Source organism: Podarcis pityusensis, assembly GCF_964106645.2.
Source record: "Podarcis pityusensis genome assembly, chromosome: 1".
Taxonomy (NCBI): Eukaryota; Metazoa; Chordata; class Lepidosauria; order Squamata; family Lacertidae; genus Podarcis; species Podarcis pityusensis.
In genome coordinates, this window is record NC_138028.1 from 126,905,281 (window position 1) to 126,977,185 (window position 71,905).

At 43.9% G+C, this 71,905-nt stretch overlaps 2 protein-coding genes across 5 annotated transcripts in view; both read left to right on the forward strand.

Moving 5' to 3' along the window:
* PLCL1 (phospholipase C like 1 (inactive)) overlaps positions 1-5,725 on the forward strand; it is a 188,441-nt gene extending 182,716 nt beyond the window's left edge. For both annotated transcript variants that reach the window (XM_081015810.1, XM_081015809.1), the window contains exon 6: positions 5,411-5,725. In XM_081015810.1, the coding sequence (XP_080871936.1) occupies positions 5,411-5,587 (177 nt within the window). In that variant the 3' untranslated portion in view covers positions 5,588-5,725. The remainder of the gene's footprint in view (positions 1-5,410) is intronic.
* Positions 5,726-23,080: 17,355 nt separating this feature from the next.
* LOC308483843 (SUN domain-containing protein 2-like) lies at positions 23,081-46,291 on the forward strand. 3 transcript variants are annotated; one of them, XM_081018093.1, is made up of 14 exons: positions 23,081-23,243; positions 23,716-23,841; positions 24,307-24,420; positions 25,306-25,448; positions 29,649-29,765; positions 32,322-32,423; positions 36,268-36,339; positions 37,231-37,294; positions 38,428-38,554; positions 40,524-40,602; positions 42,127-42,230; positions 43,434-43,601; positions 43,776-43,871; positions 46,136-46,291. In XM_081018093.1, the coding sequence occupies exons 3-14, from the start codon at positions 24,311-24,313 to the stop codon at positions 46,247-46,249; spliced, it is 1,296 nt and encodes a 431-aa protein (XP_080874219.1). In that variant the 5' UTR covers positions 23,081-23,243; positions 23,716-23,841; positions 24,307-24,310; the 3' UTR covers positions 46,250-46,291. The 3 variants fall into 3 exon arrangements, with proteins under 3 accessions (XP_080874219.1, XP_080874218.1, XP_080874220.1); XM_081018092.1 differs by having other exon boundaries at positions 24,310-24,420; XM_081018094.1 differs by having other exon boundaries at positions 23,716-23,803; positions 24,310-24,420.
* Positions 46,292-71,905: the final 25,614 nt, after the last annotated feature.

Below are 71,905 nucleotides of genomic sequence, written 5' to 3' on the forward strand. Positions count from 1 at the left end.
TGTTTGCCCTCCGTTTTGTCGTCATGTAACCCAATAGGATTGGCTGTGCAATGATGTCGCTGTGACTTAGGAGGGTTAGTTTTCAAACCAAAATGGTGCTGAAATAAAATGGTGTATAAATGTTTGCTGAGCCTTCTGGACTGGAACCATGGAGAAGCTGCTAGTGAAGTCCAGTTACTTTGAGCTACCTGATCAGGTATCGCCCACCTAAATGTGTGTTGGAGGATGTTCCCTCTGGAGATGGCTGTTCGGAAGATGGCCTTCTTGAAAAATTGATGAAAGGGGGAGTGTGTTTTGTTCAAGGGAATGGTGTTTGCCAAATGTTTCCACCTTTTATATAAGCCCTTTACTATTTTATTAAAATAATAATAATAATTTATTATATATACCCCACCCATCTGGCTGGGTTTCCCCAGCCACTCTGGGCGGCTCCCAATCGAATATTAAAAACACAATAGAGCATTAAACATCCTACTGTATCATCCTATCAGACACTGTCTTTAACCTTTTCTTACGGTTTGATACTTATTTCTAGACTCTATGGTAACATCAATAGCTAAAGAAGCAGGAGCCTTTGAAGGCTAGGATAGAGGAATGTGATTTTTCTTTGTCTGACAGAAATAATGAGTTCTTTTTTTAAAAAAAAGATATTTATTAGAATTTCAGAATTACAGAAAAGAAAGAAATGTGTGTGCGTGTGCCAAGAAAATGGTTCTGTGCTCTCAGGTTATTGCAGTGACTTATTTCCAGGGGTTATTTTGGTTTAACCAGATTTTTGGAACTAACCCCACATTCTTTCTAGTATTTGGTTTTGTTAAGGTGTTGACATAATTTTGCTGGCACCCCCCCCCCCCTTTTAAGTAGATTATATTCGCAACCAATTTTCTCAAAGCAAACAGATGGCTTCTCAACAAGAGCATGTCCGCGGAAATTATCCCTTGCAGAAGTATAACAGCATTGCCACAAGAGACCTATGTTTGTCATTCATTTTCTTGTGAGATGTTACTCAGAACCATTATTTGCTTTCTCACCTTGCTCACATGAAGCAGGTGTGTGTGTGTGTGTGTGTGTGTGTGTGTGTTTTCCTCAAAGGCCAACAAAACTTTAATGAAAATTGGGGAGTGGGGATGTACATATCAAATTGCAATATACATTGTCATTGCAGTTTGAATTGGGGAATGTTTTTCTTTCTCTCTCCTAAAATTAAAACGCATAAAACTAAAAGCAGGAGGATTTAGGACAGACAAAAAAAGTGCTTCTTCACATAGTGCATAGCAGAACTATGGCATTCGCTCTCACAAGAGGCAGAGATGCCCACCAACTTGGACGGCTTATTTACGGAGGATAGGGACACGGGTGGCGCTGTGGGTTAAACCACAGAGCCTAGGACTTGCCGATCAGAAGGTCGGTGGTTCGAATCCCAGCGATGGGGTGAGCGCCCGTTGTTCGGTCCCAGCTCCTGCCCACCTAGCAGTTCAAAAGCACGTCAAAGTGCAAGTAGATAAATAGGTACCTCTCCGGCAGGAAGGTAAACGGCGTTTCTATGCGCTGCTCTGGATCGCCAGAAGCAGCTTAGTCATGCTGGCCACATGACCCGGAAGCTGTACACCGGCTCCCTCGGCCAATAAAGCGAGATGAGCGCCGCAACCCCAGAGTCGGCCACGACTGGACCTAATGGTCAGGGGTCCCTTTACCTTTACCTTTATGGCTACTATTCTTGAGGGTTATGTTCTGCCTCCACTGAATGAGTCAGTATACCTCTGAATTCCAGTTGTTGGAAATAGCAGGAGAGGAGAATGCATGCAGGATTCATGCAGCCATCTGTCTGATTTAGCATGGTTCTTCTTATGTTCTTGACGTTTTATTTTTTAATTGCTGAAGCGGTAGGTAATAATAATAATAATAATAATAATAATAATAATGTGTATGCTAAGGTAAAGTGTACGCACTACTTGGCTGGAGAACTGCATTGCAAAATTTGGAGAAGGGCAACTTTTGAAGAATGGCTGTCCTTCAGTTCACAAACTGTTTTATAAAGTGCAAATTAGGTAGATTTATGAATGTGAGCTGAATCCAATTTTTCTCCCACCCCCAGGCCAAATCTGTAGAAAACAGACTACAAAGCAATATTAACTTGAGCAGGAAAACGCTTGCCAAATTTCCTTCAAAAATTCTGTACATGCCACTCTAAGAACAAGGGACTTAAATAGAAGAAAATCTATGTAACGGCAATGTGAAGGATTATAAGTTTTAGATTTGTGGTGACCAGTATAGCCCTGATATTTTTTTAGTGCTCAAACTGAATTGCTTTACATCCCTCTGTCGTGACTGAACTCTGAGAACAGTCTTGTTAGAGCCATCAGTTGACAAGAAATCACTGCATTTCATCAATGATGCAATGCCAATCCATCTGTCTACCCATGGTATTTAGCTTTGATCAACATGGGAGTATATGAATGATTCACAAACATTTATGATTGCCAGTTAGTTTATTGCATGATCCCCAGGTAATCCAGTGATACAATCTGTTGCTGGCAGCTTCAAAACAGGAAATCGTAGGGTGATTTTCTGGGATGATCATTCAATACAACAATAACAAATGCAAGATGAGTGGCCCTTACAACTTTAATCCCTGCTCCTGGGTCTCAATGAAAGATTTGGATTCTATCCATCCTAGAGACTATCTTACCTGTATCTCTATCTATCTATCTATCTATCTATCTATCTATCTATCTATTTATCTATCTATCCATCCATCCATACACATACACATATTCACAGATGCTTATCTGCGCTTTCTCCATAACTGAAGCAGATCTGCAGATCATAATGTCCGATTGTCTCTTACAGGAGTATTTTCACTTCAAGTCCATGTATTTAGTGTGCATGGATGGAACGGAAACACTGTGTGCAGTTACACTGTGTTATAAGCTACCTATAGGTTTTGTGCTCATACCTACATACTCTCTTTGTAGGAGTCGTGAAGCAGTTGACCAGTTAAAGCTGTAATGATATTTAAAAGAAGTCTGGCATAAAGGGCTGGATGGGCACAGAAATCACACTAGAGCCATCCTGTTGAACAGGGGCTCCTTTGTATCACTAAGTTGTTTAGCAGAATGACTGAATGACCCCGGACGTTATCAGTTTGTGATGCAATCTTAGCTCATGCTGGTATATCTAGTTGCTATTGTTCCCAAGCATTGTTTACTGGTTCTGAACCTTGCCAGCTACCATTGTCTCTCTCAACTTGTTTGCCAGGACTGGAGTAATGGGGCGAATGCAGAATCACATGGCATGTGTCAGTGCATCATCGAGTCACAACAGGTTTTCACCAAGTGCCAAATTTTGCTAAAAGGGGGGGATTGTGTATGAGCTGAGTGATGGCAGATGTCTGCAGGTTTGCACTGAATGTGGCAAAAATGTATTTCTCACGCTTCTTGAGATTGTTCCCTTTGGTCATTTGCAGGTTCGTATTCCACACCACGCTGGGATCATTCTCTGTGGGGAGAAAAAGGTGAATTGTAATGATTGTAAGAAATATGGTGGTCACAGTGCACAGATGCACAGTAGCAACAGGATATTTCCTCTCTTGTGTTCCGGTTCTATCCTTTGCGGAGAATGTGGTGATGGGCTGAAATTTCTAGGCTATGCGAATACTGGCATCATTGCATTGTGCTGCTTCCTTGCCTGCTCCACATCACTGGCAATGCAGGTGTGGGCATGGAGTTTTCTGTGGGCATAGAGCTTCTGTTTTTGGAAGCAATCCTGTGTTTCCTGGAAAGGTGTAAGCCCGAACCTTCATTTATTTGAATTGTTCTCTTCTGCCCTTCAGCTAGAACGCAAAGCTTACAGTTACGTCTGTGGGAGTTGTGCTTGACAGATTTCTCCATTCTATTTTTATGGCTAGTGTTTTTCAGGACCTGCATGCCTTTGATCCTCGGTGGCTGCAGTGCTCTTCTAAAATGTCCCCAAAGAGGAGCTTTTCTGTAGGGATGCTTACAGATTCCTCCCCATGTGAATTTCTCACGCAATTTTTTGGTTCCTGGTGACCTGGTCTTGTCTCCAAAGCAGCATCATTACTCTCATGATCTGTCCAGCTAATGCCAAAAATCGAATCTAAAAGCTGGCGGAACTCTGTCAAAGTGCTGGGATCTGGTTTTGAGTTCCAGACTTAAGTTCAGATGGCTGTGCATGCGCAGTTTGCCATAGTTTGGTTTGCATTTCCCTGCCTTATAAGATTGCTGACATGCACATATTCATTGATTAAATAATCACAGCACTGAAATTCATTCTTTCTGGTTCACAAGACCTTCTCCTTCATGTGCTGAACGTAGCAGAGTTACGCCCACTGGAGATACATCAAGCAGTTGTGTGAAGGGACCCCATCTGAGGCCCTTTACATCACCACCAAAGCACTTACATGTGCTTTCTCTGTGTGGAGGTTTGGGGTGGTGATGGTGAACCTTTCTGATGTGATTGCATCATTGCATGGATTGTTTTTTTTTTTAGTTTTGCACTGTGATTTAGTTTATTAATGTGTTTATTCCTTGGTGCGCGCCAGTAACCTGTACTACAGTAAACCGTATGTGCCAATTCCAAAATTAATTTTGGAAACTTTGCAAGCTGACCTAGAAGGCAAGGGGAATTAGGAATGCGGGACAAAGTGAGCCTACAGGCTAAAAACAGAATGGAACGGGGAAAATATGTTCGTTACAGCTTTTCTGGAGTTTGCTAACCCCCCACCTCAGTAAGCCCTTTAGTTGAAATGTTGGAAAAAAAATCTGATTATTTTGGGATCCACTCTTGATTTTATATAAAACTATTGAATAATTATACCATAGATACTATTACAACTGAAAAAATTAACAAGAATAGAGGGTGTAAATGTTCGTTCTGATGCTGGCTCAGTGTTTCAGCTGATTAACAAATGTCTACTCTGGTTTGATTCTTAGGTTCTCCAAAGGTGCTTCCCCCCCCTTAAGCATTTGCTCTCAGCAGCATTGTCCAGACAGGAGTCAGCTTCATCAGTCCAAAGCATGGGTGTACATGATTAAGAACTGTTCTTTTCAATAGGATTTAAGGCACCGTTTTGCTAGTTGGATTTTGTCCATTTTCTCTAGTGTCAGGAGATGGGTTAAAGAGGCGTTAATAACTCACTTGAATTGCTAACAGCTCATAACGTATTAAATCTGAGAGACCAGCTGCATCCACTACCATTCACTCTTGGGTGAGACGAGTTGACGGTGCATGTTATGCTGTGACAAAGTGTATGTGTTTGTGTGTGTGTGAGAGAGAGAGAGAGAAAGAAAGAAAGAGAGAGAGAAAGGAAAGACAGCCCTTCTTTATCTTTTTAAGGACTTGCATGATTCACGACTCATCTTCTTTCTGTGTGCTTGTTGTGTATTCGTAGGGACAAGGTGATCTACTGAAGAACGCCAAGAACGAAGCCATAGAGAACATGAAGCAGGTCCAACTGGCTTGTTTGTCATGTGGACTCAGCAGAACCGGGATTTTGGATGCCAAGTCCAAACGGTGCCTGGAGGCAATAGAAGAAAAGGAGACTGGCGATGAGAATGGGAGGCTGTGAAAGAAGACCATCGCTGTCTGGCAATGGCATATATTTCAATAGCCCGAAATTATTTTTTTAACACATTTAGAAAGAGAAAAGACCGCACTAGATTGCCCTCTACCGGATATCAGAAGTATTAAAATCCTCACAATGCCAGTGTTTTATTTGAGTTCATTTATCCAAGTTTAAACTCTTGAAGTAGTGATATTTCTAATAAATCCAAGCTCTGTGTGTGTGTGTGTGTTTGTGTGGGGAGATCTAGTAAATGCTCTGTCATGAAGTTACATTGTTAGCCCTTTTCCTTATTTATTTTGTTATCTTTGATCAGAGTTTTATCCAGTGCTTTTTTTTCTTTAAAAAATGTTTAGGGGTACTCTCATTTTCCTACTCATATTGAAATACTGCCCCTCAACGAGGACAAACTTAGATTCACAAAATGTTTAGAGGTATGCGTACCCCTGTGTCCCCCCAGAAAAAAGCACTGGTTTTATCGTTCTGAAGATCTTGGTGGATAGAGAGACTGCATAACACATTAGTTTTAATGCTTCTTTATACCATACTGTTGCTTTAGTGGCAGCTTCTAATAAACTGTGCTGTTCCAACTATGTAATACAGATTTTACCAGCAGAAGAAAGCACACACATGAACCTAATCTTTTATTGGCATGGATGAATAATGGATTCCTCAGCATAGTGGGAATGCTAAATAATTAATTTACCTATTAAATTAAGTTCATGAAATATTAAACAATCAGAATTCTTTTGGATAGATCTCAATGGGACTTCTGATGAACATTCCACTAACTTCTTTTTTTTTTTTTGGCTAATCATGATTTGAAATGCACTCATATTAATAGAATAAATTGGCCATTTTGTTTCATGCAAGGAAGCCAGGGTTGTATTTCAGCTCTGCAAAATTAGGGATGGAGTGATTTCCAAGCTTTGGTTCTGAAATGCGAGATATCAAATATTCCTTTAGACATAATAGAATACGAAGGTGCTCCTTAGTAACTCTGGAATGTTTCCGAGCGTCATTACCTGAAGGAAGTTTATACAAACTGTGAGCTTGAGATAAAGCTCAAAGAACTTCATTCTGCTTACTTTGTTCCTATGAACAATCCCGCATAAAACTAGCAAGGGCTATTTCTCAGGATACATGTCAAACATGGGCCTGGCTAGGAATACAAGTACAGTGGTACCTCTGGTTACGTACTTAATTCGTTCTGGAGGTCCGTTCTTAACCTGAAACTGTTCTTAACCTGAAACACCACTTTAGCTAATGGGGCCTCCTGCTGCTGCCGCTCCGCCAGAGCACGATTTCTGTTCTCATCCTGAAGTAAAGTTCTTAACCCGAGGTAATATTTCTGGGTTAGCGGAGTCTGTAACCTGAAGCGTATGTAACCTGAAGCGTATGTAACCTGAGGTACCACTGTATTTAAAATGCATCTCTGGGTTATTTGTGGGGCCTAGGAATTCGTTATTATTTTTTTCAAAATACAGTGGTACCTCGGGTTAAGTACTTAAGTCGTTCCGGAGGTCTGTTCTTAACCTGAAACTGTTCTTAACCTGAAGCACCACTTTAGCTAATGGGGCCTCCTGCTGCTGCCGCTGCGACGCCACTGCACGATTTCTCTTCTCATCCTGAAGCAAAGTTCTTAAGCTGAAGCACTATTTCTGGGTTAGCGGAGTCTGTAACCTGAAGCGTATGTAACCTGAGGTACCACTGTAGAGATAACATCATGGAATGATGCTACGCAGAAGAAAGACTTGCTGAACTGCCGTTGCTCTGCAGTTCTCAAGTCTTTTCTCTCTAGCGCTAGTTGTGTGTGGTGTTATTCTCTCAGTGTGTCTTTTCAGGGAGAGTTGTGAGAATAAACTCACACTTTTAACATGAGAAGCAGGCCTAAGGCAAACACACAATAGCCTTATTTTGCTATGTCCAAGGGCAGGCACACAATGAAATATAGCTGGTGGAAGAGAGGGATGATCTGGTGAGAGCTGAGTGGTTGAATGAAACTCTAATCTGACCAGCTATTGGAAATCACACGATCAAACTTACCATGTTACTAAGTGGAGTGTTATGCATATTGATGTCATTATATAAATACACTAATTTGCTGGGCTGTGACAAAGCTGGCAGTGCGTCAACAATGGTGCATGAGTCACATGACGATTCCAGCGCAAACATAGCTCCTCCCCAGTCTACTCAAGTCACATTTCCACCACGCCAGTGTGATTTGGTGAACGTGATGTGCTAGAAATTAGAAGGAATTTGACAGAAGGCATAGTAGCAGAAATAAATAGCTTGGGAAATTTAATGATTGCCAGTGATTCTCAACTTCATGCTGAAAGTGTTGGCTGCTAGGGTTCTGTCTCTTGGTGAAGCTGGAGGCCATAAGCAAACCAAAAACAAAAAGTCTTCATTTTACCATCCTTCGTAATATCTGGCTCAAACATTCTTAATGGTGTTCCTATATTTCAATCTTCTCAGCGCTTGAGTATGTATCTGCATTACCTCTATTAGAAAGTAGTGTTCTATTGATATAAGAGACTATATTTATTTAAGCATTGCTTTTATTTTGAAAAGCTTTTTAAATTAATTTGATTAACAAATGTGCTGATTTTACTCAACAAAAAGGCCAATTGTTGAAATTTTGAGTCTGAAAATCTTGTATGCATTAAGTTATTTTGTTTTATTTTTCTGATTCCTTAACACTATTATGTTCATGTTGCACATTTCTGAGAGAGTAAAGCTATGGAAAAAAAAATGAGCCATGTTTTAAGTCAATTACTGCACACTGATGAAATACATGTTCAGAATTTTGCCTTCAATAGCATGTGAACAGTAGGAAAAATATATTAATTTCACTTTAGATCAATCACTTACTAAACAGAGATACATGGAATATTATGAGGCAACAGACCTACTCATTAAACCACACCACAAATTGAGAACAAAGTAATTTACTGAGAATGGATCAGCCCTGGCTTAGTCCTAGCAAACATGCTGCCAGTTAACTGCTGGCTGATGGTTAAATCATAGCTGTCAACCTTCCCTTTTTTTGTGGGAAATTTCCTTATTCCAGCGCTGCTTCCCACTGCTATTCCGGATTTTTAGATATCCTGTAGACTGTCCCCGGGACAGGTGAGGCTGCTGATCCCTTATTTTCGAGGCTGCTGATCCCTTATTTTCAAATCTGAAAGTTGACAGCTATGGGTTAAATCCAACTAAAGAATCACTTGATCTTTCTAAATGATGAAATTAGAGCTCATATTCTTATTGGGAGCAAAGTCTTCAGAGCTTTTCTGCCCACACATGGAGATCTTTAAAGGTGGCAAAAGGTCTCTCCATCTTCCAGACGTGCTAGGATTTAGTCAGGCCTGGACCAGAATATTCTGATTGACAGTATCAGAACGTGGCTGGGATAAAGCTATATAGGGTAATGCAATGCGTTCCTCCTTTGCTAAGGAGGCCACATGCCTGAGTTGGATGTAAGCAGGACCACATATGCTGGCCTGATTTGCCTCCCAAGGGCTGCAGAGCTCTGCACAGGGAGGTAGAAGAACCAAGAGAAGTGAGAACTGCAGTTGCTACTGAACAAGCCCAAGAGATGAACTTGGTGGCTGTAACAATTCCAGGGTGGCCATATCTCCCACTTGACAGAGAACAGCCTTCTAGTTGAAGGTATCCTTTGAAGGTCTCCACCTTTTCAGCAATATCCAGTCCAAGTCTAGTTTAAAGATAAGCAGCCTATATAAGAGAAGGGGGAGAGTGCACGGCCCAAAACTTTTGCGCTATTTATTTAGCTGAATAGCACCCAATATGTAAAATGGCCCTCCTCCCAAATCAATCAAAGTCGTCATACTCAAGCTAATATTGCTTTCTGTTGCATTCAAGGGATGTGCAGAATGTATTGAAAACTCAGCAGGATCGTTATGATCCTGCCAACTGATCTCCAGGATGACCCCTATGACTTTGACCTGAGCTCCATTGGTATCTGTGAAGCTTCTGGGACTGCTGCAGATCCATCAGCATCTCACTGGGAATTATCAACAAAGTTCAAGAACCCACAAACTCCAGTAGAGCATTCGACTGTAAGGAAAGCTGTGCTGTTGGAGGCAATTGATTGAATCATCCACCATGAAAGCATAGCTGTCAACCGTCCCTTATTTGGCAGGAAAGTCCCTTATCCCAGCGCCGTGTCCCGCTGCTGTCCCTTATTGATGATATCCCTTAAATTTCCCGGGTTTCAAAGGAAACAGCTCCTCTCCTGCCCTCCCTGCCAGCCAGGGAGGAGGGAGGCTCCAACTGTGTTGCTTGGCTGCGTTGCTCACCCAATAAGGAGTCTAAGAACGACTGGGGGGTGGAGCTTGCATGCCTTGTGCCAATCAAATCGGCCGTGTTGCCTGGGGACTCGCCTTTGCTCAGCTCTTCCCAGCGGAGAGGTGACAGTGGTTTTCTTTGCTGCATCCCCTTTGCCGGGTTGCTGCGCTGTGGGAACCACTGCTTGAGGCTTCGTTTGGCTGCTGGCTGGGCTTTCTGCCTTTGGCTCGGAGGGGTTCAGAAGTTGAACATACCTGTGCCTGGAAAATCCCTTATCTTGGCTGCTGATTCCTTATTTTCGAGGCTGCTGGTCCCTTATTTTCAAATCTGTAAGTTGACAAGCTATGCATGAAAGTGAGCCAAGCCTGCTTGTTTGTGCCTTCAATCACTTAGTCCCATTCATACAGCACTGCAAAACGAATCTTTGTTAGCACTGGGAAGCAAATGCATACTTGGTAGCTGTGAGTTTTCACACGAAGCCATGGAAATGCACCTAGAAACAGTTACCAGTGCGTTGAAGACACACAGAGATGTGTTTGGCAAAGAGTGGTGAATCTCCTCTGTGGCAGGTGCGATGAAAGCAACGTTCAGCAAGCCATAGCTAAAATGCTGAATTAATCGAAACTACTGGTTATTCCTTTAGAGAAGAAACTGGATTGACGCTGCAATTTCAGCTGAGAAATCGGCAGTGCAGGACACCTCCTATGGGGATATTATCTTGAATCTGATGCATGTTGCTAGAGACTATGTCAGTGAGGAAGACACAGCCATTTAGGTTGTAACAGAGGTTTCTATAACATTATTTTTGATGAAAACAGCAACAGCTTTTTCTCTCTCTTTTTCAGCCAATGATATAAAATCATTCCCAAAGTCGCCCCCCACCCAATATTTATGACCTATATTTCAGAATTCTCTTCGTTAAAAAAGTTTTTGTGTATTTTCTTCTTTTAATTACAGAATCCAGCCATTTTACATCCAGAGTAAAACCTTCAGAAAACCCTATAGCTAACTTCTGTTTCCTTTTACTTATTCATACAGTCGTGAATTGTAGCGTTGGAAGGGACCCATGGAAAAATAGCTCATAAATATTTTTAGGGGATGAAATGACTTTGGGAATGGTTTTGTATCATCAGGAACTCTTGCCACCACTCTCTCCTTCACTCCTGAAATATGGGCAGCTGGCTGGTAGATATGCCATGCCATTGGGTTTAAACATGGGCTTTTTAAGGAGCAGGTGTACCACTGCCTCTTTAAGGGTGGCTGCCAGCTCCCCATCACAACACTCTGGATTCGCCCAGCCACCCCACTCTGGCTGACTTTAATCAGCCATGAAGAGCAGGCCTCCAGAGGGTATATGGTTGGATAAATCACAGACTGCAAGCTGGTGGCCCACATCAACTGGCTCCATCAACCGAAAATGATCCCATAATCCTAGGCAAGCTGTAGCCTCAACTGGATTAATAGCAAAGTCACTATGAAGTCAAACGACGTTGCTTTTTTTAATTGTTGCATTAATGTTAATCTCTCCGAGACAATTTTTTGATGGATTTTTGATGAGAGTAGGAATACGGGAAGGTAAAGGTAGAGGGACCCCTGACCATTAGGTCCAGTCATGGCCGACTCTGGGGTTGCGGCGCTCATCTCGCTTCATTGGCCGAGGGAGCCGGCGTACAGCTTCCGGGTCATGTGGCCAGCATGACTAAGCCGCTTCTGGCGAACCAGAGCAGCGCACGGAAACGCCGTTTACCTTCCCGCCGGAGCGGTACCTATTTATCTACTTGCACTTTGACGTGCTTTCGAACTGCTAGGTTGGCAGGAACAGGGACCCAACAACGGGAGCTCACCCGTCACGGGGATTCGAGCCGGCGACCTTCCGATTGGCTAGCCCTAGACTCTGTGGTTTAACCCACAGCGCCACCTGCGTCCCTAGAAATACGGTAGCTAAGGCAATATTGAACAGAAATTTTGTAACTAAAACAAACAAATAGTGAGGACGGGGCAAATTTAAATTTTGGTTTGGGTGCTCTGCTTATTGGAATGAAGTCTCACATTCCTTAGATCCTTCCCAGATCACTGGTTCTATCATAAAATTGGCCCAGGACTGTAAATACGGCTGTCGGTGTTTATATTGGCTTCGCTCGTATCTCTTTAGCAGCAGCATAACAGGAATAGAATTGGGCAAGCTATGTCTTGCACAAAGGGAAAGGGGGCAGATTTCACCTGCTAAATTTCCATGAATCTTCCCCCCCCCCCGTAAAACCAAAAAATTAAAACAATCAAGCCTGCAGGGTTAGTACAAAATGTGAGAACGTTAGGTGCGTGGCACAAATTCTTGATGTCTGAATGTGCCCTTTGTAAATAGACTTGACAATAAACGCTTGTGTGTTTTAAGGGAAGTACGGTGTGTGCACCCTCTAGTGGCAAAGACACACACACACACACTCCACACCTCTCACAAGCATCTGCCACTGGCATTATGCACCAACGTCTAATCCCCAATAAGGCTTCAGGCTGGAAAAGGCATTGTGCTGCAGGCAACAGTGGAGAAATCTGTTTTACCTCTTCCTGTGTCATATTTATATGCCTGTTGTCTTTGTCCATGGAGTTTTCTTGGCAGGGATACTGGAGTGGCTTGCCGGTTCCTGCTCCAGGTGGATCATATTTGGTCAAAACTCTCCACTGTGACCTGTCCATCTTGGGTGGCCCTGCATGGCATAGCTCATTGCTTCTCTGAGTTATTCAAGCCCCTTCGCCACGGCAAGGCAGTGATCCATGAAGGGGAGTCATATTTATGTGGAGACCCACAGCCTTTGCACTCTCTTAACCACGGCGATGGTAATTTGCAAACAAGGATCTTTTCACATTTTCTAACAGACAGAAATCAAAATGTGTAGCCTTTCCCACCTCACTGCTCAGAGTAGGGAATCGCCTGCTTAATTTCTCCATGGTCCGAAATGTGACAACCCCAATCTGTAGCTTTGCATACGTTGGTGAATATGATGTGGACAATAAGAAATTAAGCAGAGCCCTGCTGCATCAGATAATCAAGAATAGCATCCCAGTTCCCACAGTAGGAAGATGGATTGATTGACAGTCCTCTCCTCCTATTACCACCCCCCTGTCCTCTGCAATTGGTATTCAAGGTTATAGTCCCTATGAACATGGAGGTTCCCATTCACAGAGCAACCCTGACTGTCGTCTATTCAGAAGCAAGCCCTGTGGAATTGAATGCCCAACCAGCACCTCTCTCCAAGTGTCCTAGAGAGTGAAGTTCTTTGACAGTCACTTGAATGGCAAATTATTGATCTTTGCTAAAAATTAAGTTGATTTAAAAAACAAAACCCTGAATGGACTGACCTTTAAATTGCACGTTATTTCTTTCTGCAGCACAAAGTTATCTCCCCACCTCCCCTCTGAATGAGAACAAAAAGGTATATAAACTTAAGGGATACCAAAAAATGGAAGAAAATGAGAATTTGAGGGGCATATTTCTATTAGCCTCATTTGTACTAGACATTTAATGCAAGTACCATGCAGCTTTCAACTGTCGCTGCTTCCCCCAAAGGATTCTGGGAAGTGTGGTTTGTTAAAAGTGCTGAGAAATGTTAGGAGATCCATATTCCGCTCACAGAACTACAGTTCCCAGACTGGTTTAATGGGTAATCCCTCTTCCCAGGGAACTCTGTGGAGTATAGCTCTCTGAGAGGAATAGAGGTCATTCTTGGGAGTTGTAGTTCAGTGAGACCTTGAGGGCCAAAGTTCCCCACACATGTGCTAGACGACACCAACTTGAGTGTGTTGGACAACCATCATGGAAGGGTTGGGTGGTTCTGGTTTCCAGAGTAATATCTGGAGTGGTTCCTGACCGTAGAAAAGTTGCTTTAGTTCTGGTTTAGTGTCTCCGCATTTAAATTCATACTTCAGATATTTCAGTGAGCTGAGAATTGGGTTGATTATTGCAGCAAAGCAAGTTCATGCTATAGCTGTATCTGGATGGTCACACACACACTATCTATCATAAGGTTACCAGATGTCCGCGTTTCCCGGGGACAGTCCCTGGATTTACAAATCAGTCCCCATACAAAATCCATTGAAGTTGAAAAGTGTCCCTGGATTCATTGAAAACATCTGGTAACCTTAATCTATCAGCTATATCTATCTATCTATCTATCTATCTATCTATCTATCTATCTATCTATCTATCATCTATCTATCTATCAGCTATCTATCTATCTATCTATCTATCTATCTATCTATCTATCTGTCTATCTATCTATCATTTATCTGCCTGTCTGTCTATCTATTTATCTATCTATCTTGGTATAAAAGCAGAAAAAACCACCACCACCAATTCAATTGTGTTTGCCTTGGCTATTGGGCTCATACATTTCCTTTAGAAGCTGTATATTTAATGGAGATTGATTTCAAAATGAGGAGATCGAAGTTGATGTAAGAGGTGCTGACTTGAGCCAGTCGCTTCTCACTGTATTGAATTACTCACAGCTTACTGACACATTACTATCTATTTTCTGTGAAAAGCGGTGAGTGTTCCTTCTTATCTTGAATGCCTGGGCTAGTGGTTGGAATCTCAGTCAAGTGAGATTCCCTTTTCATTTTAGTTATGTTCATTACATCCTTCCACCAAGCAGCTCTGAGCAACATTTTTAGCTTCACAGACTTTATGAAGCAGAGGCACTGAGCATGGGTGTAGCCAAGGGGTGGGGGAGAACCTCAGTTAATTGAGTACTTTCAATGCTTTTCAAAAAAAATTGTATATCTAGGGCTTTTTTCCCCAGGCAGAACTCACTGGAACTCAGTTCTGGCGCCTCTCAGGTGGGCACCATTGCCATTCTAAGAGAGCGAGGGAGGTGTTCACAGAGAGTTGGGGCACCAATTTTTCTAGAAAAATAGCAGAGATTAAAAGCACTAGAATTTCCAGTGTGTATTAAATGTTAAATTTTAGGAAGCTGCTTTATACTGGGGGTAAAAGCTCTTCCATCCTGGATGGTGAGAGGCTAATCCTGTCCAGCACTGAGGGGAATTTTTACAACACAAGGTGCAGAGGTGTGGTAAATAGTGTCCCAAACTAACTTTTATAATTCACAGAATGTGTGTGGGTTTGTGGAAGAGTGGAGGCCCTTTTCGGTTCATCTGAGAAAATATTATAGTCAAGTGAAATCGTAGACAGGCCTGGAAATATAAGCAAAGGAATGAGAATGATAAAATAATGTAAAGTAGGATATATGTTATATTATATTTAAGGCAGGGGATAAAATTATTTGAACAGAAACATCATGGAAGTAAGGGTGGGAAGTCAAAATGCTCAGGGAATATTGTGTGGAAACTGAATTTAATTTGTTAAATTTTATGAAAATCAATAAAAAAGTATGATTAAGAACAAAACAACCCACAAATGTGGCTAAAGGTATTTTATTGCTGATATACATAACAGTGAGCTTTGGAGGTAAGGTAAGGAACTATCCTAAGCTGAACATGTACGTGAATATAAAAAGGTAAAGGTAAAGGACCCCTGGACCATAGTCCAGTCAAAGGCGACTATGAGGTTGTGGCGCTCATCTCGCTTTCAGGCCGAGGGAACTAGCGTTTGTCCACAGACAGCTTTCTGGGTCATGTGGCCAGCATGACTAAACCACTTCTGGCGCAACGGAAACCAGAGCGCACAGAAACGCCGTTTACCTTCCCTCTCCAGTGGTACCTATTTATCTACTTGCGTTGGCGTGCTTTCAAACTGCTAGGTTGGCAGTGAATGTATGAAATGAATGCTAGGATCTGAGTTTTAAGATATGTATGTTGCATTAAGAGGTAAGTAAATAACAACATGTAGCTCAAATGGGACAACGTGTTCAAGCACTTTGCATCTGCTAAGTGTATGAATAAATGCTGGAAAAAACCCTGAAGTGATGAAAAGCATCCATTAGAATGTACTTTACAAATGTAATGACTTTGCCATCCGTGATTTGGCTCTTTTGCAACCTAGCTGGAGGATGGCAACAGATTCTTGAACAAATGATAGGCTGTGGTGATGCCAGACATTCATGCTTCAGCTATTGATAAATCAGCGGCGCGTGGATGAGGGAGAGACTGCTTCACATGACAGATTGCTTTATTTCAGAATAATTCCAGAGGGGTCAACATGATACGAAGGCTGCGTTGCTCACCTTAGTCTTGCTCAAAGAAAAAAGGAATCTAGGAGAAATGAGGGGATCTGAAGATTGTGAAACTTATAAACACTTTAAAGTTTGATCTGTTCCATTCCCTCTTCTGCGGTTCAAACAGAAACTTTGGGTGTACACAAAATAGATTCTTCCTCTGCTACTGTGATATAGTACAAATTACAGTGTGGGGTACAGCTGGTTGAATTAAGTCTTCGAACAGTATTCCATCAGCATCAAACAATTGTATAAGAGAAATGCAATGAAATAAGAGAAAACCAATTTATTTCTCCAAAAAAATGGAAATAATTTGGAGTTGATTTTTCTTTTGCCTTGTCATCAGTTATATTATTTAAAAATGAGTAATTTATATTTGTTAATTTTCATCTGTAATATTTCATTTCTGGATGTTGATAAGATATTGTGTCTAGCTGTTTACTGTTTTACAATACGGGGTTTTCTTTCTTTCTTTTGTAGCTGATTTCTATATGCAATGCTTATTTTGACACAGAATGCTTTATTTAGTGTTTCATTTTTTTTATATTTGAGATGGTTTCACCTATGTTGCAAACCTCTTAAAGATTTCTTTAAATACGGCATATAAATGAAGTAAGTCAGCTGTCTGAGGGAAGAACCATATGACACATGGGAGCCAACTCCCAGGGGCCGAGGTTCACCAATAAAATATTTGAGGGCGCTGGGCCCCCTCAGAGTTAATGGACGTTGCTGTTCAAATGGTGTGTGCACACTGCATCTTGTGATCAATTAGGTGAGCTGGGCATAGCTGTCAACCGTCCCTTATCTTGCAGGAAAGTCCCTTATCCCAGCGCCGTGTCCTGCTGCTGTCCCTTATTGATGGTGTCCCTTAAATGCTTGGCTGCGTTGCTCACCCAATAAGGAGTCTAAGAATGACTGGGGGGTGGAGCTTGCATGCCTTGTGCCAATCAAATCGGCTGCGTTGCCTGGGGACTCGCCTTTGCTCAGCGCTTCCCAGCGGAGAGGTGACGGTGGTTTTCCTTCCTGCATCCCCTTTGCCGGGTTGCTGCGCTGTGGGAACCACCGCTTGAGGATTCGTTTGGCTGCTGGCTGGGCTTTCTGCCTTTGGCTCGGAGGGCCTCAGAAGTTGAACATACCTGTGCTCTGAAAATCCCTTATTTTGGCTGCTGATCCCTTATTTTTGAGGCTGCTGGTCCCTTATTTTCAAATCTGTAAGTTGACAGCTATGGAGCTGGGGCCTTTTTGGCTAAAGTGTGACATATAAATGCTCCTTCTTCTTTGGTGATCACTCGTGGCCAAGTAAGATTGTCTTCCATGAATATGGTCTTTAACGGTGGGTCTGTAAGTGACTGTGGAGGCCAATTCTGGATCCACACATCCTTCCATAGTGGGGACATTGGTTTCTGAGTGGGAGTTGATTACGTGCCTTCCTCTTAGCCAAAAGAGGAATTATAAATTTTTATATAAGAGGAATTATAAATTATGAATGCTATAAGTAAGTAAATAATACGGCTGCAAGAGATTCAATCTATATGAGCTTATTTTGGGTGGTGGAAGTAATTTGGAGACCCAATCTAGGGAAATCAGGTCTTTTGAGAAACCTCATAACTTAATTATTTCTCAAAAAAGAAAGAAAGAGAGAGAGAAATGGTGTGCAAAATGGTAATTTGTCCTATACATCTATGGAAACAGTTCTTGGAATATGAAGCTGACATGGTTCTTTTGAAATGCAGCTTCAAAGAGAAGACAGCACCCCAGTTCTTGGTTATTTTAGACAAAATGGGAATCTGCTGCTAGTCACCCAGTGTGCAAATACAGCCTGTGAAGAACAGAAACTCCTGGCACATTGTGTCTCTGCAATGCTTTGAGGATTTCTATCCTAAAAGCACATTTTATACATTCAGAATATTTTGTGTAGGCAAGGAATGAGAAGTCGGGGACCTTTCTTTAGGAAAACCAGAAAGTCTAGAAAACGAGGTGTTCTTATTTTAGTTCTGTGTGGCATTTTTGCTGAAAAGAATCTCACAGGTTGAAACACACACGCACAGTTTAAGGAATACAATGAAAATACTTTAGACATCCAAAGAGATACAACATCAGACTCAAGCACTGAAAAATGCTTGCCAAAAAAAAAAAAAAAAATGGGGGGGGGGGGAATGACCTTCTTAACCTGTCATCAGAAAGGAAAATGAGAGGAGGCATTCAGAAGGAGAGTTCTAAAGACAGGGGACTCTGCCAATAAAACATTGTAAAGTGCATTATACAAATGTGACACTAGATGGCAATGGTGAGCTATGGCAGATTCAATATGTTTTTCAAAACTTTTTTTTTTTTTTAAAGTATTTTTATATATTTTAAAACATTTTTATATGTGTCTAGATTCCACCCGGGTGTCACTGCACAGAGACACTCGGCCTTACAATCCCCACCAGCCTAGTTTTGAACAATAATGGGACACAAGGCAGAGACTCGCTCAAGTTCTCAAATGATGGGCAGTCTTCTATGAAGATAAGCCATCCTTCAGATAACCTCACTGCTTAGTGCTTTCAAAGACCACAACCAGCACTTTGGACTGGGCTTGGAAACAAACCCGGAGCAAATGTGGTTCTAAAACTATAGGAATAAGATGCTGCAGATGAATACGCTAAAATTCATTAATAAAATTGTGTATTAACCTATAACAATAAAAATATTTATTAATGCAATAAAAATACTTTCATTGCAGAAAGCACAGATAAAAACATAAGCTGCATGTAAAACAGCATATATTTAGCAGGGAAAAGCCTGCTGGAATAAATATGTATTTATCCACCAGTGAAAGACCACCGGGTGGGGTGGGGAGGGGAGCGACTGTTCTTAATAGGGCAAGGTGTTCCATAATATTGCTGCAGCCATTGAAAAGATATTGGCTCTTTCTGTCATCAACTGTGCCTACCCTCTGGCTGGGACACAGGGAAGTTATTTTCATTGTATGGACAGGCGGAGTCCCCCAAACCCAGGGCGCCCCCCATGTGGAATAACGACTGAAGACAACCTGCCATGGGCTTAAAATTGGCCACAACTTTATTATGTTTCAGATGTGGGTAGACCTTGACTCAGGCATTGGGTGTTTATCCCTCCTAGTCCCCCGCCGGGGATCTGGGGAACATTAGGGTTATCCAGAATGTGTGGGGATTGGGCTGGCTCTGGAGAACATATGTTCAAGCAGAGGGAGCCCGCCCCCGTTACGCCGCCGTCGCAGGGGAGAGCAATGACAACCTCTCGGCGTATGGCCAAAGCCTCCCCTCAAACAACCCCTTTAACGGGGAACTCTGGTATCGCCGCCGCAAGGAGGAGGGGGCGTGGGTCAACGCTACATGCCCACCCCCATTTAGGGAAGATAAAGGATTTCACCCAAGGCCTGATACCGCCAAAGTTGTGACGTTTTGCTATGGGAAAGGCAAACCTGCCAATGCAGGTGAATTCCTTTCCGGCCCTTCAACAGCGACCCTGATGTAGCAGCGCCCACATACCTGTGGAGAAAAGGTTAACCTGCAAAAGAAGTCTTAATTGAGGGTGGGTAGGGTGGGAGAAGCTCTGGAGCTGACTGACGATTCCCAGGTAAGATCCTCCCTCTATTGTGTGGGCAGGTGGTCCCTCCCCCTACCTGGCCTGATCACCTTGGCAACGCCTCCCCAGGCAGGATTGGGCAACTGGCTGAGGTAGGCGGAGACCTCCAGGTATCCCACCTAGGGAAGGCAACGCCAAGCCTGTGCTAATGGTGCCGCATAGGGTCCAGGGGTTGCGCGCGACCACGCAAAAGGCGGCCCCCCATTTAATGTGGGGAGTGGTCATTCTGACCTTAGAGATGAGGCAGGGGGAGGTAAAGGAAGAGGTAAAGGTAAAGGGACCCCTGAGCAGCGCACAGAAACACCGTTTACCTTCCCGCCAGAGCGGTACCTATTTATCTACTTGCACTTGGACATCCCTTCGAACAGCTAGGTTGGCAGGAGCAGGGACCGAGCAACGGGAGCTCAGCCCATCACGGGGATTCGAACCGCCGACCTTCTGATCAGCAAGTTCTAGGCTCTGTGGTTTAACCCACAGCGCCACCCACGTCCCTACAGGAGGAGGTGTTCCTGGACAAAAACTATTTAATCGCCGATATTATGAATTGGGCTGAGAAGGAAATTGACAGGATAGAAATTGACATGTCCCCATAGCCAGGCCTGACGTACTCATAAACAAGAGCAGATGGCACACTCATTATTTTTAATTAGTTTTTTTATTAAAGGTTTTCTCGTGGAACAAACAAAACAAAGTACGTAGGGTGTCTCCACTTTCAATTCATAGAGTCTTTTTCACAATTCATTTACATCTAGTGTGAGATACTGTGGTGCACCAGTTGAACTTGTAGAAAGGTGCCCAATTCCACTGGGTCATTCAGATGTAAACAGGCCTTTTTTTCCAGCTGGAAGTTGTCAGAACTCTGTTCTGGCACCTCTCAGGTGGGCGCCATTGCCATTCTCAGAGAACGAGGGAGGTGTTCATGGTGAGTTCCAGAACCTCTTTTTTTTTGTGAAAAACAGCACTGGATGTAAAGCTAAACCCAGAAGTACTTCCACACTTCTGCATGGAGACCTAATTTCCTCCACAAAATCAAGCCTGTTGTGGTTCCTTTGTGCTTCTGGTTATCTTGCTTTTTGGGTTCTATTTTCCCTCTAGAATTGGAATGGCTGGCTGTTTGAGACAATTAAACATTAAATAAGTGTGCTGTTAATTAAAGCATAAAACTAGCTTTGAGGCATATTCCTACAGCTGTTCGTCTGGGTGTTTCAGATAGATTTTCTCTATACTTGGTTACTCTCATTATAAGGCAATATATTGGAATTTTGGCATGACTCACAACAGATCTGTTGCTGGTGAGTTAAAAGAAAAGACTCCTAAAACACCATTAAGAGATCATTTGAGTTTTTACATTGTTGGTCCGTTCAGCCTGGGAATGCACAGCTTAAAAAACAATCTTATTGCACACAAAGTTATTCAATGATGTACAGTAAGAACTCCTACAGAGATAATGCCTCTCCCTCCCTTTTTAAACACTGGAGTAGAATCAAAAGAATGTATTTTATATGGTTGTCTGAAAGGATGGCCAAATCAAAAACAAACAGCAGATTTCTCTTTTAGACTAATTTGCTGTGCAGCTACAACGCTGCACTCTCTGCTTTGAAAAAGGTTGTGGTGTCTATGTCAGATTCTCCTTTCTAAACCATGAAAAACCCCCGCTGCTCTTTTAATGTTCTCATCTTCACACCCTCCAAGTATCCCTACTTTTCCAGGGACAGTCTAAGAATTATGAAAGCCATCCCAGCTTCTGGTTTGATCCCGGAATATCTCCACTCCCCCTGCCAATGCCGCCTCTGCTGAGCTCGGGGAGGAAGAAGAGCTGGAACCCCTATTTGGGGACTTCCCTGGCTTTTCTGGCCCATGTAGGACCAGTCTGGATAGTTGGCCTTAGTGAAGATTTGACGTTTTCTCCCCCCAAACAGTTTTTGATCTGGGCTTCCACTGAAACGAGGCTGCATTTTAAGTAGTATTTTACATTTGTTTTTAAGTTGTATTTTAATAAATTGTTTTTATACCTGATGTTAGCTGCCCTGAGCCCAGTCTTGGCCGGGGAGGGCGAGATGTAAATAAAATAATATGGGCTTATCCTAGCCTTTGTTTATCAGAACATCAGAGTCCTGTTGGATCAGACAAAAGGTCTATCAAGTCTAGTGCCAGATTCCTTGACTGGAGAACCAGATGCCTAAGAGAAGTCCACAAACTGACCTGAGGGCAACAGTCGTCTCCTACTGCTGTCCCTCAGCTACTAGTATTTTGAGGAAGGCTGCATCTGATCCTGTATGTATCCACAAGATCCCCGGTTTCCCTGTTTTTCACTCTGCACACATCCTTCCTCAAATCTCGGCTTTTGCTGTCTTCCATCCCTTCACCTAAACCTTCCAGCTAATTTAGATAGTTGTGTAAGTTGCCAAACTTCCCTCGTCCAATCCCTATTTGTCTCAGAGCTACCTCCCATTTGTAGCTGTCAATTGGCTCCTATTGATAGGGGAGAAATTATTTCTCAGCATTTTATGTTTCTGAAAAACACACCTCCACTGCCATTGGAATTCTCCCCAATGTGATCTCTGTGGTTTATGGGCCACATTCATACATGCAATACTTGAAAAGGGAAATCTAAGGCCACTGCCCGCCTCCCACCCGCATTCCCGGTAGCCATCGAACATCTCACTTGCATGTAAAGCATGTTAGTCGTAATCGGTTATTTCAATAGGAGCAAGCTTTACATAAGTAGAGGACAACCTATTTAATTACGTAATCTCTTTCCAGCTTCCATCAATTCCAATAGCTTGGGTCCTCCATATTGCAGAGGGTGCTTTCTTCTTTCTTCTGCATCATGACACGATGATCAATCCATAGGACCATCATGAATGTACCGTCTGTGCAACACCTTCAAACAACAAAAACACAACATAATGTGTCCTTATTCAGTTGTCTCTCAGTGCTGGATCTCCTTTTCCTTAGTACTCCATCATAGTTGACGATACACAGTCTAATCTTTCTTGTCCAAGCTGATTGTTAACACCTGATAGTTGGGGGGTTATTTTTAACATTTTCCATTGGGATATGCCTGTTCTTATTATATTTCACTCTACCAAACCTGCTGTTAACTGCCCTGAGCGTTGGGAAGAGGCAGAAGAAGAGAGGAAACAAATTAAGTAAATAAAAGGCACCAGAAGTTTAATGAATACTAAATGGAAAAGTTGCCATGATGTATCCAGGGTACCAGCGATAGGAGAGCCAAGAGCCAATATTGATTTCTGGATATATATGATGAAGGATTTTCTTCCTAAGTGTCAATGACACAGTGCAGCTCCTGGGGCTCCAGCATGACCTCACACCAGGTGCAGTGTTACCAAAGTGAAGTCATTTATGAGGTCATTTTGTTTTACCTTCAGACTGTTTCATGGGAGGCCTCTATATATGCTGCCTCTCAAGGATGAAATACATGCAGTTTGTATCCAGTCATATACATTGGAATCACTTCCCTTTCAGGACATAGAAGTACCACATTCGGATCTCCTTCATTCAAACTGATGTTGCTGAGGTCAGGAGATGAAGGATTAGGCCATTGTAAGGTCAGTAATACTGTCCTTCTTATAGAATTATTTGTAATGTTCCTTGTGATAGTGCAATGAAACTGCAAGGGGTTATAGACGGGTCCCTCTGGACTTGTGCTGGTCGGGTTTTTTTTTTATGCAGTTGTATTCTGCAATAATAGTGCGTTAGTGATGGGTTTATACTATCCACGCAGAATTCTGCTTTATTAGTCGTTCTGCTTCTCCAATTTCACCACCCAGAGGGTAACCTTGCACTTTAGCACAACGAAAGAGGGGCACTTGCCCCTCCTGAAATTTTTTTTTTTTGTATAAAAAGTTGCATGATTTCAGCAGGAAGCTGTGCGACGTGAACCAACTCCAAATGAACCCATGGAATTCCTTCAGCCAATTTCATTGATTTTGGTTCACAGTGAAGGTTGAATGTATTTATTTATAAAAATCTTTTTTTAAAAAAGAATTTATTTATTTATTGCTTGGTTCTGGTTTGCAGGGAGTCAGTGAAGAACATTTGTTGCTCTGCTCAATTCTGAGATTTCGCCATACGTTTCCCTCACTGTTCCAAGCCTATCTCCATAGCGGTAAGGACCAGAAACTGGCTTTTCCAACCAAGTTAAAGGTGAGATATATCGGGATGTTGATTTCTACACACGGCACTACTCCCTGCTGTGGCACAGCAGGAGCACAAAAGGTGAATATCCTTCGCTGTGGTTTGCCACTGCCCGTATTGTGATTCAGTTGGATCGCAGTTCTGGATGCGTGAAATCACACTTCATGTGTGATATGGCTGATGCTGACCTTGAAAGCCCTAAACGGCCTCAGCCCAGTATACCTGAAGGAGCGTCTCCACCCTCATCATTCAGCCCAGACTCTGAGGTCCAGCTCTGAGGGCCTCCCACCAGATGTCAAGGAAACTATCTGACCTTTAGAAGACATCTGAAGGCAGCCCTGTTTAGGGAAGTTTTTAATGTTTGATGTTTGATCGTGTTTTTAATGTTCTGTTGGGAGCTGCCCAGAGCGCTAGGGAAACCCAGCCAGATGGGCGGGGTATAAATAAATAATAATAATTATTGATCATGTTGAGCAGGATGACCATGGAATGCCACAGCGAAAGGATTATACTGGAACGGCGCAGCGAAAGATTGGCCATTCTCCAAAGGCTGAAACCCATTTCGTACCGAGAAACGGGAGTGAGGAGGTACAAGGGAGCTTGGGTAACATATTGTGACCTGGTTTATGCAAGAATAACATTGTGCTGTGGCCTGCTTGCATTTCAGTGTATGTGGAAATGGTTCGTGTTCTGCCCATTGCTCTTAGGGTCAGGATTCTGCTTATATAAGCAATGTACCAGAGCTGGCACTGCATGTTGGAATCATCTTGGAGGGAGGTTGCAGCTGGGTGGTTTTTCGTTTTGGTTTTTTTGGATGATACAGAAAAAGTGAGGAAATGCCAAAATGGACAGATTTGCTCATCCCTAACAGACTCGCAGGGGATGAGCAAATCTGTCCATTTTGGCATTTCCTCCCTAACGGACTCGCAAGGGACGCGGGTGGCGCTGTGGGTTAAACCACAGAGCCTAGGACTTGCCGATCAGAAGGTCGGCGGTTCAAATCCCTGCGACGGGGTGAGCTCCCGTTGCTACCCGGTCCCTGCTCCTGCCAACCTAGCAGTTCGAAAGGACATCAAAGTGCAAGTAGATAAATAGGTACCGCTCCGGCGGGAAGGCAAACAGCGTTTCCGTGCGCTGCTCTGGTTCGCCAGAAGCGGTTTAGTCATGCTGGCCACATGACCCGGAAGCTGTACACCGGTTCCTTCGGCCAATAAAGCGAGATGAGCGCCGTAACTCCAGAGTCGGCCACGACTGGACCTAATGGTCAGGGGTTCCTTTACCTTTACCTTTAATGGACTCGCAGTGGCTCTTCGGGGTTTCAGACAGGGGGTCCTTAGCAGCCCTACCTGGAAACACCAGGATTTGAACCCGGTTCCTTTGGCAATGCAGTCATGTACTGCTGAGTTATGAGTTCCCCTCCCAGTAAGGTCCCCTCTCTCACCACAAAAAAACCTTTGAACTTTCTTTTCTCAGGGTTTTCAAAAGAATCCGCAGGAAGCGCAACTCTCTTGCCTCAGAAGCAAAATGGGATTCCAAAACCTGGAAGGAGACTTGCTCCCAGAAGAGTTGGGGGGCGAAAAGCAGTGGATCGGAAGACCTGATGCAGCCTTGCTGTAGTGAGTGTGCTCATCGGCTAAGTGAAGTGAGGCCTTTGGTTTAACTTGCCTCGTGCATGTTCAGTGTGTCTCATAGCATCGTAGAGGTGGAAGGGACCCTGAGGGTCATCTAGTCCAACCCCCTGCAATGCAAGAATGTGTGGTTGTCTCATAGGATGTCGAACCTGCAACCTCGCCATTATCAGCACCACAATTGAACCAACCAAGTTGCAGTTTTGTTTGTTTGTGTGTAGCACAAACGGCCTTATTCGGACTTTGCAACATTTAATTCTGCTCCCTCAGTGGCCAAGCGAGACACGGGCATGTCACTTTAAATCATAGCTGAGCTTAAATAAAAACGGGACTGAGTGAATTGCAGCAAGCTTCAGCAGATCCAGTTAGGGATCCAGGTTATTAACTACAGTGGTACCTCTGGTTGCGAACGGGATCCGTTCCGGAGGCCTGTTCGCAACATGAAAAGAGCGCAACCCGCATTGGCGCATCTGCGCATCTGCGGGTTGCGATTCGCCGCTTCTGCGCATGCGCGTAATGTCATTTCACACTTCTGTGCATGCATGAGCGGCGAAACCAGGAAGTAACCCTTTCCAGTACTTCCGGGTCGCCGTGGGACGTAACCTGAAAGACCGTAACATGAAGCGGACGTAACATGAGGTATGACTGTACAGTGGTACCTCGGGTTAAGTACTTAATTCGTTCTGGAGATCCGTTCTTAACCTGAAACTGTTCTTAACCTGAAGCACCACTTTAGCTAATGGGGCCTCCTGCTGCTGCCGTGCGATTTCTGTTCTCATCCTGAGTTAAAGTTCTTAACCCGAGGTAATATTTCTGGGTTATCGGAGTCTGTAACCTGAAGCGTATGTAACCTGAAGCGTATGTAACCCGAGGTACCACTGTATTGCAATAGGACAGAGCCCAGTTTAATGGGGTTTTGACATATTCTGAATGTCACAGAATCACAGACTTGTTGAGTTGGAAAGGAGCACTGCAATGCAGGAATCTTTTACCCAACATGCGGCTCAAATCCATAACCCTGGGATTTAGGTCTCATGCTTCAGCACTAGTTAAAAAAAGTCTGTCGCTGATAAGCTGTGGGTGAACATATCAGACGACACAGCGATTCTTCAAACAGCTCTTGTTTATTCACCGGCCAGAACAGAACTGAACTGAAGGGTTCAGCCAGCCTGCTTATATAGAGCTCCACTAGAACGCAACAGTAACCATTTTCTGTAACCATCCAATCACTGAATGTCACTTTCAATCCCTTATTTGCATATGTGGACCTGAGTGAAAACTATCTACAGTATCCCCTTGCTGGCCCAGGGTGAGAACTTCAGTACATAACAGTCCCGAACAAAGCTTATATAGTGGCTCAAACACAGCGCACAAAGAGTCAAGCATTCTTCTACAAACATCAAGAAAGGCTACAGGTCATGAGAAGTAAAACACGCATGGCTCCATACTGGCAACTTCACCCCCACAATTACCTTGAGGTGCCCCTTAACTGCTCAGGCCATTGGGGTCTCAGATGTCCTCCTTTATCACTGTTTCCTCAGCATCCAGGCCTTCGAGAGGGTTGTTGACATTCCTGCCCCTATCTGTTCCTTGGAAGCTCTCAAGGCGATTGCGGCGCTAACTCACGGCAGACATAGCAAAACATCTTGCCATTTGCGCCACTTTCAGGGTCAGATAGGAAAGGGAATGCAGCGCAGGAGTCATAAAATGCAGGCCTGCAAAATCAAGCCTAATGTCAAAGATTCAATACCATTAATATTGGAACATTAAAAACAAAACAAAGAAACCAAACTCCTGGTCTCTAATTCCTTACATCAAAGTGGTAAGAATTATATTGTAAAACAGCATCTCCCTTGCATTTTGAGATTCCAGAATAAAAACTGGTATGCATAAACCCACAATGCAGTTTTGCATTCCAGACCCGAGTTTGATTCCTGTCCGGGTTTTCAGAGGGGCTATGAAAGATACAAAAATGTACCATAATGCAATATTTCCACTGAGCGCTGAGATACTACAGTGATGTTTGGTGGGTGTGCTTAGGACATAATCCGCAAATCGGCATTTGGAATTGAGTTCAACTTCCCACAACACTTGCTTTATGGGGTGAAGGAGATAAGGCCTAAAGTAAACACTGTGCGAAGCGGAATGTGCAATACGGTATCTTGAGTGAGTTAGCTCAAATGCTGTGCCATACTAGTCTCTATAGCTTTATTCTCTTTTTTTATTCTCTTTATTCTCAAATTATAAGAAGGCGGTTAATTTAATTTTTTTTACTGCAAACATTACAGTGGCACCTGGGTTCTCAAACTTAAGCTGTTCCGGAAGTCAGTTCCAAAACCAAAGCGTTCCAAAACCAAGGTGCCCTTTCCCATAGAAAGTAATGCAAAACGGATTAATCCGTTCCAGTTTTTAAAAAACAACCCCTAAAACAGCAATTTAACATGAATTTTACTATCCAACGAGGCCATTGATCCATAAAATGAAAGCAATAATCAATGTGGTACCTCGAGTTAAGTACTTAATTCGTTCTGGAGGTCCGTTCTTAACCTGAAACTGTTCTTAACCTGAAGCACCACTTTAGCTAATGGGGCCTCCAGCTGACGCCGCGCCGTCCTAGCACGATTTCTGTTCTCATCCTGAAGCAAAGTTCTTAACCCGAGGTACTATTTCTGGGTTAGCAGAGTCTGTAACCTGAAGCGTATGTAACTTGAGGTACCACTGTACTGTACTATAAAATAAATAAGACAATACTGTAGATGATAAAAATTAAAATTATTATTTTTTCTTATCTGCATGGATGATAGTCATTATCCATTTCTGCAGTTACACAATCAATCAATTAATCAGTAGCTGAACTGGGTTCCACACAGTCACAAAAACAAATTAACCGAAAAAGCCTCAAAAACAAAAACACAAAATAAATAGCAGAAACAAAAGTGCCAAACTTAATTCGTTCTAGAAGTCCGTTTGACTTCTGAAATGTTTGAAAAGCAAGGCGCAGCTTCTGATTAGTGCCTGGAAACAATAGCTGACAGCCACATTGAAGAAGAAGAAGAGTTTGGATTTGATATCCCGCCTTTCACTCCCTTTCAGGAGTCTCAAAGCGGCTAACATTCTCCTTTCCCTTCCTCCCCCACAACAAACACTCTGTGAGGTGAGTGGGGCTGAGAGACTTCAAAGAAGTGTGACTGGCCCAAGGTCACCCAGCAGCTGCATGTGGAGGAGCGGAGACTCGAACCCGGTTCCCCAGATTACAAGACTACCGCTCTTAACCACTACACCACACTGGCATTGGACATCTGGCTTCAGAAAAATATTCGAAAAACGGAACACTTACTTCCAGGTTTTCTGCATTTGGGAACCAAAGTGTTTGAGAACCAAGGTAGCACTGCATTTGCTTTTATGGTCAAATTACAGCTGGAAAAAGTGATTGCTAGGGGGGCAGGGCTTGGAAAACAGTAAGGGGGTTGGGGAAAGGGTTCAACCGCCCTTCCCTGTGCAATGTAGTCCTGATGCAGGTCAGGGTGCATTTTCTGAAAAATGAAGCGGTCGAGTTCACATGTAACGCTAAACCTTGGGTGGGAGACCTTTCTGGTTCGGGTTCCAAAGAATGTTCACAAACTGGAACACTCACTTCCGGGTTTGTGGTGTTCAGGAGCCAAAACGATTGAGTCGCAAGGCGTTCGACTTCCGAGGTACGACGGTACTTTCTTGTTTTCCTTCTGCAGCTCCTATCTTGAATCCTGCCCATGATTTCTTTGACTGTAGTGTTTTTTCAAATAGTCCACAAAGGGCCTCCATTCTTCTATAAAATGTTCATTATTTTGATCCCTTAATACTGCTGTCAGCTTTGTAAATTCCACATAGTCCATTACTTTTTAAAAGCCATGTGGTTGTGGTGGTGAGACTTAGATTGATCTAAGAACAGCACTTGGTCTTGCTTTCGTTCTCTATGTGGGGAAAAACTGTCCCACTGCACTTTCGGTGGTCTATATGCCTTGAGCATGTGAGTTCACAAGGAATGCAGTCATTATCCTGCTGTCCCCACGGCAAACCTTTAAGCTGGGTCTGGGGAGGACAACCCATTTCTTAACAACTTGTTTGTGCATGACATACAAATCCAAAACATCAAGCTCTTCCTTGATTCCTCTGGACCTCTGTGCTAACAATGTCATCTGTCTCTAATAGGTAAAGACTTGCCTGATCAAAATCCTTTAATTGCACGACGTTGTTTTGAAACGCCTCCACTGATGGAACCTAACGCTAATATCGTGATGTGCCCTGATCAGAAGCCACTTGTTCTAGGTATGTTCGGGTCTTGGGTGCATTTTTTCTTGAAAAGTAAGCTAGCTAGCAGCAGCAATATGTCCCCCTCTAAGCTCCATTTAGGGACGCAGGTGGAGCTGTGGTCTAAACAACTGAGCTTCTTGGGCTTGCTGATCAGAAGGTTGGCGGTTCGAATCCCCGTGACGGGATGAGGTCCCGTTGCTTGGTCCCAGCTCCTGCCAACCTAGCAGTTTGAAAGCACACCAGTGCAAGTAGATAAATAGGTACCGCTGTGGTGGGAAAGTAAACGGTGTTTCCATGCGCTGCTCTGGTTTTGGTGTTCCGTTGCACCAGAAGCGGCTTAGTCATGCTGGCCACATGACCCAGAAAAACTGTCTGTGGACAAACGCTGGCTCCCACGGCCTGTAAAGTGAGATGTGTGCCGCAACCCCAGATTCGTCTGCAACTGGACTTAACTGTCAGGGGTCCTTTACCATTTTAAGCTCCATTTGGAGATGGGGCACATGACCTGTTGAGAAGAGGCACAGAGGCCCATGATGGAAGAGGACTCTGCATCAGGCAGTCAGAGACACAGTCCTCCTTGCGGTAGCTGTTTAGCATTGCAGTCAAGGGTGACTTCAGCTTTGAGGGCGTCCTCAGCATGGTGTCTTCTCCATGGAGGGCATCTTCCAATATTACTGGTGGGCTTGTTGCCGGAATTAATATTGCTCCATTTGAAGCAACTGGAAGCATGAGAATGGACTCCTTTTGGAATAAATCATTGTCCGGACCCATAAAAGTATTATTCAAACTTTTACTCTAAAATAGAATACGTAAAATGTATAACTGTTCTCTTCTAAATGTGGAACTGAAGTTGGGGAAATGGAAGGAGCTAGTAAGTTTTGGGGCCTCAGAGAGTGTAAGGCGAGTAAGTGAGCATGTTTCTCAGCCTTACCCGCTGTTGTTCCTGGATATGGCCTTTTAAGTGGTGGCACCCCAGCTATAGAATGACCTTTCTAGAGAGCATTTCCTGGGGCCTACACTGTTAGCAGTGTACACTTGAGAGTCCCATGGACTGCAAGAAGATCAGATCTATCCATTCTTAAGGAAATCAGCCCTGAGTGCTCACTGGAAGGACAGATCCTGAAGCTGAGGCTCCAGTACTTTGGCCACCTCATAAGAAGAGAAGACTCCCTGGAAAAGACCCTGATGTTGGGAAAGATGGAGGGCACAAGGAGAAGGGGATGACAGAGGACGAGATGGTTGGATAGTGTTCTCGAAGCTACCAGCATGAGTTTGACCAAACTGCGGGAGGCAGTGGAAGACAGGAGTGCCTGGCGTGCTCTGGTCCATGGGGTCACGAAGAGTCACACACGACTAAACGACTAAACAACAACAACACTGTTGTCATTTCAGTTATTCCAGAGATTCATGCTATGGGCTGACAGTTCTTTTCTCCCCTCCCTTTTGTTTCAAAATAGTGATATTGTGAAATAATAATAACTACCATCCCTTTATTTATCTTCCAAGAATCTAAGGTATTTTTAATTTTTTTCTTCAGAAAACCTTGCCTTTATATATAGTTGGCAGTCTGCAAACATTAAAATGACTGCATTTGTACATTATTATTATTATTATTATTATTATTTTTAAAAAATCTTGATGTGTGAGATGTAAGTATATATGCATTGTAAGTGCAGTTTCGGAAACTATGTTTTCTTTCAGTTAGCTGAACGTTTTAAAGTGTTTTTCTAGTTCAATGATTGTAAAGAGCAGCATATATGTTGCTTTCACATTTACCTTGACCTATTTTGCCCAAATATTTACTCGACATTTGAGACCTTTAAATTCTTTTAACAATTTCTACCCTGTTCTCTCTCTCTTTCTTTCACCATCCTGAGAACTTGGTTATAGGGTGGTCTTTAAATATTGCTAATAAAATAAATGGAGGAAATATAGAAAATGGGAAAGTATGAAATTGCAAGCCAGCCATAGGAAGCTACTTTGCCCCTCAGGCCCAGTAATGTCTACTCTGATTGGCAGCATCTCTCCAGGGTCTCAGATGAAGAAGAGCCTCTCTCATCACCTGATCCCTGATCCTTTTAAATGGAAGGGGCCAGAGACTGAGCCGCAGTCCTCTTGTGTGCAGAGCATGTTCTCTGACGCTGAGCTACAGACCCTTGGCCCTTAACAGAAATGCTTATTGAGATGGGGACGCGGGTGGCGCTGTGGGTTAAACCACAGAGCCTAGGTCTTGCCGATTAGAAGGTCGGCAGTTCGAATCCCTGCGACGGGGTGAGCTCCTATTGCTCGGTCCCTGCTCCTGCCCACCTAGCAGTTCGAAAGCACGTCAAAGTGCAAGTAGATGAATAGGTACCGCTCCGGCGGGAAGGTAAACGCTGTTTCTGTGTGCTGTTCTGGTTCTCCAGAAGCGGTTTAGTCATGCTGGCCACATGACCGGGAAGCTGTACGCCGGCTCCCTCGGCCAATAAAGCGAGATGAGCGCCGCAACCCCAGAGTCGGTCACGACTGGACCTAGTGGTCAGGGGTTCCTTTACCTTTACCTTTATTGAGGTGACATTTTACTTTTGATAGTTATAGAAGTGCAGCAGATGAAGAGCTACAGCAGTCCATCTCTCCTCGGAGCCGGGACACAACTGAGAACCAACCCAGTTTCTCTTGCTTTCCAACATGCAGGTAGGTTAGCTGAGTAGTTTTAGAGAAGAAGTGGGGGAACTTTGGTCCAGCTGGATGTTGTTGGGTGATAACTCCTTTGCCACCATCCCTGATTATTTGCTGGTTAATAATAATAATAATAATAATAATAATAATTTATTTATACCCCACCCATCTGCCTGAGTTTCCCCAGCCACTCTGGGCGGCTCCCAATCAAATGTTAAAAACAATACAGCATTAAATATTAAAAACTTCCCTAAACAGGGCTGCCTTCAGATGTCTTTTAAAGAGAAGATAGCTGCTTATTTCCTTCACATCTGAAGGGAGGGCGTTCCACAGGGCTGGCGCCACTACCAAGAAGGCCCTCTGTCTGGTTCCCTGTAACCTCACTTCTCGCAATGAGGGAACCACCAGAAGGCCCTCAGAGCTGGATCTCAGTGTCTGGGCTGAACGATGGAGGTGGAGACGCTCCTTCAAGTATACAGGACCGAGGCCGTTTAGGGCTTTAAAGGTCAGCACCAACACTTTGAATTGTGCTTGGAAACGTACTGGGAGCCAATGCAGATCTCTCAGGACCGGTGTTATGTGGTCCCGGCGGTCACTCCCAGTCACCAGTCTAGCTGCCGCATTCTGGATTAATTGCAGTTTCCGGGTCACCTTCAAAGGTAGCCCCACGTAGAGCGCATTGCAGTAGTCCAAGCGGGAGATAACTAGAGCATGCACCACTCTGGCAAGACAGTCCGCAGGCAGGTAGGGTCTCAGCCTGCGTACCAGATGGAGCTGGTAGACAGCCGCCCTGGACATAGAATTAACCTGTGCCTCCATGGACAGCTGTCAGTCCAAAATGACTCCCAGGCTGCGCACCTGGTCCTTGAGGGGCACAGTTACCCCATTCAGGACCAGGGAGTCCCCCACACCCGCCCGCTAACTGTCCCACAAAAACAGTACTTCTGTCTTCTCAGGATTCAGCCTCAATCTGTTAGCCGCCATCCATCCTCCAACCGCCTCCAGGCACTCACACAGGACCTTCACCGCCTTCACTGGTTCTGATTTAAAAGAGAGGTAGAGCTGGGTATCATCTGCATACTGATGAACACCCAGCCCAAACCCTCTGATGATCTCTCCCAGCGGCTTCATATAGATATTAAAAAGCATGGGGGAGAGGACGGAACCCTGAGGCACCCCACAAGTGAGAGCCCAGGGGTCTGAACACTCATCCCCCCCCCACTTTCTGAACATGGCCCAGGAGGAAGGAGCGGGACCACTTTATAGCAGTGCCCCCAGCTCCCAGCCCCTCTAGACGGTCCAGAAGGATGTTATGGCCGATGGTGTCAAAGGCCGCTGAGAGATCCAGCAGAACTAGGAAACAGCTCTCACCTTTGTCCCTAGCCTGCCGGAGATCATCGACCAGCACGACCAAGGCAGTTTCAGTCCCATGGTGAGGCCTGAATCCCGACTGGAAGGGATCCAAATGGTCCGCATCATCCAGGTTGGGGTAGATAGGAGTTGGGGCCACAAATTCCCTACCCCTGGTTTAGGGAAACAGGGAGAGCATGCATCTTCTCAATGTTCTGCCCTTAATCAAGTTCTCTAATTTGAACCACAACCTTCCCAAAAGACGAATATTGCATACATTGGTGGATGTATATGAGAACCATCCACAGTAAATTGATTGTGTGAACGGGCTTCAACAGACTTTTATTGGAAGTATAAATGCTCATTTATCTTCACCCGGACAGAAGGATGAAAGAAGTCTGTGAACATGCCAAGGAACTGATAAGGTTCATTACTGAGTCATCTTCAGTTCGACAGACCACTCTTCTTCCCAGGCTCAGAGGGAAAATGGTGAAAACAGGTTATTTATTGGGATGATGATTTTTGCAGCTGTTGTTAAAGTTGCAAAACAAAGAAGCATGGGATGGAGAGATGGAGAAATTTCTGAAACAACAATGGGATAGCGGCTCCACCCAAGGCGTGATGGAGAACAGCAACAACCAGGAAAAGAGAGACATAAAATTTTACAAGGGCAGGAAGAAACATCACGGACAGAATAATTGCCACACAAAGGAAGAACAAGGATATAGAATGTGTCTATATGAATGAAAGTTGTTAATATTGCAGTTGTTGTATAAGGGATTCTTATTTTGACCGGAATGTAATTGACATTAGTAAGATTTTGCAATGCAGAAATAAAGAAAATAATCAAACCATCAAATCTAGCACGCGGGGGTGTGTGCATCTAAATTATATAATTCAGTATTTAAATGATTGTTATTAGTAATTGTATTATAATTTGGCATTTTTATAATGGGGATAGTATTGAATGGTAATTAAAAAAAAATTAGCATCTTAAGAAGCAGAGACATCACCTTGCCAACAAAGGTCCGTATAGTTAAAAATATGGTTTCCCAGTAGTGATGTATGGAAGTGAGAGCTGGACCATAAAGAAGGCTGATCGCCGAAGAATTGATGCTTTTGAATTAGGGTGCTGGAGGAGACTCTTGAGAGTCCCATGGACTGAAAGAAGATCAAACCAATCCATTCTGAAGGAAATCAGCCCTGAGTGCTCACTGGAAGGACAGATCCTGAAGCTGAGGCTCCAATACTTTGGCCACCTCATGAGAAGACTCCCTGGAAAAGACCCTGATGTTGGGAAAGATGGAGGGCACAAGGAGAAGGGGACGACAGAGGACGAGATGGTTGGACAGTGTTCTCGAAGCTACAAACATGAGTCTGACCAAACTGCGGGAGGCAGTGGAAGGCAGGAGTGCCTGGCGTGCTCTGGTCCATGGGTTCACGAAGAGTCAGACACGACTAAACGACTAAACAACAAATTGAAAATTAATAAAATTATTATCAGAACAGGCTTCAAAGAACAAGCTTTGAACTAAGATGAAATATTTTCACTTGGAGAACAGAAATAGAGAAGTAAGGAGAATGAGTTCTAGATCTATCTACAAGAATTCTGACTCGCTCTTCACCCTAAGGTCCCAGGGTGTGTTATAGCAACATAGGATTGAATCCAGTGAAGTCATCCCAATTGTGCAAGACCTTCTGCTTATGTGACTGAACTTTCATTTCCTCTCTTCCCTCTTTGCACCCCCAAATCTGTTGTAGGTTTCACCCCAACCCCTCAGAGCAGATTCCTTTGCACAAGCAAAAGTCCTTGTTTGAACATGACATCTTTTGTGATTATTATTATTTATTGAATGTATATATATGGATACAACCCATAATATATATGGATACAATCCATAATATATAGTACAGATAAACCAATCTCAGTTAGGGATATTGGCCAAGTCAGATAAAAATGGAAATGGGAGCAGAAATTGCCAATGCTTGCTCATTGGTCCTATGTCTGGAACGGAAATAAGTCCAGTGAATATGATCCATATTTGCCGTAGTTGCTTTCAGCCCACAAATGAGACATAATTTATTACATTCTCTAATAGCTACACAGATCGCATAAGTTATGTAATTTTGTCATAGTGGGCAACAAGACAAATAATGTACTTCTTAGCAGAAGACAAATTGCAGCATAGCAGAAACAGTGCTGCGTGTGACAACTACAGGACTGAACAAAAAGTGATGCCCTCTTAGACCCCTAGTCACAATTATAAAAACAAGCAAAACTGTTCCACCAGTCTTCTTTCTACCTATAAAGGATGGGACCCTTGCTTTCCTAAGTAAACAAATCCTAAATAAATAAAGCCAAAATCTGCAGCAATGTTGATAACAGGAAGAAAGCATACATAGACTTGCTTGCTAATGTTAGCCTTTTTCAGGCGTATACATGCTCTATTTACAATTGGTCAGAAATCATATAATTCCATGATTTCCACTTGAATTTATATCTTCTCAGGAGACCATCCAAGGCCTGTCATGAAGATGTTGGCTTTTCTGACCCTAATATTCTTGTTGGGCATCTTTTCTGGTATGTTCCTCAAAGAGCTAGCCTAAGCACATTTTTTTGGTTATATAATCTGCAGAATATATTTGTGATGTGCATTTATTTGTAATGTGTATCAAATACAGACTACTAAAAACAGGGATCCATTGAGACCTTGACTTCTACTAAGTCACACTTATGTGTGCTGTATGTCTACGTGCGTGCACACATGAGAGTGAATTTGTGTGTGGTGGCCATGCAAAAATATCTGGGGTGTTCACATGTTAACATTCTGTGTACACAAATCGTAGAGTTTTACAAATCAACAAGGATATCCTTTTTCACACACTTGTACAGTTTGTACCTGTGTTCAGCGTAATGTGAACAAGTCTACTATTGCCATCTTGCCTCTGAGGCCTAGCACCAACCAACAGGCAGATTTGGATTACAGTGGTACCTCAGGTTACATACGCTTCAGGTTACATATGCTTCAGGTTACAGACACCGCTAACCCAGAAATAGTGCTTCAGGTTAAGAACTTTGCTTCAGGATAAGAACAGAAATCGTGCTCTGGCGGCGCAGCGGCAGCAGGAGGCCCCATTAGCTAAAGGGGTGCTTCAGGTTAAGAACAGTTTCAGGTTAAGAACAGCCCTCCGGAACAAATTAAGTACTTAACCTGAGGTACCACTGTAATTTTTCAGCTGCCCAGTGGATAGCCATGAGATGAACCGAGATTTCCAAATGATATAGATCTTGCCAATTTTTGTTCCACTACAATAAGCATGCTTTAATGAATTCGGTGGATAAACGTATTTTCAACTGTGCTACACTAGAGAAGAGGCATAATACAATGTTCTGCTGATTAATCCTGATAAAAGTGTATGGGTTTTTTGATTGGTTCAGAAAGCCATTAATGTGGTACATGTTTCCTTCTAGGATTTCTGTACGGCTTGTGCAACCCCTCTGATACCTTCAAGCAGGTGATGAAGGTACAGCTGAGGTAAAACAACTTCCTCAATGGATGTACGGCACACTGTCATTTTGAATTCAGCCCAAGGCAAAAACACGCAAATGCAGTTTGATTCTCTTGGATGAGCTTAGCAGAGGCAAAGATGAAAACCCATGCTCCAAAGATGGGGGCATGTGGCTCTTCAGATCTTGTTGGTCTCCAACCAGCATCAGCTGCAGCCAGAATGGTCCATAATCAGGGATGATGGGAGATGTAGGCCAGCCACACCTGGAAGGCCAGATGTTCACCGCCCTTGGATAAGGCCAGTATGGGGGACCTATGGGCCTCCAGATTTTGCATCGTTCCTTACTATTGGCCCTACAGTCTGGGCCTGATGGAAATTTGAAGTCCAGTGCTCTCTAGAGGGCCACAGGTTCCCCTACTCTGCCATAATCCATGGGTTAGTTTTGAATGGCGATATCTGTACCTCCTAAAATGCAAGCTGATAATTGCACAGCAAGGCAGAAGGTGGTTCTTGTAAAAGGCTGGTGATATCTACACACACACACACACACACACACCATAAGAAAGAAGCACGATTATACTCTGATAAAGATGCGACTCAGGTCCTGGCTGGCAACTCAACAGCAAGTTTGTTAAAATATAGTAGGAAGATAGATTGATATGTCTGCAACCTTTGGCAGGCTGCACACCGAAAGAATATTTTAGCACTGACCTTCCTGTCAGTGTGAATGAAGAAGAAAACTGATTTGTAGTAGGTGTTGTTTTGCAGAAAAGGCCCTCATCCCTCACTTGCAATGAAAGGTGTCAGGAAGTAGGAGGAAATCAATAGTAAAACAAGGAATTAATACGGCTCTCCGATCACTGGCACAAGGCAAATGACCATTTTAATACGTCCGATATATAGATCTGGAAATTCAGATACAAATTCCCTATGATGTATGACTCCTGGAAAAATAACTCTAATATCTATCCCTCTCTGCTTCTAAAATTTGATGATATTCTGATTTGTTCTTTTTTTAAAAAAGAAGAGCAAATTCCCCACCCCCACCCCACAGGACCCTACAGCCACACAATCCATCCTTTGACCCCATGGTGAGCTATTTTGCTTAGGCTTAAGCAATATTGTGGATATTTTGATTGTTTTGCACATTTCTGCTTAGTCGCCAGAATGAGGCCCTTCAGCAGAATCTTCAGAAACAGATCAGTACTTTCCGTCAGAACGTTGTTGGTCTCCAGAGCCTCGTAGATGCCCTCGGAAGTGTCCATGGACACTGGGAGTCCCAGAAGGTGAGGGTCACCTGAGCTACAATTTATTTACGCTTCTGACTTATAATAACTAATTATCAGTTATCACTGGCTAGCAGTCAATCAGGAAATGCATCCCTTTGAAAGTGAACTGACAAATCAAAGAAATTCGCCCACGTAAGCCAAGACATAAGGGACGCAGGTGGCGCTGTGGGTTAAACCAAGAGCCTAGGACTTGCCGATCAGAAGGTCGGCGGTTCGAATCCCCACGACGGGGTGAGCGCCCGTTGTTCGGTCCCAGCTCCTGCCAACCTAGCAGTTCGAAAGCACGTCAAAGTGCAAGTAGATAAATAGGTACCGCTCCGGCGGGAAGATAAACGGCATTTCCGTGTGCTGTTCTGGTTCGCCAGAAGCGGCTTAGTCATGCTGGCCACGTGACCCAGAAGCTGTCTGCGGACAAACGCTGGCTCCCTCGGCCTATAGTGCGAGATGAGCGTGCAACCCCAGAGTCGGTCACGACTGGACCTAATGGTCAGGGGTCCCTTTACCCTTTACCTTTAAGCCAAGACTGGCACAAGATGTTGATTAAAATTTCTTGTAACAATTTTAGTAATGAAAAAAGACATTCAATTTGACCATCTCAGAAAAAATCTGCAGAGGCAATAATATTTTGATGGTGTTTATAAAAACAGTATTTACTAGAAAATCTTCAAAATCCAAATATTTCCCACACAGATCATATTGGTGAACGTAGCCTACTGAGAACCACATACAATCAGGGATAATAAAAATGAACACTTTGTGATATAATTGATATGATGGTCTTTTTGTATTTATAGGGTCAGTGTTAGCTGCCTGTGTCCTTGTGGAAAGGTGGGATATGAGTTTAATAAATAAATGAATCCTTCACAGTCTTTTCACAGCGATTCCTAAGAAATCACCCAAAGAGGAGAGCCTTGTGCTACTCTCATGAAGATTTTTGCAAAATGCCTTTTCTCCACAGTCAGCCATAAACAGGGCTATCGGAGGAGGAGGAGGAGGAGGAGGAGGAGGAGGAGAAGAAGAAGAAGAAGAAGAAGAAGAAGAAGAAGAAGAAGAAGAAGAAGAAGAAGAAGAAGAAGAATTAATACCTGACTGATCTGGCTGGGTTGCCATCCATCTATTCTAAGTCAGCTCTGCTGGTTGTTAAGTTCTTGGCCCCATTCATGGTGGGATGAAAGTTAAATTTGTTGTTGTTGTTTAGTTGTGTCTGACTCTTCGTGACCCCCTGGACCAGAGCACGCCAGGCAGTCCTGTCTTCCACTGCCTCCCGCAGTTTGGTCAAACTCATGCTGGTAGCTTCGAGAACACTGTCCAACCATCTCATCCTCTGTCGTCCCCTTCTCCTTGTGCCCTCCATCTTTCCCAACATCAGGGTCTTTTCCAGGGAGTCTTCTCTTCTCATGAGGTGGCCAAAGTAGTGGAGCCTCAGCTTCAGGATCTGTCCCTCCAGTGAGCACTCAGGGCTGATTTCCTTCAGAATGGAGAGGTTTGATCGTGTTGCAGTCCATGGGACTCTCAAGAGTCTCCTCCAGCACCATAATTCAAAAGCATCCATTCTTCGATGATCAGCCTTCTTTATGGTCTAGCTCTCACTTCCATACATCAATACTGGGAAAACCATAGCTTTAACTATACGGACCTTTGTTGGCAAGGTGATGTCTCTGCTTATGAAGAAAATAACTCAGTACTTCTGGTATGGATGCTCTTGTGAGTTCACCAAAGTCATAAGGTTCCTCCTCTACTTGGTGGTTCTCCTCATTTTCCTCCACTGCTTTGTTGAAGCTTTTCCCTCACCACAACCCCCACTTCCAGACATTGTATATTCCCCACTTGGCCACATCAACCGGGGAAAAGACTCAGGATGGGAGAAGAGAAATTATTTCTATAACCTGCAGTATCGGGCATGTGTTTGCATAGCGGAAGGTGGGCTCTCTCTCCTACACCTCAATTGTATATTTTTTTGTGACAGCATCTCTTCAAGCAATTGGGGGGCACTGCAGTGGAAAGCAACCAGATTGAAAAAGAAGACTTTGCCCTGAAATCTGCAGGTAAGAAGAGGATAAAGATGGAGTGGGAGACAAACACTAGGAGGCAGCAGAGCTTCAAGGGAACAGTGAGACAGAGACAAGCGAGTGGGGAAGAGAGGTGGTGTTGGGGTGGAAGCAGCAGCGATATAGCATGAGGGGAGTAACTCCTCCCTTGAATCTGTTGATTTCTGGTGTGTGCAAATATTTATCCACTAGAATATTGCCTGCAGGCTTCTAACTTCATATTAATATGGAATACCCTCCAACATTTCTCCAAGGGAAACAGGGACGTCCTAAGGAAAAGTGATAGGGATGCGGGTGGCACTGTGGTCTAAACCACAGAGCTTTGGGCTTGCCGATCAGAAGGTCGGCGGTTCGAATCCCCGTGACGGGGTGAGCTCCTGTTGCTCGGTCCCATCTCCTGCCAACCTAGCAGTTGGAAAACACAACAAGGCAAATAGATAAATAGGTACCGCTCTGGCGGGAAGGTAAACGGTGTTTCCGTGCGCTGCTCTGGTTCTCTAGAAGCGGCTTAGTCATGCTGGCCACATGACCCGGAAGCTGTCTGCAGACAAACGCTGGCTCCCTCGACCTGTAGAGCGAGATGAGCGCCACAACCCCAAAGTCATCCGCGACTGGACCTAATGGTCATGGGGTACCTTTACCTTTACCTTAAGGAAAAGTGGGACATTCCAGGATCAGATCAGAAACTGGGGTGGCTTCCATAAATCCGGGACTTTCCCTGGAAAATGGGGATACTTGGAGGGTCTGATATGGTATAATCGCACCATTCTACTATGTAGGCTTTACGGCAAAGGTAGGGCGTTTCAGGTAGCTGTTCCCCAAATTACATGTTGGAAGGGAAAGGAGGGTGGGGGGAAAGGAAGCCCAAATGGATGACATGATGGAAGGCGGGTGCGGGGGGAGGAGAACCCCTCAGGACCAGACCAATCTGTCCCTCTCCCAGGAACCCATTTGGTGGGCAGGAAAGGGAATGGGAAGAGAGAAAGATGATTGAGTTATCAGAGAGAGAGAAAGAGGGAGAAGGGATAGTAGAAAGAGGGGAGAAACAGGCAGTGCTCCCCCTGGGGGTACTCAGGGGTATGCAGTACCGTCACCCCCAAACATTTAAAGTGTGGCACTTACTTTAACAATTTATGGTGAGTACTGGCACTTTTTTTTTTTAAATAAAAAAAAGCTCTATAGGATTTGCTTGATGATCACATATCGTGGCAGCTACTGATAGACTCAACAAAGGAAAATGAGAGGGATGAACTCTGTAGAAATGTATTTTAAAAAGAATGAAGAACGGGACATTCCATTGCCAAATGTTCATTCTAGGAGTCGTGGTGGAAGTAATGAAACAAATCCATATTGGAGGCTGTTTGACTTGAACTGGGAAACCCCGATAGATTTGCGGTTAGCACTTGCCAACTGTGATATTTTAATTCTGATTGGATTCTCTGTTTCTCTTACTAATTTTTGATTTTGTGTGTGTGTGTGTGTGTGTGGAACCCTCCCCATTTAATGCCCTAATATTTGTAGGCGCATCGATCGTAAAATTCAGCACAAGCTATGAAACCGGAGCGCAGGTTTGCATGTTGGGGCTGTGCTGGGATTACTCACGAGCACCGGAAGTGATTCTTGAGGTAGGAATCTTGGAAAGCAATGTTTGGGGTCCTTCTCAATTTTTTTGACTCCTCGCCACTACCTCTCAAGCATCCAGCAGAGAAATCCACCTACCCTCCAGTCTCAGTGGCATGGATTATTTGTACACCCCTATTTAGCCAAGAGCCCCCCCCCCAAGCCGGAAACACTAATACACATTAAGACAAAAGAAATATACAATAAAAGCACAACACATGAAAGTGTAACTATTCAATCACTGAACGTCACTTTCAATTCCTTATTTGCATATGTGGACCTGAGTGAAAACTATCTACAGTATCCTTCTGCTGGCTCAGGGTGAGAACTTCAGTACATAACAGGCAGAGTGGGGCATAACGGGGTGGGACAGGCTTATTATATATGTTCTGCCAACAGGGTCAGGAATGCAACAGATAACGTCCCACTAAGAGCATGTCCCAGGAAGGTACTCTGTACCAAAAGCAGCCTCTTAACACTCTTCCAATAGTTTTGCTTCCCAATGACAACCAGATAAAGGTGTCCAGACACGTTGACTTCTATCTTGTGTTGGCTGCCAAAGTAGGGACAAACTCTTGTTCCCCCCAGCACCACCACTCTTGGGGACTTGTAAAGAGTTACTTGAGTCTTTAGTGTAATTCGGATACAAACGACCAGCGGCGTAGCGTGAGTTGTCAGCACCCGGGGCAAGGCAAGTAATTTGCGCCCCCTAACCCGGGGCAAGGCAAGTAATTTGCGCCCCCCCAACCCCTAACCTGCCGATCTGAGTCGAGTTGCTGCTGGCACTGCCGCCCAAACCACGCCGCTTGCCCGGAGGAGGAGGGGGGCAGAGAGGCGAGGAAAATGCAACATGGCCCAGCAGCTGCAGCAGCAGCAGCGGAGGCGGGGCTGTGAGGAGGGGCTGCCTGGCACGTCCTCCGCGGCCCTGACGCGCGGGGCTGAGAGCCGCTGCCTGCCGGACGCCTTCAGCCCGGGCGCGCGCACAGCTCGTCGGTTCCACGAGACATGGGGCTCTGCTACAGCCTGCGCCCGAGGCTCTTCGGCGACTCCGGAGGCAGCGAGCGCGCCCCCCCAGATGTTGCGCCCGGTGCGGCCGGCCCCCCTGGCACCCCCCACGCTACGCCACTGCAAACGACACTTTTTTTCTGAATTCTCCAGATTTGTGTCTGCTCTTTTCTTGATAGGCATGAGACTGTTTTGTTTTTCAGCGGGATAACACCCCTGGGAATTGTTGGGCCATGCAAGGCTCTCAAGGCTATGTCGTCATCAAATTGTCCGAAGCCGTCTGCCCGGTTGCTGTGACCCTGGATCATATTTCAAAGAAAATTTCTCACACAGAAGAAATAACCAGTGCTCCAAAGAACTTCTCTATCTACGTGAGTAAATTCCCTATGATTTTCAGGACTTTGCACTGAGAAATTTTAAAGGTGGAAGTTTTTGGTTTTTTTAAAAAAAAGAACACTTATCAATGTTTGTATAACAACCTTTGGTTCATTTCTTTGAAACCTCTTGTCATATCTCTTCAGCTTTCCCCTTTTGTCTCTTCTCAGGGATTCAAAGATGATTTTGAGAAGGAGGAAGGGAACTTTTTAGGGTCATTTGTCTACAGAATCGATGGTTTCCCTACGCAAACTTTTAAGCTGGAGGTATTATTATTATTATTATTATTATTATTATTATTATTATTATATCTAATTTCTATATTGCTTTATATTTTTAAGAAAAATCTCTAAGTGGTTTACAGCATATTAAAACACCAATGAAACTATCCAGAATCAAACATTTCTGAAGAAAGTCAAATATAGAGTATACAGTCAAAGCAACATAACTAACAGAAAACTAAACTTCTATCTTAAAGATTGCAAAATAGAACATTACAAAGGAGGTCAACTACAGAATACATATTTAACATAAAGTTAACAACAACAACAACAACAAATCTTAAAAGTTTCAAAAAAATCACCGCACCCCAAAACATTGCTAAATGAAATCAAATATAAAATGCACATTTAAAACAGCATAATTAACAAGAGAATAAAATATTGTAAGTATGATATGGCTGTTTGGCAGGCACAAAAAGATGGGGCAAAAGAATCATCCAATAGTTAGGGTTTGCCACAGAACATGGGGGAAAAGAACACACAGGGTTTGAAAGATGGAGTCACCCACCCAGACACAAAACACCACAATCTTCTAATCGTTCTGTCAGTGCAAGTGTTTTTGCTTCCCAGGTGGCACAATCCCCTCTCTTTTCTCTCTCCCCCACTATTCTAGGGGTTCTCCTGACCCCTGAGAGGGGATTTGGGGGGCTGCGTGAATGGAGACGAGGTGGCAATAGTACTAGTTGGAAACCTTGCTCTTAGCTGAATCTGGCCCCTTGATTTTTCCTGGAAGTCTGGGAGAGAGCTGTCGTCTGCACTTCACTAAAAGGCCAGATGTTAATTTAGCACGGCATTCTGAACACCCCAAAGTATAATATGTGATTACTCTGAATTTAGGTTACCAACCACAGCCAATTTTTTGGGGTGGCCTTGACCAGTAAATCTCTGCTCTATCAGTTAGCCAACCCCGGTATCTAAGAAGCTGGGAATGTCCAGCTTTTATTATTCATGTTATTAATGAAAATATTTGTAACCTGCCTCTTGACCAAAGATCCCCAAAGGGGCTATTGGCAAATATAAAAACAGCAACGTCAACAATTCAGAGCAAATGAAATGGATAGATAGGTGGGTTTAGGTATTCAGATTTAGATGAATAATTGTTATCACGATAACCAGTTAGTGAAATGATTAACCAGTTGAAACAAATAGGGCACCTCAGATACCGGCACTGGATTTAGGGTGTCAAAATGGGGGGTGGGGGAAGCAAAATTGGGGAGATCCATTTGAGGCCGCCAAAGTTTGACCTCACACAAGACGCCATATGACCAAAGCCCACCCCTGCAGATATGAAACTGTGACAAATATGGATGGCAAGAAAGAGGTGTTAAAGATCATGTATCTCAGTGGGAGCTTTCTGAAGATTTCCTCCAGGGTGTTTAGACTAGGAAAGAATGATCAGAAAGAAGGGCATACTTTCCTCCCTAGTTTAGGATGATATAATCTCTATCCCTGTGTGTATGTCTATGAAAGGGAACAACGGGAATGGGATGTAGTTTTGGAGAGACCTGGAGAAGCACGACGAAGAGAGCTGAGCTGTGTTTTGAGCTCTGCAAGCTCTGGAGACGGTCATTTAAGGGGACTGCTACTCCCCAGAGAAAAGATCTAACTGTGTGTGTGTGTCAAGGTGGCATATGTGGTTCTGCTTCCTTTCCCCCATGTTTTATCCAATCAACCAGGGCTTTGTTTTTTCAGCCGGAACTGACTGGAATTCAGTTCCGGCACCTCTCAGGTGGGCACCATTGCCATTATATAGGAGAACAAGGGAGGCGTTTGTGGTGAGTTCCGGCACCTCTTTTTCTAGAAAAAAATAACAACACTGTTCTCAACAACCCTGTAAGGTAGGTTAGGCTGAAAGATGGAGAGTGTCACCCAGGGCTGAGTGGAGATTTTGTTCTCTGGTCTCCCAGCTTCTAGGCCAACACTCTAACCACATCAATGCACAGATGTTACTAAAGGTCTCTGAATTTCTCTTGCCAATAGCTTTGCTGTGCCATTTAGCTCACGTATCTCAATGGTGGGGGATATGAAGGAATTCACAACAAAACATAGGTGTCAACTCCCTGGGGCCCTGGGTGACCGAGCACCCACAAAGTTCCCCATGAAGGGGCCGGGCACTCACAATTTTCTGTGCCAGGTTCATGCATGCCGCATGGCACCCACAGTTGCATTGCCAAGTTGGCACTCCTGCAACAAAATATACTTTACAGGAAGCAAACAGTAACCTTTTATTTCTGTCCCTGTATTTTCAGAGAGAAAATTCAGGTAAATTTCAATACCTGCTCTTGAAGATTTTGAGCAACTGGAACCATCCAAACTACACCTGCATCTACGGGCTTCATGTGTATGGAGAACGAATGGAGTGATCAGAGAAATTCAGTATAATAAATACAGTACATCATAGCATATTTATATTGTTATTGTGGCAAGTACAAACCCCTGCATTATGGTGCCATCAGCTTTTGTGTGGTCTGGAGCCAATGGCACCAGATGCATGAAAGGGGTTAAGCTGGAGGAAAAATGTAGACTGTATGGCAAAAGGAAAGGGAATGCAACATGTAACTCTAGGCACATCGCAGTCCTGTTTTCAAGCGTAATCCATTCCGGAAGACCGTTTGAGTTCCGAAACGTTCGAAACCTGAAAACTCAGCACGGAAGCATCAAATTGGAAAACTCAATATAGAAAACTCAGTATGGAAAACTCAGTACGGAAGCCTGAAAACGGAAAACTCAATACAGAAGCCACGTTTCATGTTTGACTTCCGAGGCGCATTCGAAAACCGAAACGTTTGTTAGCGGAGATGTTTGAAAACCGAGGTACCGCTGTACAGAAGTCTGTCTGAGTAGGCAAGATGTATGCCCATGTATGTCAGCTAAAGGAACACTCTGTATGGAAGGCATACTTTGGGAAATGGTAGTGTGCCCAAATGCCAAAACAGGGCAGAGGCATGGTAATGATGCCACTCAGGGTGTAGGTGCAGAAGACATTCACAGTCATATGGGATGAGGGATAAAGTCCTTGCCCTGTTATAGTCTCACCTGGGTGGTGTTCAAACAGCACTTGATTTAATAGATTTGTAAATGCATGCTTTCCCAGTATCATGGCCTGGGATTCGGACTCGGAGGCTGAACCTGAGGAATCCCAGCCTGCACAGGATTCCCTGCCTCCAGAACCAGCTGAGCCGGGCTGGGACTTGAGCCTGAAGGGTCCTCACCTGTGCTGGATCCTCAGGTGCAGGCACCAGCTGAGTCTGCTCTGGCTCCTGAGGTGATGGAGGACCCATTGCCTGCAGGTGCTCCACTCTCAGGCCTGTCAGGGGAGGAGGAGGTTGCCTCTGGGTCTGGTAACCCTCCAGCCTCTCCTGAGCTGCAGAGGCTCAGGGCAGAGAGGCGGAGGGTGTTGGGATATTTCCGTTCCACCTTAAAAGGGAGCAGGCTTTGTGAGTAACAGAGTCTGCGCATGTCCTGTTCACAGGATGTTTATGCTTGCTGTTTCCTTTCGATTTCAGTCGGGCAGAGATGCTGACGCAGAACGGTCATGTTTTTCTTTGTTCTGTTCAACGCTAAATAAAGTCTGTAAATATGCTCTTCTGCTCTTCTGCGGTGCAAGCTTTCTGGCTGTGTTTCTGCTGATAAAGGATGTGCACGAGCCTGGAATGTGGCAGTCAATTTCCAAGGCTTCGTGTCGCTAATTGCTGGATCTGCGTGGCTACAGAGATCGATGGACGTCCGGCAGCCGGCTTGGGCCTCAGATGGATGCTATCTCCCTGGCAGTATCCCAACAACAAGGTTTCGGGCCCAGATTCACAGCACCTACAGGAGAGTAAAGCTGCAACAGACTGCGTCTGAGAGGTATGTCAAAAGCGAAAGAGAGGTTTTTCTCTGTTTACCTCGGCAAGGAGCCTTTGGAACTCCGGCAGATTAATGGCTCTGGGAGCCAAGCCAGAGAGTTCGTGATTAATGAGCTGCCAAGATAACGAAGTCTTTGAAGGCATAAGAGACTCCCGGCTCAAAGGAAAAGCTGAAATGGAGTTTTTCCAAGCTTCTCAGGCTGAGGAGTGCCCAAAGTTAAATCGGCACAATTATGAAACCTGGGCAAAATGGTGTGAATCTTTGCTGCGTCAGTTTGGGGTGTGGCATACTGTTTCTGAGCCCCCCCCAGTTCCTCTGACAGAGAAATGGGAGGCCGAAAATTTGAGGGCGATAGACGTAATCGTCTTGTCTGTCTCTCTGGAGGAGATAAAGACGCTAGCTGGCAATCTGACTGCACGTGGCATGTGGAATGCTTTGATGAAAGCTCACAAGCCAGTCATCTCAGCCCAGAATTTGACTGCATCGGAGGTCCTAGCTGTTTCCCAGAATGCGAGTGAATGCAGGGATGCTGAGGGCACCGGTTGCAAGCTGCAGGGGGAGCTGACCGTCACGTCATCCCAGGCAGCATTCCAGCCTCCAGGGGGAGCCAAGGAGTCGGCAGCTGAGAGCTCTGTTTCTCGTGGGAACCAAGGTCATCGTCTTTGCAGAGGCCGGAAGGCCAGAGGTAAACAAAGACAGATGCCTGCAGATGGCCAGAAGCAGAGGGAGGGTGAAAAGCCCGCACCAGGGAAAAACAAAGATGTGTTTGCTGGCACTGCTTCACCAAAGGCTAAAGGCACGTCTGCTGACCAGAAGCAGGGGGGCAAGCTGCAAAAACCCACGCCAGTGGAAAACAAGGCTATGTTTGCTGGCACTGCTTCACCAAAGGCTAAAGGCACGTCTGGTGGCCAGGAGCAGCAGGGGGGCAAGCTGAAAAGGCCCACGCCGAAGGAAAACAAGGGTTTGCTTGCTGAAAAGACTGCTCCAACAGCCAAAGGCAGATTTATTGTCGATTCAGGTGCGAACCGCCACGTTTCGAAGGACCGCCATCTCTTTATCTCCTTCAAGCCTCAGGAAGGTGAGATCCACCTGGCTGACGGAAGGACGTTGCAAATCGCAGGAGAAGGGACTGTGAAACTTGCAAGTTTGCACACAACCATCAGTGGTGTACTTTATGTTCCAGGCGCTGCAAGCAACTTGCTAAGTGTCCCACAGCTTACTGGGCGTGGTTTTCAGATTTCCTTCAAGAGGAGCGTCTGTGTCATCAGTAAAGGCAAAGAGGACTATTTGCATGCAAAGTTTATGGATGGTTTGTTCCATATAACTTATGATGACACTGCTGTTGTATCTAATGCTGATTCTTGTTGTGTTGCACAAACTAACCAAGTTCTTCATGCAGGATGCATTCATGATGCACATCGAAAGTTTGGTCATCTCTCTTGGAAGGCACTGGCCAAGATGCCAGAGGTGGTTGAGGGTTTGAACATCAAACCCTGTAAATTTCACATGAAATGTGTATCTTGTGCAGAGAACAAGGTGAAGGTTGCTCCAAAAGGCAAGGAATCTAGCAGGCAGGCTTCCAAGCCCTACCAGCTAGTGCATGCGGACCTGGTTGGTCCACTTACGCCCTCTTTAGGGGGAGCAAGGTACTTCATGGTTCTAATTGATTCTTTTTCCAGGTACATTCATGTGTTTTTGCTCGAACAGAAATCGCAAGCGTTTCCGAAGTTTAAGGCATTCTGTGCTTGGTTGGAGAATGCCCACGGCAAACGTATCGGTTGTTTGTTTACCGATCGAGGCGGGGAGTTCACTTCTCAGCAGTTTGAAGCTTTCCTGACTGAGAAGGGAATCCAGCATGACTTGTCAACGCCCAGATCGCCATGGATGAATGGGCTTGCGGAGCGAGCAAATCAGACATTGCTGCAAGGAATGAAAACCTTGTTGCATGATGCCAATCTCCCTGATAAGTTTTGGGGGGAAGCTTTGGGGAATTTGGTTTACTCCTATAATCGCAGATTGTCATCACCCATTGGCTGTACCCCCTATGAGAAGATGTTTGGCAAGAAACCCAACACCAAACACATGAGAATCTTTGGTTCTGACATGTGGGTACGCACCCCACAAACCAACAAGCTTGGGAAGCGTGGGGCACATGGTTTGTTCATGGGGTACGAAAAAGGTGCATACAGGGTATGGATGACTAACTCTAAGTCCATTAAGTTCACAAGGAGTGTTGAGTACAATCCTAAGTGGGGGGAAAATGTGGGAATTTTCCAGAGTTACCCAGAGGAGGATGAAGGTGATGTCAAGCAAGCAGCTAAAGCTGAGGAAGCTGCTGAGGATGAGGATGATGATGATGATGAGGATGATGATGATGATCAGAGTTCGGATTCCAGTTCAGTGGGCGGTGCTGCTGCTGGTGTCAGTGACAGTGATGACACAGCAGACTACCAGAGCGCTAAGGCCTCAGTCAGACCATCTGATGCGTCTGACAATGAACTGGAAGAACCACTGTTCACCATTGGTCAATTTTCTCCTAAGAAGGAGGAGATGAGTCCAGAAGACTTGCGTCTAGTACGTAGGTCTGAAAGGGCGACCAAAGGCAGACCTCCAAAGAGATTTGCTGATGAGTTTGCTAAGACAGCAACTGCTGTTCTTAGTAGCTCAGAGAAGGTGTGGGAACCTTCAAGCTTCAAAGAGGTTCAGGAGTTAACCTCTAAAGATGCTGAGCCTTGGCTTAACGCCATGAAGGCTGAAGTTGATTCCTTGAACAGGAACCAAACTTGGGAACTGGTACCAGTAGTCCCAGGAATGAGACTGGTTGGCAGCAAATGGGTCTTCAAGGCCAAGACAGACCAGAATGGCAAGGTAGTCAGACACAAAGCCAGATTGGTTGCCAGAGGTTTTTCACAGGTACCAGGACAGGATTACCACGAGACCTACTCACCCACAGTCAAATATGAGAGCGTTCGGCTGATGCTCAAGATTGCTGCGGAGGAGAAACTGCATGTTTCCCACCACGACATTAATACAGCTTTTTTGTACGGGATTTTGAACGAGGAGCTGTTTATGCTTCCACCTGATGGGATGGAGATACAGAAGGGAATGGTCTGTAAACTGCGGAAATCCTTATATGGTCTCAAGCAGAGTGCCAGGTGTTGGAACACAAAACTCACTGAGACGTTGCTTTCTCTAGGTTTTCACCAGGGCAAAGCTGATCCATGTGTGTTTGTCAAGGAGGAGGGGCAAAACAAACTGTATTGTTTATGTTTTGTTGATGATCTTCTGATGTTTTGGAAGAATCAGGCTTTCTACCAAAGCACCCTAGCTCAGCTGAAGGAGCACTTTGACATGAAGGATCTTGGTGAGGTATCCAACTATCTTTCTCTGCAGGTGGAGAAGGACCAAACAGGTAATTTTCTGGTACACCAAACACAGAAAATTGCTGATGTGTTAACCAGGTTGAATTTGGTTGATGCAAACCCAGCAGACACACCGATGGTGACAGGTTACCAGGTAGACAGTACTGCTGAAGCGTTTTCTGACACAACGCTGTACAGATGCATTCTAGGCAAGCTGAATTTCATTGCCAGATGTTCAAGACCTGACATTGCTGTAAGCTGTAATCTGCTTAGCAGACATGCCAACAATCCTACAGTTCAGGATTGGAAAGCTCTGAAGCGCATAGCCCGCTATTTGAAAGGGACTATGCACTACAGGCTGAGGTTCACCAGTCAGAAGACTGGAGGTCTTGAAATCTTTGCTGATGCAAGTTTTGGAAGTGACACCACGGATGGTACAAGCACTTCTGGAGTATGCTACATGTACAACCACTGCCTGTTTGACTGGTTGTGCAGGAAGCAGACGACAGTGAGCCTAAGTTCCTGTGAAGCAGAACTCAATGCCCTGTCATTTTCACTCATGGATTGTGAATGGTTGATGCAACTGTTTAAGGACATCGGGGTTTCTGTGAAATGTCCTGTACAAGTGTATCAAGACAATAGATCTTGTTTGGCTTTGCTGAACTCCGAGAGTTGCAAGCAAAGAACCAAGTACTTGCAGATTAAGCTACATCGTGCAAGGGAGTGTATTCAGAAAGGACTGATTCAGGTGTCCTACATGCCAGGAAATGAAATTCCTGCTGATCTGTTGTCTAAGGTTGTTAACAGAGAACAACTTAAGGTTTATGTACAAAGGTTGCAATTGGGTTGAACCACAGGTACTACAGGTTACACAGAAAGGGGGAGGATGTTGGGATATTTCCGTTCCACCTTAAAAGGGAGCAGGCTTTGTGAGTAACAGAGTCTGCGCATGTCCTGTTCACAGGATGTTTATGCTTGCTGTTTCCTTTCGATTTCAGTCGGGCAGAGATGCTGACGCAGAACGGTCATGTTTTTCTTTGTTCTGTTCAACGCTAAATAAAGTCTGTAAATATGCTCTTCTGCTCTTCTGCGGTGCAAGCTTTCTGGCTGTGTTTCTGCTGATAAAGGATGTGCACGAGCCTGGAATGTGGCAGTCAATTTCCAAGGCTTCGTGTCGCTAATTGCTGGATCTGCGTGGCTACAGAGATCGATGGACGTCCGGCAGCCGGCTTGGGCCTCAGATGGACGCTATCTCCCTGGCAGTATCCCAACATGGTACTGGTATGGCATGGTAATGATGCCACTCAGGGTGTAGGTGCAGAAGACATTCACAGTCATATGGGATGAGGGATAAAGTCCTTGCCCTGTTATAGTCTCACCTGGGTGGTGTTCAAACAGCACTTGATTTAATAGATTTGTAAATGCATGCTTTCCCAGTATCATGGCCTGGGATTCGGACTCGGAGGCTGAACCTGAGGAATCCCAGCCTGCACAGGATTCCCTGCCTCCAGAACCAGCTGAGCCGGGCTGGGACTTGAGCCTGAAGGGTCCTCACCTGTGCTGGATCCTCAGGTGCAGGCACCAGCTGAGTCTGCTCTGGCTCCTGAGGTGATGGAGGACCCATTGCCTGCAGGTGCTCCACTCTCAGGCCTGTCAGGGGAGGAGGAGGTTGCCTCTGGGTCTGGTAACCCTCCAGCCTCTCCTGAGCTGCAGAGGCTCAGGGCAGAGAGGCGGAGGGAACTAAGTTCCTTCAGGAGGAGTGCTCGCCTCCGGGCCAGGAGAGGCGAGTCACCTGTGGACCGGGGCGGTCCTATGCCTCGGGGCAGACAAAAGCCAGCCAGCTCCAGTCCCAGGTTGCGGGAGCAACGTTGTTGCTAGTCTGTTCCTGCTTGCACCCTGTCCTGCTCTTCTGCCAGAGTTCCTGACCCCACCAGACTCCCTGCCTTGGACCCAGCTACTGCTTTGACGGACAGCCTCCATACCTCACCATCGACTGCGGACTGGACTCGGACCTCGCCTCTCGGTTAGCTCCCAGGACCAGCACACCCAGGCACAGAACATTTCATTCCCATGACAGAATAAAACGGTTTCTCTCAAAATAAGTGCAGCCTATTAGGCTGATATAACTAATTTTCATTTTCTCGCAATCTTAGATATGGGCATTTCATGGAGCAAGCTCAATCTCTCTCTCCTCACCAGGTTCTCTGATGACCTAGGGTTTGCAGCCCTCTGCAGGAAGTAAAAACAAATGTTGAGGCCAAACTACAAGCAAAGCCCCATTTTCTTCCACTGACAATTGAATATATCAGTGTATTGTATTATGGTAAGGGTAAAAAAGTAAAGGGCCCCTGGATGGTTCAGTCAAAGGCGACTATGGGGTGTGGCACTCATCTTGCTTTTCAGGCCGAGGGAGGCGGCGTTTGTCCACAGACAGCTTTCCGGGTCATGTGGCCAGAGTGACTAAACCGCTTCTGGCGCAAGAGAACACTGTGATGGAAACCAGAGCGCTCGGAAACACAGTTTACCTTCCTGCCGCAGTGGTACCTATTTATCTACTTTTGAACTGCTAGGTTGGCAGAAGCTGGGACAGAGCAACAGGAGCTCACCACTGTCGAGTGGATTCAAACCACCGAACTTCTGATTGGCAAGCCGAAGAGGCTTGGTGCGAATGTATTATGGCTATTTTGCAAAGACCTGCACACTCCAATCCTATTGGAATGAAGCCCCTGTATACAATGAGGCTTACTCTCAAATAGGTATATATAGGATTGCAGCTTCAGTTTTGCTTCAGTTTTCAGTTTGCTATGGGGTACTGGGGAAGGGGTAGTACCTCTGGTGGGGGACACAACATGCTCTTTCTGGGGTAGTTCGTTCACCTATGGTCCCCATCCTGCACTCAGCTCCCACCTGTGGCTCCTAGAAGCTGTCAGCCTGTCAGACCACATCCCAGGAAATAACAGCAGCAGCAGCAACAGCAGCAACAACAATTTATTTCTACCCCACCCATTTGGCTGGGTTTCCCCAGCCACTCTGGGTGGCTCCCAACAGAATATTTTTAAAAAATGATAAAATATCAAAAACTTCCCTAAACAGGGCGGCCTTCAGATGTCTTCTAAAAGTCAGTTGTTTATTTCCTTGACATCTGATGGGAGGGCGTTCCGCAGGGCGGGCACCACTACCGAGAAGGCCCTCTGCCTGGCTCCCTGCAACCCCACTTCCCGCAGGGAGGGAACCACCAGAAGGCCCTTGGAGCTGGACCTCTGTGTCTGGGCTGAACGACGGGGGTGGAGACGCTCCTTCAGGTATACTGGGCCGAGGCCGTTTAGGGCTTTAAAGGTCAGCACCAACACTTTGAATTGTGCTCGGAAACGTAAGGTAAAGGGACCCCTGACCATTAGGTCCAGTCCTGACCGACTCTGGGGTTGCGGCGCTCATCTCGCTTTATTGGCTGAGGGAGCTGGCGTACAGCTTCCAGGTCATGTGGCCAGCATGACTAAGCCGCTTCTGGCGAATCAGAGCAGTGCACGGAAATGCTGTTTACCTTCCCGCCGGAGCGGTACCTATTTATCTACTTGCACTTTGACGTGCTTTCAGACTGCTAGGCTTGGAAACATACTGGGAGCCAATGTCTTCAGCTGGCTGGCTAAACCAGGTGAGGGTAGCCAATGGGTCCCAAACCTTCAGTGACTAAGGGACTTTACCTGCATGCTATAGGCTCTAGTGGATTGAGCAGGCGAGACCCCCTAGCAGGTCCAACAATCAAGAAGGTGGTTTCTGCATGTATTGTAAAGGGAAGTGAGGGGCAGAGGGGGCTTGTCAACCTGGGAAGGCCGTCCCTCAAGGAGAAGGAATAAAACAGATGTCTGGAGGGGCCCTTACTCCCAGGAAAGTGTGTATGGGATATAAAATGCATGAAGCTGGTTATGGTGATACTGGCCCTTCCCTACTTGTCTGTCTGAGCACATGAAGAACTTCTTTCCCTGGTATGTGAACGGAACCAGATGTGCTTCCTACATTTGAGTATGAACATGAGCTTCCTGACTAAATGTGAAGAAAAAGATACGGACACAAAAGAAGAGATGGACAACACTTGCCATTTGAGACTAAACGGCAATCCCAAAGTCCAGCTGAAGCTCTAGAACTGCTGGAGATGCAATGAGACTGAGGGTACATTCTGTCATATGTGGTGGATCTGTAAAATGGTAAAAGAGTATTGGGAAATAATTCATAGTGAATTGAAAAAAAAAAATGTTTAAAAATACTTTCCCTCAAAAAATCAGAGTCCTTTTTGTTGGGGATAATTCAGATGGAAATTCCCAGGTGTCAAAAAAGGTTGTTTATGTAGGCCACTACTGCGGCCCGTGTTTTGTTAGCCCCAAAATGGAAAATGAGTGAGGTCCCAACTAAAGAAGAATGGCAACTTAAGCTGATGAAATATGTGCAGCTTGTGGACGTAACATACAGAATAAGAGAACAAGGAAAACATACATTTAAAGAAGATTGGAAATGTTTATATACCGGTCTGGAATGGAATAAGGAAAGACTTAGAGGTGTGGGGCAGAATGAAACTATCCTTTTGGGGTAGGATTTCTACGATAAAAATGAGCGTCCTTCCAAAAATGTTATTTTTATTTCAGACTATTCCTATAATAAAGGGGGTAACGATTTTTAAGGAATGGCAAAGATTGATTTCAAGATATATCTGGCAGGCCAAGAAGCTGAGAATCAAATTTAAACTACTAACAGATGCGAAGGAAAGAGGCGGCTTTGCCCTGCCAGATTTGAAACTATATTATGAAGCAGCATGTCTTTGCTGGTTGAAAGAATGGATAAAATAAGAAAATTAGGAGTTACTGGATTTAGAAGGATTTGATAACAGATTTGGATGGCATGTGTATTTATGGTGTGAGAAAAAGAGAATTCACAAAGGATTTGGGAAGCACATTCTACGGGGTTCGATAATAGAAATATGGGACAGGTATAAAAATCTATTAGAACCAAAAGTTCCTCACTGGTTATCTCCGTTAGAGGTAATGAGTGTAAAGAAAATTAATATGAGAGATAAATGGATTACATATAAGGAATTGATAATCAGAGAAGGAGGAAAATGGAAATTAAAACCATATGAACAAGTTAAAGAATATGTTTATGATTGGTTGCACTATTTCCAGGTAAATGAAATGTTTAAAAAAGACATTAAGGAATGTGGTTATAAAGAAAACGATTCAAAATTTCAAGTAGATATTATAAACAATGATTGTAAAATTCTGTCAAAGATGTATAGGATGTTGTTAGAATGGCACACGAAAGATGAAGAAGTAAAATCGGTAAAGATACATTGGGCTAGAGATTTGGGCCATAATATACAATTTGAGGATTGGGAGAGATTATGGAAAGAGAATTTAAAATTCACTGCATGTACGGTACTGAAAGAGAATGTTATGAAAATGTTTTACAGATGGTATATTACGCCGGTAAAATTAGCAAAAATGTATAAGACAAGCAATAAGTGTTGGAAATGTAAGGATAAAGAAGGAACATTTTACCATCTGTGGTGGGAATGTAAGAAAGTGAGGGCCTTCTGGGAGATGATATATAATGAAGTGAAAAAGATGTTGAAGTATACTTTTGTAAAGAAACCAGAAGCCTTTCTTTTAGGAATTACAGGAAAGGAAATAAGAAGAAAGGACAGTAAACTTTTCCAATATGCAGTTACTGCAGCAAGAATTTTATTGGCCCAGAAATGGAAGCAGGAGGAAATACCGACGATAGAAGAATGGAGAATGAAATTGACAGACTATGCAGAGTTGGACAAACTAACTGGAAAAATTAGATATCTCCGTGACCAAAAATTTATCGACGATTGGGGGAAATTTGTGGATTATCTGAAAAGTATATGTGATGTGCAAACAACACTAGTGGGGTTTCAAAAAGCACTGTGAGTCATAAGATGTATTGCTTAAAAGAAATAGAAGTGGGAGGGAAGAAAATGGCAATACAAAAATAAGGAATGCGAAATAGAGAGATTAATATGGATGATTGTCAGAGCAGCCGAAGGAAGTCAAAAAAGGATTAATTTGTCAAAATTGGATATAATTGTATATTTGAACTGAAAATTAATAAAAAAGTTATATGAAAAAAAGGAAATGTTTATTGAATATATGGGGGGAAATTGTGTATATTTGAAAACATGGGCAGCATTAAGATAAATAAGTGTAAATAAGTTTTGATGGATGTAATAATGGAATACTGAATGGGCTAGTTTATATAAAATACGCAGGGATTTATGTTATGCAAAATGAACCATGGGAAGAGAAGAAGGGAAGTCACTGATATTTTAAGGTGGTTTGAATGAATATTCTGAAATGTAAAACAGAAAATTTAATAAAAATTATGGGGGGGGGGAGAGAACTGCAATCTGTCTGGAAGTGAATTATGAAATACCTCAGAAATATGGAAGGGGCAGGGCCGGCCCACCCATGAGGCAACTGCCTCAGGCGGCCCAAACCACAGGGGCAGCAGATCCCAATGTATATCTTTATTTCTACCTTGTTCCTGATGTAGATGTTCACTCAGCCCTTCTTCCTTGGTGGGGAGGGGGTGCCAAAATGTGGTTCGCCTCAGGTGCCAAAACGTCTTGGGTCGGCCCTGGGAAGGAGAGGAAGTTTGAGGGCTTAGAGCAGTGATACAGAATATATCACAAGATGATAAAGGCTCCGCTGAAGTGAAATGCCACAGACAACAGCTCATTTCCCCAAAACAGAGAGGAAATGACCACAGGAACGGACGTGAAGAGTAACAAGCTCTGATAATTTTCTGGTAAGAAATATTTGAATATAGGTGCAGTGTCTACCCGCAGCCACTGGAGCGCACCAAACCTCCACCAGAAACAATTCTTTAAAAAAGAGAAAGAAAAAAGGTGGAAAAAATGGCAAATAAACCTGCTAGCTAAAAGGAGGTGTATCACAGCTTGGCGGTAGAGAACATATGCTTTGTGTGCAGAAGGTCGCAGGTTCAGTCCTTGGCATCTCCCTGGACTCTACAGTTCTCCTCAGTCCCAGTCAGAATGGCCAATGGTCAGGGATGATGGGAGTTGTAGTCCAACAACACCCAAAGGGCCACTGACAGGAGTTATTAAGGAGTCGGATTCCCATCCTGGATTAAGAGTCAAAATCTCCCTTCCCGGGAAACTCTGGTCTGTGAGGAGAATATGGCTCTCCTAAAAACTCTCAGCAAACTACAGTTCCCAGGATTTTTTTGGGTGAAAACTGGCTTAAAGTGGTATGGTTCTGCTTTATATTTCTAGTGCAGATGGTGGTGGGGCTCTGATTCAACTGCCATTTCAGTCAGTTTCTGGGAGCATTTTGTCCTTCACTTCTGGCAGGAAAAATATCTTCGGGCAGCTCTGATGGGGGACATGGTGGGGAATTAAAATAGCCTTCTGTTTCCACCCCCTACAGCAGCAAAACTGTATTTCAAAGGCTGCCAATTTGAATGTCCATACTTCCCCCTAATGTATGTGCTTTTGTCTGCTTGGCAAACTTCTTAGCCAAACTGGGAGAAGTGCAAATTTTTGGAAGACAGCTGTGTTTCAGGTTGCACACTGTTTTGGAAGTTGTGAATTTTTATAGATCCTGTTTTTCCAGTGAGATCTGAATTGAAGTTCTCTCCCCCGTTCCTCAATGCAATTGAAAGTGTAACGAATAAGCGATATATAATATCATTTGAAGTGTCGACCAAAGTCATGGCAGCGACAAAACCATCAATATTTTCCAGCTAGAGAAAATGTAGGAAATATAGGAGACTAAGGGAAGTAAAAAAATGTGAGGTGTTGTTCAGGTCTGAAGATATGACAGTTCTGAGAATTACTGGTTCAGACATGAGACTTAATTCATGGACATTGTTATAAGAATTTTAAGGTACCGTATTTTTCGCCCTATAGGACACACCGTCCCATAAGGCGCACCTAGTTTTTTGGGGGGGAAATAAAGGGAAAAAATTTTATTTCCCCCCCAGGTGCGGGGCTGAGGCGGGGGAAGCCCGAGCTTCCCCCGACCCCAGCCCCCAGAACAGGCAACTCTCCGCAAGCCGTGGGAGCCCAGTGCAGGGTTAGGGCGCGGGCTCCCACGGCTTACGGAGATCTGCACGAAGCCTGGAGAGCGAGAGGGGTCGGTGCGCACCAACCCCCCTCGCTCTCCAGGCTTCAGCGAAAGCCTGCATTCGCCCCATAGGACGCACACACATTTCCCCTTCATTTTTGGAGGGGAAAAAGTGCGTCCTATGGGGCGAAAAATACGGTATACACCTATAGACTAGTTGTTCATAAATTTACCAAGCAAACACATGCAAATATGTAAACCACATGTCTGAAACCCACAGAAAAGTCCTGAAACCATTTTCTCTCTCCCAAAATGACCTCAAATATTTCTCTGCAAGGAAATGGAAAATCTCCCCATTGTCTCTTTCATAAATCCTGTCTTGAGGACACATTTAAGATATGAATAGGGTGTGAGCCTGTGACCTGGATTCAGGAATTGATTAGTTATCATAAGACAAGAGTGGCCAGGATGCCCAGGTAATCCAATCAGGTAACCTGGCAGACAGGAAGAAACAACGCACCCAGATTTCCAACCCTTCTCTGATGTATCTGGGGGGTGATGTATCCTGTGTGTGTGTGCGGGGAGCACCCTGTTGCAACAGCTTTAATAAAGATCAGGCTTACTAGCTGCTTTGCTTCTCAATATTCTCTGGTTGGTCTCTGTTATTTTCTCCTACTGATAGAGGGATCTACAAAAGGACTCTATATGGGCTCATGAGAAGTGAAGACTCTCTGGGAAAGACCCTGATGTTGGGAAAGATGGAGGGCACAAGGAGAAGGGAACAACAGAGGACGAGATGGTTGGATAGTGTTCTCGAAGCTACCAGCATGAGTTTGACCAAAGTGCGGGAGGCAGTGGAAGACAGGAGGGCCTGGTGTGCTCTGGTCCATGGGGTCACGAAGAGTCGGACCTGACTAAACGACTAAACAACAACAACATGGGCTCTTGGGTACCCCATAAGAGAAAAGGAGCAGTTCCCCCCCATAACAACCTGAACTGTTTTCCCTGTAAAAATCTCCCCATAAAATTTGCATTTCTTTCAGGTAGAGGGTTGATTTTCGAATGGAAAACCAGAAGATGGCGCCCTTGCAGAGGGTGGAAAGAAAATCTAGCGTTCGAGTGGTAACACTGGAATAATGCCGAACAGCCATCGCACCACAAAGTGGGCTTAAGTCCATGAAACCCTTTGCCAGAATAAATTTGCTACAACCCACTGCTGTGCCGCTTTGCTGGTCCCATGGTGTTCAAGAGCGCTTCTTCCAAGCACAGTTGTGGCCCTAGTCTGTAAGGCATCGCGTAACAGTATGTTGGCCGTCGTTCTAAGATTAGCATGGCTCCCTGCCCCTCTGCAATTTAGCAAATAGTATTGTACCCGTGTATCTGTTTTCCTGTGCTGCAGAGATGAATCTGTCATCTTACCTTTGCAAAACATTTCCCCCCCCTCTGTGTAATTTCAGGTGCCTGAAGTTTGCAATATCACTACACATGCATTTTTGCTTCTAACACAATTTGGGTATTATTTTTGAATACTGTCATGAATATATTAGGGCTGCCATACATTCACAAAATCCCAGAGACCCCCGGGTTTTTGATCCTGAAAATGGTGTCTGTGTGGATTTTTAAATGTCCGTTTCCCCAGACATATGGTAACCAGGATAACTTCATTTTTGGGGGGTGAGAAAAAAATTGGGGGCAAGAAAACCTCAACAACTTCGGTCCTCTCCTCAAAGAAAGTCAACTTCTTTTGTCCAGATTGTCATTTTCTGAAATATGGCAACCCTAGAATGCATACAATAAAACATGTAAATAGATCTGCTCCTGTAAATTATCTGCGACTAGCGAGGGGTTGGGGGGTTGGGTTGCAGTGCTGTGTGTTGTTACTCACTGAGTAATCTCACTGAAGTCAGTGGGGGCTACTTTGAAGGAATTATGCATGCAATCAGGCTATAGATATATAGTATTTACAAAATGGCATTATGCTATGTGTGATGCTGATTTTAATCTCTTACACTGAAATAGTGTGGGCATGGTCTCTGTTTAGAGAAATTAATGGGACTACAAACTGTTTCCATTTGGCTGAATAATGTCCTTATGTTTTGTGAATACAAGCCTTTTTTTGAAAGTCAAATTCACATCCAATGGAACAATTATTTTAACACAGCAATAGACTAGAGATGAATCCAGATAATGTTATAATTGGGCTGAGTAACAATTTCACTCACTTGAAAAATAAAAACATTATTTCAACCAAACTGCTTCAAATGTACATTTGAGTTGACTTGTACTTCCCAATTTGGCTTTTGGTTACAGACAGGCTTTCGTAAACATTGATATTTTACTGTAGATTAGAAGATCATTCGTTGATGTGAAGGAGAAGATGTTATGTCCAAACCTCTTCTCTGACAAATATCACCATCTCTTTTTGTAGAAGTGACCATATGATACATGTGACTGCATTCTCCTTCTAGATTCCCATTGCTCTATCTAGGGGAAATTAATTCCAAAGGGCAAGATTTAACATGATCTGATTTCTTCTCCTACCCCGATTCTGCAAACTGCAATCTTCCTCAACCCTTTTAAGCAGATATGGGTACGTAACAGTGGGTGCTACTGCTGGGAGGAAGAGAAGAAGAGGAAGGGGAAGTCCATCTGTACAAGCAGGACACCACGTTGCATATATCACCCAAAATGTTTCACAAAAGTACCAACAGAGCTAAGTGCAATTTAAAAAAAAACAAGCCCGAATCATTTGCACCCTCCCGTGGCATGTCAACCCAGCACCCTGCAAACAAAGATAGGGAACAAATTAGATTCAGTTCATATTTAAAGCAAAATTTATTGAGCTCGCACTTTCCAAATTAAAATGGGAAATCAAAAGAACCTTCCTTTGAAATTTGCACTTACCTGAAATTTGCTATGCTGTTCTCTAAACAGCGGTGGCTTTTTGTTTTTTTTTAAAATGCATTTATTTGGTGGAAGTGTGCATTTGTATCAGCATAGTACAATACAAAAATGCATTATGTTAGGACAAACGGCTTGCAAAAATGCCAGGCGTCCATACCACAAATGTGTTTTATCAGGAGAAACTGGCACTGAAATGCCAAAGAATTTTCAGGAGGGTTTTCAAAGAGAACCCTTGCAAATTTCTGCAGAAACGCGGAGAACCAAATTTAAGACAGGAAAAAACAAAAAAACAAAAACGAGAAACTAAGAGAAGTGAAGCTGACAGATCCTTCCATCCTTATCTGTGAGTCAATTCTGTAAGGAAGGAAGCAATAATCAATGGTATAAGAAGTTACGCTGCTGCAGGAATCAACGTGCAATAGTTGTTAGCACTTATTTACTGGAACATGAAGCATTAAGTTCCAGCCATAACCGAGCCCCCCACCCGCCGTCTGTTTTACAGCTCTTGTGACATCCTTCTCTCTCCATGAAACTCTTTTTCAGTTCGCCCCAGAAAGCAAGCGAAGGTAACTCTGTCACCCCCCCCCCCCGGATAGCAGATACTTTCCTGGAAATTCCAGCAGGAGTGTATCATCTGATTTTTCAACCCAATTGGTAGTTAAGGCAAAGAAAGCTCCCTCCTTAATAACTGAACACAAAAGACAACATCCAGCCAAACATCAGCATTTATTTTTTTTAGCTCCCATGGAAGTCAAGCATTTGTTTTACTACCTCCTAAACGCCCATTGAAATTAATGGGACTTTAAAATGCTTAACATGGGCAGGATTGTGCCTCAGCATTTAAAGTATTTTATCTGGGTCATCTACAATACTTTTGGTTAAAGTCAGATAGTTTAATTCAGAAAACGAAAACAAAGAGAGATCTGGTTTCTAGATTTATTTATTTTTGGTTGATTAATAATATTTAAACTATTCCCCTTTGCCCATAAAGTTCAAACCCCACCTAAATAGCCTCTTTAAAAAAGAAAGTCCTTATTCAGCTTTCTTGCATCCCATAATAACAGATGGACCGTGAGACTGTTTACTGTTCCTGCCCACAAACTTCCTGTTAGTAAACTCCTATATTATTTCTGAAACAGAAAAATTACAAAGGAGCGTCTCCGTTGATTACTGCTTACTGAGGAATCCGTGCCAGAAAGCTTCTTTTGAAAAGTATGCTTTCTAAACAAGATCACTTGTTGCTGCGCGACATTATTTTGTCAAAGGTTCCACAAGATGCACAAGAAGGCTAAACAGCCGCATGACAAAATGGTCATAACTAAACTATAGTTTGAGTTAAGGCCGTTGTAACAACTGCATGGAAGAACAGTTGATGCCACAACTTTTAAGGCAGTATAGGTGGGGAAAATGTGCTTAGATCAACACACACAAACATGTGCATACTAGCACCTTTGTTTTTATTTTAAAAAAAGGAAGGGTAAAAGTACAAATGACGTACTAAAGCTGCCCATTAGCTGTTGGCCTCAAAGTCTTGCACTACAAATACACGTGTCAGACTTGCAGCACAATCGGAAATATGTTTATTAAAGAACAAACCCCTCTGGTTTCAGTGAGTTATACTCGCAAACAAGTATTCTTAGGATTAGAACCTAATGCTATGTGTAGCAGACAGATGAGGAGCAGGTTCTATAGTGGACCTGGGGGTCTCAAATTCCAGCGGTGCCCCGTGTGATGCCAAAATTTGGCTTCCCTTCCTCTCACCATCCATTCTACATCATAGTTGTGGGATCCCATGGCTCTGCGTGCAGTGCGTTTGAGCTGATTGCTCTCCCCTAAATCCACTTCTGGCTGGATCCAGATTTAGATAGAGCTCACTGGGCAACAGGGGCCGATAGCAACTTGCAGCCTGCACCCTTCCTCTCATCTGGTTCCTGCATCTTTCACATCATTTACACGTACGGCGGGTGTTAAATGCCTGTAAATATCCTGTTTTACATGTTTGGCAGGCTAATCTCTGGGGTGGTTTGTCCTTTCACATGGCTACTTGCATACAGAACAGATGTCCTGCATGTGCAAAACCATGATTATGTACCCTACTTGATCAGTGAATCAAGGGGGTTTTCATATCTACATTTCAGTATGATTTACCACCTGCCTGTGGGTTCATGGAACAGCCCATAAATTCATGATTCAGCTTCCTCATGTTCAGGTACAAGCAAGTGCATGAGGACCTCCAACAGATGATGAGTTTCATTATAAATTGTATCTGTGTATACACCATACATTCAAAGCACATTCATAACACATCCCCCCCAGAGAATTGTGGGGACTGTAGTTTGTTTGCTGTGAGTGGTAACTCAATGAGGGGTAAACTACAGTGTCCACAATGCTTAGCAGTGGCGGTGATGGATGTGCTTCAAATGTGCTTGAAAGGCATGGTGTCACCCCCTCCAAGATTTCTCCTGTGAAAATAGGGACGTCCCATTTCACAATGATAACTTCACTATTTATACCCCACACATCTGACTGGGTTGCCCCAGTCACTCTGGGTAGCTTCCCACATATATAAAAACATAACAAAAGCTTCCCTATACAGGATTGCCTTCAGACGGCTTGGGGGTCTGATAACTCCATACCCTCCAACATTTCTCCAGTGGAAATAGGGACATCCTAAGGAAAATTGGGACGTTCTGGGATCAAATAAAAAATCGGGATGGCTTCTCTAAATAAGGGATGTCCCTGGAAAATAAGGACATGACACCATCACTATTTGTTTTTGAGAACCAGGCTAAAACATTCTGGTTCTTCCAGACATTTGGATCTTAATTGTCTGCATATCTTTTAGTGGGATGGGGCTAAGTTGGATGTATTAGTCTACATTACTTGTGCATTTTAAGTTTTCGCCTTTAAAGTTCATTTTTGTAAGTCAGTTTGAATTTCATTTTTCTGGGGGGGAAAGAAGAGAAACAGCAACTAATAATTATAATGTTGGGTGGTTTTTGTTTTTTTCATGACCAGGAAGCAGGACAGAGGGAAGTAGAAAGTGATTCAGTTGGGAACAGAAATATACTTATCACATTCCTTGAATCATGCATATCCTATGAACATATATTTTTTACACTGGTGAACAGACATGCTCTATTTTAGCCTGAAACAGAATCCACTCCAAAGCACCAGCTGATGTGACTCTTATGCTCACAGCCAAGTATATCCCTTTCTCTGCTTGGACAACAGAAGCATGCTTTTTAAAAGCAGAAAACTTTAAAGCTAGAAGTTCCATGATTCTGCTGTCATTTTTCTTACTGTGCCAATGATTGCTATTATTGATCTTACTTTTTCTTCAGATGTGAAAAGAATGTTCTCAATACATATAAAACATGGACTGAAAATAAGGCCAACAGAATCGGGGGGAAATATATATCAAGGCAATTCCTGTATTCGAAGACCATACAGAAAGGAGCGGAAGTTATTTCCACTCCTTTCTTGTGGTAGATTATGACCGCAGTGGATCATGCCATGCAAGGAGTTTCATAGGTGTAGACTTCCAGTAATCTCCTTAGTTTGAGGGCTTCCTATAAATTGTGCATTGTATAGTTCATTAGATTCGTTCAACTGCGTTGGAATTTCCACTAGATCCCAGCGCAACTGACAACAACAGAAGACCAAAAGTATTTATTTCACGAAGCATCCTTGAAGTACTTGATAAGCAAGTAAGAAAAGTAAAAGCAATCTGAATCTTGCATTGGAGCTGAAAATAGCGGCTCAGTCAGAAAAAGTGTTCTTTTCTTTCTTAAGAAAACGATTATTAGATTTCACCAGGTATACCGTAGCAACAGCACACATGTTGTTTTACTATTTCTGCTGATCCTCACAGCTGCTGACAAGAGCCGACAATCAGATCTGAAGAATGACAAGCTTTCTTGATCCGAACAGACTTCTTCTTTTTTAACCATTTGCTTGAGCTGTAGCTGAAACACGACTGCGTGGTGCAGGCCCAGTGCTTTTGCAAAGTGGCATTATCAATTAACTCTTGGTTGAAGTTAAGCAAAAGCATTCTGCACGCTGGAGGCAGCGCATAATTATGCTTTAAATAGTCGCCGTCACTTCTTGCCAGAGGATCACATTTGCTGATTTGTGGGCAAAGCTCGTTTGCGTAGGTGGCAGTCTCTAATCACCCTTTCCAAGCAGGCCTTCTTTGCGTGTGTTTATCCCTGGATGTGCTCACAAGTAGACTGCTTCGTGACAGCATGAGAATCTAATATTATTATTATGATGCCTGCATCTACTGACGAGAAGCTTTCCTTTTCAGTTTTCCATTACTCCATAGAATCTGGGCAGTTGGAAAACAGAATTCCAGCACCACACACACACCGAAAGGGGAAAAAGCAGCTACCGACTCGCGAAGCAGAAACAAAAACACAAAGCAGACATGGATTTGAAATATTTTGCCAGTTACTATTGCTTCCTTTATTGGTGTATTTATCAATCTAACTAATGTGCATATATGTGACATGTTTTGATACGTGTCACCTTCCAGAGGTTGTTGATTCAATTTAGTTAAATATATTATAACTAGGAACGCACCTATTGGGACATGTGTATTTCTTTTGACACTGCTAAGGATTGGTTTAGCACATAAACCCGGGTTCAGTTCCTGCCCCGCTTGAAGATGCGAGCTCTTGAGTTTCCACATATTCTGTAATGCAAGGAACAAAGAGATGGCAATAAAAATAAAAAAAAGGATTCTGGATAAAAGGCCTAATAAAGTATGTTTGAATGGCGTCACAGATAAAAATCTGCCTGAAACAATGTACCGTATTTTTCGCTCTATAACACGCACCCGACCATAACACGCACGTAGTTTTTAGAGGAGGAAAATCCGTAGGCATGCCACCCGTAGGCATTCCCTCCATAACACGCACAGACATTTCCCCTTACTTTCTAGGAGGAAAAAAGTGAGTGTTATGGTGCAAAAAATACGGTAGTTGTAATGTTCTTTTGGCTAAAGGTGTATTAATTAATTGCTTTTGCATGCATTTCGGGGGAAAGTTGTGAAGACTTTTTTTGTTTTGTATATGTGTGTGTGAAAGAGAGAGAGAGAGAGAGAGAGAGAGAGAGAGAGAGAGAGACTTCCATGATTTTCCCAAAGGCAAAAATAATATTAGATGTCCCATTTAGCCAGTGACACATGTTCTGAGAAAACGAAAGCAAAACGTACCTCAAGACTTAGAATTGTGCAAAATCATGAATATTGCCACTTCAAAATAACTCCCCTCTCTCTCCTTTTTTCCCTTCTTCGTTTCGCCATATGCCAACTTTTATTTTGGGTTTCTGGGAAACTTAGTTTTGAAAGAGTTATTCCAGAGATTCATGCTATGGGCTGACAATTCTCTCCCCCCCACTTCGTTTCAAAATAGTGATATTGTGAAGTAATAATAACAACCATCCCTTTATTTATCTTCCAAGAATCTAAGATATTTTTAAATTTTTCTTCAGAAAACCTTGCCTTTATATATAGTTGGCAGTCTGCAAACATTAAAATGACTGCATTTGTACTTTTTTAAAAACTGATGTGTGAGATGTAAGTATATATGCACTGTTAGTGCAATTTGGGAAACTGTGTTTTATTTCAGTTAGCTGAATGTTTTAAAGTGTTTTTCTAGTTCCATGATTGTAAAGAGGAGCATATATGTTGTTTTCACCTTTACCTATTTTGCCCAAATTATAACATTATAATAACTGAAAGTAAAAAAGGAAGGGAGAGAGGAGTTTTTCTTAAGATGCATGTTCCAATTGTTCTATCAGCTAATTAGAAATATATATTTTTTTCCAAAAAGGAAAGGCTATTTTGAAAGAAAGAAAAAAAGATTTTCTTCTTTAAAAAGGGAGGGGGGAAACGTGTTTCAAGTGGGGGGTGGGGGTGGTTGGCAGCAAATTTAACTTCTGCTTACAACTCCAAGTGCCACCCCCAAATCAAGTATTAATAGCATAAACTTAAATTTAGTTTCTCATAAGTGCAGCTGTCTAGTCTATTTAATTACAGGGTTTCCACAGTAGTAATTTTTCCTTGACCTGCTCAATCTCAAAAAGTCAGGAAATTGCTTCTTTTTAAAGCTGACAATAGCACGGTATGTTTCCAAAGGGGGAAAAGAGAGAGAGAGAAATTACAGAAAACCATTACTTTAAGCATATTTAAATAGCAAGGGGAGGGGAGAGGGTGCTAATTGAAAAGTTTGCTAAAATGTGAAGTTAGTGAGCCTTGTCAACTTGTCCGTTGACAGGTAAACCGGACACGACCTCCTTCTTCATCGTTACTTGGACTCCACCTCAGCCACCCACCACAATCAATTTACGTTAACATGGTCTCAATCCAGTCAAAATTACACACTCTTAAAGTTTCGTTGATTTCAAAGCGTGAGAGAGAACTGCCTGGCTGGATTTCAGTAGTATCTGGGGGTTAAAATGTGTCTTCTAAATGAGCAAATTGTTCGTTCTTAATATTTTACAGTGCAATCACATTATGTTCAACAGGGTTTGCTCCCTGGTGTGTTTAGGATTGCAATTTGAATCATTTGTTCCTTTTCGCAAGTCTTAAGAAATCATAGGGCTCCTGAAACTACTACTGTGTCTTATATACCACTTAATGACCAAATAGGAGTGGCTTACAAAATGTAAAAATAAAATAAAATTATATGAACATTAAAAAGTGAAAACTCTTAATTAAAAATGCACAATGATATAATGCACATTAATACTATGCTGCCATTAAAAACAGAAGACTCGGGTCAAGCATTCAAGGGAATTGTATCTGTTATTTGGATCAGACCTCTAAACCTTTGAGTTGGCCAAGTATGTATCTTTTGCCATTTTGTGAATGGTTTTTATGCCACAGCGGTATTTTATTTTATTTTATTTTTGAATTAAAAACAAGATTTCATTTAGCAATCTGGTGATAATACGAGTAGAACTATATTAGCCTTATTTTTTTCTTGAAAAAGAGGTGCCGGAACTCACCATGAACGCCTCTCTTGTTCTCTTACACAGTCGTACCTTGGAAGTCGAACAGAATCCGTTCCAGAAGTCCGTTTGACTTCCAAAACGGTCTGAAAGCAAAGCACGGCTTCTGATTGGCTGCAGGAAACTCCTGCAGCCAACCGGAAGCCGCGGAAGCGCCGTCCGACGTTTGGCTTCCAAAAATAGTTCGCAAACCAACTGAAACAGTCACAAAGTAGCCTGGAGCTGGTGTTGCTCTGGCATTGGTGGCATGGGCTGGGCACACGCACATCTAGGGGGCCATTAAAGCATGCTCTGCTGCCGCCTCAACCCTGGATGAAATACAAGGTGTGACCGGAAAGTTTGGTGAATGGTCACAGAAATCGGACAGCGAGAAATATTCGAGCATACATGCCTTACAGGCCTTCAAAGTAGGCTCCCTCTGATACAATGCACCATTGACAACATTTGGAGAACTGTTGGAAACTTCTGGAGAAGTCTTTTCATAATGCTTTCAGATCCCTCGTCACAGCAGCTTTGGCCCTTTTCCTGTCTGTTTCCTTAATCTACATTCAAAGGTAAAGGGATCCCTAACCATTAGACCCAGTTGTAGACGACTCTGGGGTTGCAGCGCTCATCTCGCTTTACTGGCTGAGGGAGCCAGCGTACAGCTTCCGGGTCATGTGGCCAGCATGACTAAGCCGCTTCTGGCGAACCAGACCAGCGCACGGAAACACCATTTACCTTCCCGCTGGAGCGGTACCTATTTATCTACTTGCACTTTTTATGTGCTTTTTAACTGCTAGGTTGGCAGGAGCTGGGACTGAGCAACAGGAGTTCACCCTGTCACGGTGATTTGAATCGCCGACCTTCTGATCGGCAAGCCCTAGGCTCTGTGGTTTAACCCACAGAGCCACTCGCGTCCCTCTAATCTGCATTACAAATGCCTAAAGAGAATTCTAGGGGAGTTGAGATATAAAAGGGTGATTATTATAAACTATTTTGCAGTCTTTTTTTCTTTTTTAACCATTTCTGCAACCAACAGTTTGTTCAAGTGGAAACATTAAGGCAAGCCCTTAGGACATAGCATACTGTAGAAAAGCATTGATGACACGGCTATAATGAGTACAAATGAAGGAACCAGGTTTCATAAGCACTGCGCTCTGACGTCTTTTTGTGAGAACCATGTTTATGAATTGTTTATGTGAGACTAGCCTCCACACTGGGAATATTCACTATATTCATAGGGATGCCAAAAGGAGATGATTAAAAAAAAAGCAAGGAGATAATATTTTAAGCAGCCAGCTGAGGATGCCCAAAAACTGATTCCAGGGCGCAGTGGTTTCAGTAAAGCTCAGTCAAGTTCTCGCTAGTATTGGCAGAAGTGCAGGCAAATTCTTCAACAATTTCACCAGTGTCTCAAATACAGTGGCACCTCTGGTTGCGAACGGGATCCATTCCGGAGGCCCGTTCGCAACATGAAAAGAACGCAACCTGCGCCTGCGCATGTGCGGGTTGCGACTCGCCACTTCTGCGCATGCATGTGATGTCATTTTGCACGTTTGCACATGCATGAGCGGCGAAACCCGGAAGTAACCCTTTCCGGTACTTCTGGGTCCCCGCGGGATGTATCCTGAAAGAACCTAACATGAAGTGGACATAACATGAGGTATGAGAGGAGGGCAACCAAAATGGTCAAAGGCCTGGAAACGATGCCTTATGAGGAACGGCTAAGGGAGCTGGGCATGTTTAGCCTGGAGAAGAGGAGGTTAAGGGGTGATATGATAGCCATGTTCAAATATATAAAAGGATGTCACATAGAGGAGGGAGAAAGGTTGTTTTCTGCTGCTCCAGAGAAGCGGACACAGAGCAATGGATCCAAACTACAAGAAAGAAGATTCCACCTAAACATTAGGAAGAACTTCCTGACAGTAAGAGCTGTTCGACAGTGGAATTTGCTGCCAAGGAGTGTGGTGGAGTCTCCTCCTTTGGAGGTCTTTAAGCAGAGGCTTGACAACCATATGTCAGGAGTGCTGGTGTTTCCTGCTTGGCAGGGGGTTGGACTCGATGGCCCTTGTGGTCTCTTCCAACTCTATGATTCTATGATTCTATGACTGTAGTTAGGTCTTTTCTGCAACAGGAAGCATGCATCTTTCTCAACGCCACCTTCCCTCCCCTGAAGAAATATCATGATTATTAGCAGCAAAAGGAGGGAAAACCCTGTTCTCCAGTGCTCCTTGTACCATAGCCAGGGACAAAGTTGCAGATCAACCAAATGGTTGTCTCCACTCAAAGGGAAACGATAATTAACCACATTCTCCCTGAAGGAGCCTCCTAAGATTCTCTGCTCCAGATGAAAGTGGCAGAATGTCAGGAACAATGATGTAAAACCTGGGCACTTGTCTAGGAAGCTTTCCTCAAGAAACGGAAATGAATGAGACCACAGCGACATGAAAGGCTATACAAGAAAGGGGATTTCAAAACGCCGCGAATCGAAAAGCAAGGTGTCGTTGCTGAGAGACAAACACGTTATGGCAAATACAACTTGCACGCTAAGGCCTTACCCGCGGAACAGCTGCTTCCTAGCAACGCAGACACTGAAGCCCCAGCAAATTTGAAGCACACCTGAGAGAAGTGAATAGAGCAATTGTGGCAGCATGAAGGGTACCAGGAGGAATTTATGCGCTGGTAAAGAAAGAGTCTGCAGTCGTACTTGAATGTAGAGCAAGGAACAAGGGGAATCCTCACTCATTTGGTGCTGCCCCTCAAGTGGCTTTGGGCAACTTGCCATCTCTCAGCCAAACTTGATGCT

Excerpts from the sequence above, each read along its gene's own strand:
- LOC308483843 (XM_081018093.1), top strand. The coding sequence starts at position 24,311 with ATGACCATGGAATGCCACAGCGAAAGGATTATACTGGAACGGCGCAGC. Across the intron at positions 24,421-25,305 it reads CGAGAAACGGGAGTGAGGAG|GGTTTTCAAAAGAATCCGCA; the intron begins GTACAAGGGAGC and ends TTCTTTTCTCAG. Across the intron at positions 42,231-43,433 it reads CACCGGAAGTGATTCTTGAG|CGGGATAACACCCCTGGGAA; the intron begins GTAGGAATCTTG and ends TTTGTTTTTCAG.